The 71,942-nt window shown below is 36.7% G+C and overlaps 4 protein-coding genes and 1 long non-coding RNA gene across 12 annotated transcripts in view; 4 read left to right on the forward strand and 1 right to left on the reverse strand.

The window, feature by feature from the left end:
• LOC145047814 (uncharacterized) overlaps positions 1 to 1,151 on the reverse strand; it is a 1,190-nt gene extending 39 nt beyond the window's left edge. The window contains exons 1-2 of the long non-coding RNA XR_013682458.1: positions 1,015 to 1,151; positions 1 to 917 (exon numbers count right to left, since the gene is read on the reverse strand). The exon at positions 1 to 917 is cut by the window's left edge and continues 39 nt beyond it. This is a non-coding gene — a long non-coding RNA (uncharacterized LOC145047814). The remainder of the gene's footprint in view (positions 918 to 1,014) is intronic.
• On the forward strand, positions 166 to 1,269 carry LOC145047813 (dehydrodolichyl diphosphate synthase 2-like). The gene is made up of 3 exons (XM_078996177.1): positions 166 to 528; positions 611 to 678; positions 750 to 1,269. Exons 1-3 carry the CDS (start codon positions 166 to 168, stop codon positions 1,186 to 1,188), a joined length of 870 nt encoding a protein of 289 aa, XP_078852303.1. The 3' UTR covers positions 1,189 to 1,269.
• Positions 1,270 to 2,830: 1,561 nt separating this feature from the next.
• LOC145047815 (chlorophyll a-b binding protein CP29.1, chloroplastic-like) lies at positions 2,831 to 3,985 on the forward strand. The gene is made up of 2 exons (XM_078996178.1): positions 2,831 to 3,404; positions 3,501 to 3,985. The coding sequence occupies exons 1-2, from the start codon at positions 2,901 to 2,903 to the stop codon at positions 3,861 to 3,863; spliced, it is 867 nt and encodes a 288-aa protein (XP_078852304.1). The 5' UTR covers positions 2,831 to 2,900; the 3' UTR covers positions 3,864 to 3,985.
• Positions 3,986 to 6,550: 2,565 nt separating this feature from the next.
• On the forward strand, positions 6,551 to 12,261 carry LOC145047816 (protein ROOT HAIR DEFECTIVE 3-like). Of its 6 annotated transcripts, XM_078996180.1 has the most exons (14): positions 6,551 to 7,943; positions 8,023 to 8,153; positions 8,299 to 8,698; positions 8,782 to 8,876; positions 8,964 to 9,088; positions 9,500 to 9,653; positions 9,853 to 9,924; positions 10,687 to 10,731; positions 10,805 to 10,879; positions 11,046 to 11,151; positions 11,311 to 11,554; positions 11,669 to 11,781; positions 11,857 to 11,891; positions 12,028 to 12,261. In XM_078996180.1, exons 3-5 carry the CDS (start codon positions 8,594 to 8,596, stop codon positions 9,019 to 9,021), a joined length of 258 nt encoding a protein of 85 aa, XP_078852306.1. In that variant the 5' UTR covers positions 6,551 to 7,943; positions 8,023 to 8,153; positions 8,299 to 8,593; the 3' UTR covers positions 9,022 to 9,088; positions 9,500 to 9,653; positions 9,853 to 9,924; positions 10,687 to 10,731; positions 10,805 to 10,879; positions 11,046 to 11,151; positions 11,311 to 11,554; positions 11,669 to 11,781; positions 11,857 to 11,891; positions 12,028 to 12,261. The 6 variants fall into 6 exon arrangements, with proteins under 6 accessions (XP_078852306.1, XP_078852305.1, XP_078852309.1 ...); XM_078996179.1 differs by lacking the exon at positions 9,853 to 9,924; XM_078996183.1 differs by lacking the exon at positions 9,853 to 9,924 and having other exon boundaries at positions 11,445 to 11,554.
• A 42,167-nt stretch (positions 12,262 to 54,428) lies between these two features.
• Positions 54,429 to 59,433, forward strand: LOC144997810 (uncharacterized). Of its 3 annotated transcripts, none has more exons than XM_078957676.1 (5): positions 54,429 to 54,748; positions 55,049 to 55,230; positions 55,320 to 55,392; positions 55,465 to 55,624; positions 59,326 to 59,433. In XM_078957676.1, the coding sequence occupies exons 2-5, from the start codon at positions 55,077 to 55,079 to the stop codon at positions 59,413 to 59,415; spliced, it is 477 nt and encodes a 158-aa protein (XP_078813802.1). In that variant the 5' UTR covers positions 54,429 to 54,748; positions 55,049 to 55,076; the 3' UTR covers positions 59,416 to 59,433. The 3 variants fall into 3 exon arrangements, with proteins under 3 accessions (XP_078813802.1, XP_078813803.1, XP_078813801.1); XM_078957677.1 differs by lacking the exon at positions 59,326 to 59,433 and adding an exon at positions 55,723 to 55,925 and having other exon boundaries at positions 55,465 to 55,580; XM_078957675.1 differs by lacking the exon at positions 59,326 to 59,433 and adding an exon at positions 55,723 to 55,961 and having other exon boundaries at positions 54,434 to 54,748.
• Positions 59,434 to 71,942: the final 12,509 nt, after the last annotated feature.

The raw sequence follows: 71,942 nt of genomic DNA on the forward strand, positions 1-71,942 counted from the left end.
TAAAAAATAAATAAAATAAAATAAAATAAGGAGTGTTATAAAATCATATATGACAATTAACCATGGGCGAAGGGCTGGACGACGTCGTGTCGGGTTATTCCTTCAACTCCCTCCAATCTGCATCCCTGAAAACTGAAAAGTGAAAACCCTCTTTCATAAATCATAATGCTATCTCTTTCCCTTTCCTCGCCCAATCCTCGCTATTGCCTTTCAAACCCCTTCTCTCTATCAACCAACAACCCCCGTCTTCATGTATTCACCAACGACCAATATGACGGAGTTGGAATCACTTCGCCGGAGGAACCGATTGTTACTCCGGTGGGACTCCATCGCGAGTTAATGCCGAAGCACGTTGCAGTCATCATGGACGGAAACAGGAGATGGGCTCGGTCGCGAGGATTGATGCCCCAGGCGGGCTACTTGGCCGGTGTCGGAGCATTGAAGGTCGTGGTGGATCTTTGTCGTAAGTGGGGAATCCAAGTTCTTACAGTCTTCGCCTTCTCATCTGACAACTGGTTAAGACCCAAAGTATGTGTAATATTGAAATTGAATTCCAATTTCATCAGAATTTTTGTGGGTTCAGTCGATTGATTGGTTGTGTTTATGGTAGGTTGAAGTCGATTTCTTAATGAGACTGCTTGAAAGCACATTAAAAAATGAAGTTGCTTCTATGTCGAGGTAATTCCCACCGCTTAGAATAAGTATTCAATCAATTTCAATCCACTTTCAAAATGTAATTCTGATGACAGGGACGAAATCCGAGTTTCTGTCATTGGAGACGTATATAAGCTTCCAAAATCATTACGAGATTTCATTACACATTGTGAGAACACCACGAAGAACAATTCACGATTCAATCTTGTTATAGCGATTAATTACAGTGGGAAGTATGATATCGTCCAAGCTTGTCAAAGCATCTGCCAAAAAGTCAAAGATGGTGAGGTTGAACCTGAAGAAATCAATGAGTTAATGATCGATAATGAACTTTGTATGAACTCGATGCGGTTTTCAGACCTTGATCTTCTTATTCGGACAAGTGGAGAGATTAGAGTGAGCAACTTCTTTTTGTGGCAATTGGCATATACTGAACTATACTTCACTGAAACCCTTTGGCCGGATTTTGGAGAAGATGAACTTCTACGTGCTTTTCATAATTTTCAACAGAGACGGAGACGATATGGGGGATGAGATATTCGTGGGCTAATTTAAGTATGTAACACTCAAAACGAAGATAATAAATATCGAGATAATAAAAGTATTCTATTGCAATGGATTATATATATTCAATTTCTTTTTTTTTTTCTTGTAAAAAATATCATATAAAAATAAAATATAACTTCCTCATCAAACGGTTTGCTTCAAGATATTTAAGGAAATCACCAAGATAAGCTTCATATCAAGGATACGAATGCTAATACAAAGCAAATTGAGTCTAGACTACCAACAGCTAAATTAGCAAAATTGAGGTAAAATAGTGCATACCAAAAACTTTTAATGTTGAACGATTAAAAGGTTGCCTCTTATAATGGTTTTTTGGTAATGACGGGTGATTTTGGATTTGTTCTTCACTCGAAATCTTATAATTTATCTTTCTTCTTCCTTTAAGCCAAACCATACATAGGACATTATGCAAAATCACCACCAAACTAATTCAAGAGCACATCACATTAACAAATAATTGATGTTGATTTTCATGTTGTGTTGAATGATAAAAGCTAAATGTATTATTAATGTTGATTTTCATGTTGTGTTGAATGATAAAAGCTAAATGTATTATTAGGCTAGATGTTGTGTTGAATGATAAAAGCTAAATGTATTATTAGGTTAGAAGGAGTGATGTTATTTTTATCATATTTTTTAGCTGTCAAGTGAGTGTTACGTCATATTTACTAATCTCTTAAAGATCTTGTCATTTAAAAAGAGTGGTTTGCCACAATATATTTTTTCTTTTATTTAAAACTAACATTAATTTATATAAAACTAATTTTTCATTAAAATTAAAAAGAGAAATATACTTGAAATTAATTAAAAGACAACGAGCTTGAAATTAAATAAAAACACAAGACATTTAAATTTAAAAATAAGAAACATCAAAACATCAAAATAACACAACTTTATTTGACATGGATTTCATTTTTCGCACCCATTCATAACTTGTCAAAACTCTATAAATCAGAAAGGTTGGTTACTTTCTCCACGGAAACTTTGAAGAACATTGACTAACAAAACTTCATCATTTTCGCTCTAAGAAAGACAATATGAAACACAATATAAAACTGTACGTTGCATCTGTTTTTTTTTATTTGGCGAAAATTTGATCTTTAGTTCGGTAGTGACTTTGACCTATTTCCTTGTTGATCATCCATACACAAGCCAAAACGATATCTTCTATCATGATCCAAAAACGAGTCATTTCTGAAAATGATGAAACATGAAAAACTTTGTTGGTATTTATTTTAGTTGAAAAGGAGTTTGACATATGAAATTTTGTCAAAAAAAAATGATTATAATTTAAAAAATAAGGTATTTTTTGAAAAGGGTAAAAAAAAACTACATAGTACAATACACAATACACAAGCAATAAACCACATGATAACAGGATATTCATACAAACGTTAACTATTGGTCATTTGGTCACAGTAGCCACATATATTTTTTCCAATTCATGTGAACCACATACCACCATCCTCCAATCCCACCACTAGATAAGGGTTATAGATAAGGCGTAACCATTCTCATCCGTCAGATGGGTTCACGTACTTCATCCAACGGTTACCAAACCCTCACTTAGATAACCCCTGAACAACCATCCAACTCTATACATCAACAACCAAATCCATACCTGAACCCACACTTACCTACGACAAACCGGAGCTCAGTAGCCTCCATCACCGACAGTCATGGCATCCACCGCAGCTGCGGCCGCCGCCACGTCTTCTTTCATGGGAACCCGTCTCCCGGAACTGCATTCCAGTTCTGGTCGAGTCACCGCCCGGTTTTCCTTCGGAAAGAAGAAAGCAGCACCTAAGAAAGTGTCCAAACCCGTCACATCCGACCGGCCGTTATGGTATCCAGGTGCAAAAGCGCCGGAGTATCTCGATGGAAGCCTGGTTGGAGACTACGGGTTTGATCCATTTGGTCTAGGTAAACCCGCTGAGTATCTTCAGTTTGATTTGGACTCATTGGATCAAAACTTGGCTAAGAACTTGGCTGGGGACGTGATCGGAACCAGGTTCGAGAATGAGGACGTGAAATCGACTCCTTTCCAACCATACACCGAGGTGTTTGGGCTTCAGAGGTTCAGGGAGTGCGAACTTATACACGGGAGATGGGCTATGTTGGCTACCCTTGGTGCGCTTGTTGTTGAATCGGTGACTGGTGTTACATGGCAAGACGCTGGAAAGGTACCATATGTATAACCTAATCTGTATCATTTATCAATCATAGAAACAAAGGAACTTATTAACTAATGTTTTTATTTGATATTTGATTTCTTTTAGGTGGAACTAATCGATGGTTCATCTTATTTTGGACAACCGTTACCATTCTCTATCACTACTTTGATTTGGATCGAGGTTTTGGTTATCGGATACATTGAGTTTCAAAGGAACGCTGAACTCGAACCTGAGAAAAGACTCTACCCAGGTGGTCCATTCGATCCATTGAACTTGGCAGCTGACCCTGAAAAGAAAGCTGTTCTCCAACTGGCGGAGATCAAGCATGCTCGTCTTGCTATGGTGGCGTTTCTTGGGTTTGCTGTCCAAGCTGCGGCTACCGGAAAGGGCCCGCTCAACAACTGGGTAACCCATTTGAGTGACCCGCTTCACACTACCATTCTTGATACCTTTGGGTTCTTTTCCTAGATCTATTTTGTTTTAATTACTATCGCTACATATCATATACTTATGCATCCTCGTCTTTACTATGACCTTGTAAAGTTTGTAACATTTGGCTGTTTGAGTATTATCACCTATTCTTGTGCAAATGCAGTTAATTTACGTAATGTGGTCTGGCCACGATTGTGAATGATTCAAGCAACTACAGCTCGCTTTCTCTTGAAAAAGTACTTCAAAGGTTTATTTATTTATTTTGGGTGGGGGATAATAGGTTTGAGCTGAAAATTCGTGATCAATTGATCAATTGAAAACTATACACAACTGTGAATGAGAGGCACCAAAAGGTTGGCGGTGTGTTGCATTGACCTTGTAGTTTCTATAATATCAAGTTTAGGCCTAATATTTTTCGGTCTTGTGGTTGGTCTGGACCTATATATATTGACTTTTATACCCCTTTTACTATATTTTATATTTTCTTTTAACCAACTTAATATTAAAAAAAAACAAAGTAAAAACACCCCCACACCTCCCCCTCACCCAACAAATCCTACCATCGGCTCCAAGCCTCCCACCAGTAAGACCCTTTGTCGCTAACTCGACCCCCTCTTTTCTTCACGTCAACAACTCATCCCTCTTCCTTCATTGATTCCTCCTCCTTCTCCTCCTCCTCCCTTATTTCTATTGCCTTAGGGGTATTTGGCTTAGCTTTTTAGAGGTCAAAAGATCTTTTTGAAAAAGTTACAAAAAGTTAGGTTTTCCTAATTTTTCCAAAAAATTGATTTTCCTTCTTTGCAAAATCCAAAAGTAGTTTTTAGAAGTCTTTTATCAAACATCTTTTGCCTATGATCTTTTTCTAAAAGAATTTTTGGTCATTCAAAAGTTAAGCCAAACACCCCATTAATATCTAAAATTGCACCACTACACATCATCCTTTTTCCATTGTTCTCTCACAGTTATGGCCTTCATATGAAACATCATGTCAATAAAAGGTTCATGTTTCATAAACTTTTGACGAGAAGTTAAAGCTCCCATAGAAGTCGCAACCTCTCCTTCTCTTTAGATCGATGGTACGTACAAGCCATACGTAACGGGCATACTTACATTGGTCGAGAACAACCGCCACTCCCTTTGATTTTGGGTTATAGGTCTAAGTGATAAGGTAAGTTGAATGATAAACAAGAGAGTGCCCTTTTGGTTGCATTTGTGTTTTGATCGAAAATCAAATGGTGATGGTGGTGTTGGTGGGTAATAGGAGATGTGGTGGTGCTGGAGTGGAGGTATAAGGTGGTTTTATGGTGGTTGGGATGGTGTTGTGAGGTAGGCACTCAACAAAGATATGGTTTTAGAGAATGGAAATGGCGGTGGTGAAGAGTTAGATGATGGCAATGAACCCATATCAGAAAAATTAAATGATGATGTGAAATCCGTCAATACTCAGGTTAAACCCAAACCTCACCACTTTCATGTGTGAACATAACTTAGTTCAAGATGTTACAAGTTGAATTAGGTCACAAGTTAATAGATCCCTCTGAACATTTAGTTTTAACTTAGCTTACACTGAACCTTCGCATGGATACGTGAATACATAAACTAGGTTATAAAGTGCCAAAGATCAACCTTATAACGTAACACAAAAGCATGTTCGGTAGATCAAAACAAAGTGTAAGTTAAATACCCTAATTCCTCAATTGGAACATTTCAAAATGCTTAACTATTTTAAGTATTTTAGCGAATGAAAACTAATTGAATTATAATACGATTTAAGTACAAATTAGATACAGTATTCATACAATTCATAATTTGAATTATGATGCAAAAATATAATTCAAGGATCATCTAATCCTACATTCTTATATTATGAATCCTTACTTCAATTATATGAAATATAAAATTGATTTTTGTAAAATTCAAATCATAAACTAACTAATTTATAAAAATAATAAGTTAACTACAAGATGTATGACATTTTTCTTGAGGCCAAAACACTTAAATAAAAACCATGAAATAAATTGGAAGTTTACAAAATGTGTCTTGAATTTTTATAAAAACAAAAATCAAGTATTATAAAATTTGAATGTAAGGCTTTTATGAGGGTTCCCTTTACCAATGAGATCCTCTCTTCTCTTAAAAATTTGGCTCTAGGCATCTCTCTCTCTCTCTCTCTCTCTATATATATATATATATATATATATATACACACACACACACACACATACATCTCTCTCTCCCCCCTCTCTCTCTCTAGATCTCTTGCCTTAAATTATTTCCATACTACTCATTTGAATATATCCTACACTCAAACTTTTCCCTTATTCTCCATGAAACCTATTTCTCTCTCCAAAACTCTCTCAAGTGCATCCGAAAACCAACCATTGTAGCCCCTTAATCATGAAATTCTTGAGCTTTGAGTGTTATTTCTTCTCTAAAAATCAGAACCAAGGAATGAAACTCTCATATAGTTTTGCTAGTTTCACTACAAGAAAAAGACCTTTTTATGATGCGCAAACCACAACACTCATTGATTTATGTTACGCAAATGAGAGAGACATTAAAAAATTGTCATCTCTTCAAAAAATTTAAGAATTTATGTCATGCATTATTGAGTGCCCTTAAATTAGTGTCTCTTGAAAAGAAATTAAAAACACAAAGGGCGCTTTATTTTAAATGAGCGTCCTCTATACATGTCTCTTTATAATTTTAATGAAACACGCGTTTAGTAGAGGGGGAAACGCAATCCCCAAAATTTTGAAAACCCCTCTTCTACCTTCTTTCTATCTTTCATCTTCGCAGTATACTCTCCCCTCTCCCTCTTTCTCTCTTCTCTCCGATCTGCTTCTCCGCCACTCCTTAATACCTTGTAGGAATCTAAAAACTAGAAAAACTCATCCTCACAAAGTCTAGGAAACTACGGTTTTTTTAACCCTCAAAGAATGACCCACATCCTCCATAGATCGATCTCTATCGCTTCATTTCTCACAAGCTATTGAACACTTTACATTTATTAGGCCACAAAATCGACTATTGCTTGAACTAGGGTTTCGATTTTGTATCACATAACCCTCCCTCAATCTGTTCTCCCTGCTCAATTGATTCGCTGGTTTTGCTCGACTCCCACTCACGCCAACCATCGATGTTCAATCGTCGACTATCGCCGCAACTATAAGTCTTTATCGAAGGTTTAATTGAAGGTTCATCTGTTATGTAAGTCTTTATCGATGTTCAATCGTCGCTCACGCCGACCATCGATGTTCAATCGATTTATGTGTACTTAGAATTCAGGAAAACTGTAGAAGAGAGAGAGAGAGAGAGAGAGAGAGAGAGAGAGAGAGAGAGAGAGAGAGAGACTTTGCACTTCTCCATCGATGACATCCGATTGTGTTAAGCTTCCTCCTTAGGATGAAAACCCTGTTGATTTTGTGCATAAGCATAACATGGATCTTGAGAGTGAGCATGTCTCTGTACATTTATATGAATGGATAGATCTCATATTCGGGTGAGCCCTAATTCATTCATATTCTAATATCGGTGGGTTTTATTTTGTTTTGATGCTTTTGACTTTGTAAAAGGTTGAAATAAATCAATTTTGATATAGATAAACTGATCCAGTAAGTCTTCCTGTTAGTCAATTATTTAAATTCTTTTTTTTTTATGTTTCTTTTCTTGATTCTTTGCATACACGCATAGCAGGCACCATCGGTTTTGGTCCTTCCGTTTGGTGTAAAACAGGTTGCTTGTAGACATTCTCAAAAACTTATTTGCACACAAGATGGTAAAATCCATGGTTAGGGTTATAACAGTTATGGCCAAGCAGCTAACCAGAAATGCACTTATGCTTGGTACCCATCTCTATTTGATTGGTATCTCTCTCTCTCTCTCTCATTTGACTTGAAGGTTTGACTGATGAATAATCGAAAAAGGTGTTTGGGGGAAGTGAGGAAGCTGGCAGCTGGTGGGGGCCACTATGCTGTATTAATAGATGCGTGTTCATTAAAAGAGTTATGTGAGTTTCAAATTGCAGACTGTGTGACACCATGGAATGCTTCTATGATAAGATGTTGCATATTGAACTGGGTCAGATGCTTTGATTCGTCTTTGTGAGAGGTTAAGGTATTTATATATTAATGTTGTAACATGTTTGACCATAAAAGTCAACTGTCTTCTAAACCAATTTGTTTTGTCATTGTAGGGAAGGTCATTCTGATGGTGGGACTTGCAACTATTAAAATTTCTCCTATAATCTGACATTCACATGTTGGTTACTTTGAACAAACCCCTCACATAAAAAAGATGCCACCTCCAGATGTTCTTCAAATGCAGGTAAAGTTATTAATGTTGTCACTAATATAATTTCCATAGCCTTTGTATATTCATAAGGACAAGCATTTGTTTATTACACTTCTACTTTTTCCTATTATAGTATTGTAGAAAAATCTACAAAATTAACATATTTTGTTTTTTGCAGGATAAAGCAACTTCTGGAAAATAGGGACTTGGTATTAGCAAGGGTTCGTTTTCAAGGGACAAAAACGTCTTTTAGTGTTAGTGAGAGGGAGAAAAATAGCAGGGGTTACGTTTGCCAGTGATTTGATTAATCAGATGAATGAGATTGAGCAACAGATAATATTTTCTTATTATAATAATGTTCTACTTATATAAAACTACCCACAAGAAATTTTTTTTACTGTTTTCTTTTGAGCATTTTATTTATTCACTTGCATTCAGGTTCCAGCTACAAAAACACTCATAACTCCTGTTCAATGCAAATCATTGTGGAGCCAATTTCAAAAAGAAACTGCAAATCATTGTCGAGCCAATTTCAAAAAGAAACCGAATATACAATCACTCAAGCTATTGCTTCCCAGGTATTTCTTTTGAAATCTTTGATATTTATTTAGATTGAATTGTGAGGGTAGATTGGTAATTTTTTCTGCCATGGTTTTTTCAGGAAGATAATAAACGCAAGAACAACTGGTTACCACCTCCATGGGCTATCGCTGCGATGGTGGTACTTGGATTCAATGAGTTCATGACTCTTTTGAGGTTATTTTTGTCTTTTTACATTAAATAAAACAAGTCTTCTATTCTCACTTCCACTGATGTTAAATTCTTTTTTTTTTTTTTGGTTAGGAATCCTTTATGGCTGCTTGTTATATTCGTAAGCTACCTTCTTGCAAAAGCTTTATGAAATGACGCTGTGAGTTTCCGGAGCTGAGGGTAGATTGGTAATTTTGTCTGCCATGCTTGTTATATTCGTAAGCTATCTTCTCAACCATTTCAAACGCCAAGTGTACAACGTTTTTATGGTTATCATAACTTGTTGCTATGAAGATTCTGATTATGTTTTTTAATCCGGACTTGACATTTTTGACATGAGACTGAACCATTTTAAAGACACCTCTACTGTTCAATTCTCTAATTATAACAGTAGCAACATCACAAACAGACCAAGGAAAGTGAGAATTAGACATGGATTTTTTTATCTTTTGCTCCAAGGGCATTTAATAGCACCTTTTCCTTATAATCCCATTGCATTGCTCTGCCTTCCCTCACAAAGGATGATTGGATTTTAACTCTTAAGTAGTCACTGTTTTGAGAGAAGTAAAAATCTGGTGCAATTGGTTCTATTAAGAACGGCTTACAGAATGCAACCCACTTCCTTGCAGACTTGGTAATTTTATCAAGAGATTCCAATACAACACTAAGTGGATTAAATGTCGAGTCTTGTGGTGAAATTGCAAATCGTACCAAGAGATCTGTGCCAAAATACCCAGCCTCAAACCAAGAGATCTTGTGTGGTTGCTCCAGCGAAGACTGGAGGTAAGGATTGACTGGCTGTGGGAGCAGTGTTTTGAAAACCGGACCGGACCAGCCGGTTCAACCGGTCAGGTTACCGGTTTTTTAACACACAAAAACTGCTTGAAACCACTGGTTTTGTTAAAAACCAGATGAAACCGGACTGGTTGAACCGGAAGTAAAACCAGTTTATTGATCAAAATTTTGGTTTTTTAATATACAGCCCAAGGCAGCAGGCCGGCTTATGAGAGCCAACCCATTATAATGAGATTTTTTATTATTCTTCCAAACGCTCGTAAGGCTCCTTTTATAAACTTCATATTCCTTTTAACCTTTTCTCCCCTGTCGATGTGGGATGCCTCAAAATGCTTCCATATTCCTCAAATATACTTCCAATTCCTTTACACTTTTACACAACATGCCTCTTAATATATTACATATATATTTAAATCACACACACATTATATATTACATACATATTTAAATCACAAACACATTACATATATTTAATATACATATATAAATCACTCACACATTTTATATATGAACCACATATATTTATATCACACATACATTCCGTATATATTTAATATCCATATATAAAACACCCACCCACATGTATATATATATATATATATATATATATATATATATATATATATATATATATATATATATATATATATATATATATATATATCCGGTTTTTAGGACCGGTCCAACTGGTCGGACCAGCTGAACCATCGACCATCGACCCAGTAAGACGACCGGTTCGACGTCCGATCCGGTTTTCAAAACATTGTGTGGGAGAGGTGCGTACACTAGCAAGGCTGGAATTAATTTGGTTGTGGTTGATTTAATCTCTTGTGGGCCTAAGTTCTCTTCACTATTAGATGATTTAATAACGATTGGATTAGGTTTTGAATTGTTACCTTTGTTTGACATTGAGCCCATTATCTGATCTGATTTATGTGAGCCCACAACACTAATTTGGGCCGACGTATTTGTTTTAAATGCATGACCGAGATTGTGTTTGTGTTCTAATGAAATCGGGCAGGCTGAATCTCAACGGGCAGATTTGTTTGAGTATTAAAACTTTTCTGTAAGTGATTAATTAATCTTTCCTTTTTTTATTTAATAAAAAACGGGTTGTGATGATGAACATGAACATATAGGTGATGAAGAAGAAGCAGACATCAGTCCGGTCTTTGAAGAAGCTCATCAATTTATTGAAGTTGTTGAACAAAAATGTGAGCTCTATTTTGTTTTATTTTTTATTGTTTTTATTTAATATGTTAAGAAGGTCATTTATGTTTCCATTTGTATTCCTTTCTTCTTACTCTTCCCTCGCAAGCATGTCTTAGTCGTTGGTTACCCATTTAGACATTATATATGACAATGCTTATTATTGGTTAGGTGTCTGAGCTGGAATCTCAAATCAAGGTTGGATAATGATGAATTGAGCCCTGAACAAGTCAATGATGTTAAGGACTTCATTGATGACTATGTGGAACGAAATCAGGTCATCATATACTTTTTTCCTTTACACATTTTCTCAATAGTTTCTTTGAGGTTCTCTCCACTATACCACCTTGTCAAATTCAGGATAAAAGAATCTTGTGATTTTCACTTTTCACAAAGCATCTAAAAGTAAAACCACCGCAAACCATTTCATCTGCAGGAGGATGTTGATGAGTTTTAAGATGTTGATATGTTATACAACACCTTATCACTAGACAAAGTAGAAGCTCTAGAAGATCTTGTTATCATGAAGCCCTTGGTCATGTGTTTGTATATTACTGGTCATGTGTTTAGGTGAAGGTCTGGATGGTGGTCTGAATGGTGCATGCACCAAAGCCCGCAAATGGATCTTGGATCATGGCAGTGTCACCACCATCCCATCATAGGGCAAAACATGGCTTTCTGTAATACATAAACTTTTTTCTTTTTTTCTTTTTCCTTTGTGTGACTGTTTTATATAGAATATATGCTTTAGTTTATATTTGAAAAAAAACTTAGAAAAATTTATTTGTTTTTAGATACTTGGTATGTGCGAGTAGGAAGGAACCAACCCAATGACCCCGAAGTTCTGGCACCTTCCATCTTTACTTCCTATGTATCCAGGCTAATCTACTCGTATTCGTGTCTCAAAGTGAGTATTCCAACATCACGTATTATGATTTGTGTATTTACAAATTTTGAAATATGGTCTTGTTCAATGCTTTAGCTGTGTTTGCTCTAAGGGAGATCAACTTATCAAAAGTAAGTTATTTTTTTCACCCTTTTATTTAATATTTTTGTGATTGAATGAAAGTCTTAATGAAATTAATTGACAACCCTTTTTCTGTAAATGATGTTGTGATTGTGGGAGAGGTGTTATGTTTTTCTCTGTTGCTAGGTAACCTTTTCAACAACAACATTCTACTTAAGCAGGTGAGTAATCAAGATTAAGGGAGACTTGTAATCATGTTTGGCATTCCTTTCCAGTAAGAAAAAGAGTTGTATGATTATTTGTTAGTTTTATAGGAACGTATAACCCATGTTAGTAATGTATTATTTTTGTTTAACATTTGAATGATTCTTTGTATGACATTATAATTTGTGCAATTTATTTTATTTTTTGAGTATGAAATTTTATTTTATATTATGCAATGGATTGTATTTTTTGTATATGGTATTTTATTTTTATTATGAGAAATTAAATGCAAATTTAATTTAAGAATTAATAAATATATAAATTTATTTTTTTTAAACATTTAAATTTACGATACGCAAAAAATGTGAGTCATCTTCATTTATGACATGGCCTTTCTTGACAGAGGCTTTCTTGATACGCATTGCGTATCATTAACACGCGCGTCGTAAGTTTACGACACGCGAATGCATGTCGTCTTCCTTTATGACAGGGTCTTCCTTGATACGCATTGCGTGTCGTAAACGCGCGTCGTAAATGAGTGTCGTAAATGTGCATCGTCTCTCTTTATGACAGGGCCTTCCTTGACGCGTATTTGCGCATTGTCTGAGCCTTTTACGACGCGCAATGAGCGTCGTAAAAGGCTGTTTTTCTAGTAGTGTTTACTTCAAATCTTTCATTCTTTCTCTTTAATTTCAGATTCTCTACCCTTTTGTGGTACAAACTGTAACACCCATAAAAAAAATCATGTCAAATTTAAACTTTTTCAAAACACTTAAACCATTTAACATTACATAGTCTGTTTTCAAAATAATAAATATCAGAGTATCCCACTATCAAATCATGAAATCATAACAACAGGAGGAGCGGTACGATCATGCCTTCGCCTTCTCACGATCACTAGAAGTACCTAAAACAACAAACTGAAATTGTAAGCCCGAAAGCTTAGTGAGCTACCCCTAAAATACCAACCTCAAAGAACCAAAATTATATCATAACAACAAATACATAACATCATGTATCATGAGCCTTCAGCTTGACTGGACCGCCTCACAAGCCTACAGCCTATCCGGACCACTCACTGGGTATGTTGGCCTACATCACAAAGCAGGACGACCTCAACCCAACCCCCAATCAAACAAACATGTGCACATAAATATCATACGCTAGCCCATATCATATAATAGTCAAACCGATCTAACAAATCACTAATCATAGCAACATCCAAATAACCGGGATACAGACCTAACCGGTCACTAACATAGCATCATCCTATAACCAGAACATTGACCTAACCAGGTCACTACACATAAGCATATCACCATCCTAACTAGCAGGATGTAATCAATAAACATATCATGTCATAACCGGGTACAATCCACAAAGGGTCGGCCTTGGTGCCTTAGAACCTGTTGATAGAGTGAGGATAACTCACCTCGCAAGTAGCGCCGAAATGCTGCAAATCTCTAACTGTTGTCTCACCGAGAATCCCAAGCTATTACACACTAAACACCAAATTAATACCCAAACTAACCTTCTTGACTAAATGTTCACACTATTTATTAATTCCACTCTCATTATTGGGCCAAGGCCCAAATACCCAGTCCTTGACTTGAAAGTCCATATAAAAGCCCATTATCAGCCCAATTTACCAAATTGGGCCCAACTTCCTAGTTGGGCCTCACCCCATGATCCACTATCAGTACCGGGCCCAAAATATCTTATTGACAAAGTCCAACAAAGCCCAATTCCCATTTAGCCCATAACATCCCCAAAAGTCCAAAGTGCATTGTCAAAAGCCCAACTGTGACATCCCCATTTTCACGGCCAGAAAAGACCGATTTTGTTTATGCTTTATAAAAATCAGAGTACTTCATTTAATAAAAAGGTTGCGGAATTTGTTCCCAGAAAAACACGATAAATACGTTATTAAAACATTTTCGAAGAAACGTATTTTTATTCATTTAAAACGTTTGGGATGTCATCGTTAATACAGAAACATAAGCATAAACAGAACTTACATGTATTTACACTAGTGATCTACATCTCTTTAAATCTCTCAGTGTAAAGTGACTTCGTATCAACACCTGTGATATAAATAAACTGAGTGGGTCAGGTTGGGAAACCTGGTGAGTACATAGGGTTTTCAACCCACAATAATATAATTATTATGTTCAATCAAAGAATCAACCCAATTACCCATCCCCGTTATTTTTTTTTTTACTCTTTAAGGATTTATCCTAAGAGTCATCTATTCTTCATTCGTTTATTCCGAAGTCCCTTACTTCCAGGGTTCTAGGACTGGCACTAAATCCATAGCTGCCAATGTTCGTTCATAAAGCACTAATTCCATAGCTGCTATAGTCTATTCATCGGGTACTAAATCCATAGCTACCAGTCTTTATCTAATAGGTACTAAGTCCATAGCTACCAATGTTCAACAGGTACTAAATCCATAGCTACCAACGTCTAACAGGTACTAAGTCCATAGCTACCGGTGTTTGTCCCATAGGCACTAAGTCTATAGCTGCGAATGTATACTCACATCATCTTCTATCTATCATCATTTATCTACCCATCATCATACCCAACATATTCGTATATATAAAATACGTATACAGTTTAAATCCTTTAAAACATGTATAAAACGTTCATCCAGCATAGACAGCAAGTATTCAGATAATATGCACACATAGCACGTAGTTTATATAAAATACTTCATATCTATGTGTAAGATGAAAGAGACTATGCACTCACAACACGTAAATTATATAATAAATACTTCATATCTATGTGTAAGATGAAAGGGACCATGCACTCACCTGAGAAGGTGGTGATTCCGAACTCAGACAGCGCTTCGCTTCTTAAATAGAATTTTCTTCGACGAAACCTAGTATTATTACCACTAGAGTTTAGTTTATTATTCGCCGAGACTAATTAATAGTCTAGCTATTATTATTATTATATAAGCGTAAAAAAAAATACTTATATAACCCATAATAATAGCCCAAGTATTTATTATAAGTTCATAATAACAATACTAATTTTAAATATAAGCTATATTAAAATAAGGTAAGCATAACTTACTTACAAGGGGGTTTTAGCTAGGAGTCGGGCTCTGCAGGGGCAGAACTTCGTCGCTGAATCTTTCTAAGAAAGATTCGTGCAGCGCTTCAGCGCTCACCTTACTATACTAAACTACAGAAAGAGAAGTCGAATCACGAGGGACCGAAATGCTCGGGGGATAAGGAGAGAAAGACTCTTGAATCAAGAGAATGGTGCAAGAAATATGAGAGCCCAAGCCTCTTATTTATAGTAATTGAATTTACAAAAACTACCCTCCATAATTACTTAATAACCTTATAGTTATATAAACAACTAAACACCCCTCTATAATACTATTTTAAATGGATTTAATGATATTTGTACTAAACTAATGTCGAAAGAACTCAACATTAGTCTTATAATGACCGCATTGTCGATACCTTTCTAATGATATATACATATGTATATATATGTGTACGTATACATGTTTTATACTTTATTTTAATACGTAAATATGCTATTATAATTTGTAACTCGTTCATACGAACTCCGTTTTTGACGTTCTTTATATCCGCGCGTAGGTGGAGACGTACTCTACAACTTTCGTTTAGACTCCGTCGGCTAATTTTGACTTTATTTTTAAAGTTATATTTTTAACAGGCCGGGACAGGATTGGTCCGTTAAAATCTCATAACTTCTTTATCCGATGTCCATTTTCATCTGTCTTTTTATCGTTACGCTACTAATAACGAGATCTTCGATTCTTGTTTAGGTTGTGTCGGCTAAAAATCAATCGATCTAAAATTCGAATTTCGGGCTGTACACCGCTAATCCGAAACTTCGAAAAATCATAACTTCTTCATACGAAGTCAGATTTGGGCGTTCTTTTTATCGATGTTCTTAGTTTAACATATTCTACGACTTTCGTTTAGAGCGCTAAGGCTAAATCTCTCTCTATCATAAATTTACTATTCACGCTTCCCGATGCCGTGCCGGTTCCGACGCGAAACTTCGACGGGTCATAACTTCTTCGTTATAACTCGGATTTCGGCGTTCGTTATATGTACGGAAACCTTGTGACATATTCTAAAACTTGGTTAAGATTATTTATTCTAAATAATCTTTTTGTCGAAAAGTTGTTTTTGACCCCTATTGCCTTTAAATTGACTAGCCCGGATCTGCGGGCGTTACACCAACAAAGGACGTACGCGAGGCGTACTGCTCTGGTCCGTGGGGCGTACTTGACCAAATGGTAACCACCATGGGGTGGTTGACCCAGTATGCTGGGCGTATTGGATTTACGCTTGGCGTATTCAATAGTTTGCCAAAACCTTGTTAAGTGCTTAATGGCTTAAGCACTTAATCTAAACTTCGGATCCAGAGACCTAACATACCTAGGATCCATAAAGTCGTGAACTTTATCACTTTGGACGTCTATAAAATTCTTAATGTTTTGCCATAATCCATTAAGACCTTATTTCTTCATGCAAGGGACTCATACAACTAATGGGACCTCGCTTTTATCATTCAAGGTCCATCAAGGAGTCTAGAAGGACAATCCTTTTCGTCCAAAACATAACATGCACAACCTTATAGCTTTTGGGACAAGGAATACTTCTAATAAAGTAAAATTATGAGATCTAAGCATATATGCATAAAGTTTGAAACTTTATACCTTCTGGAGCTTCTTGAGCACAAGTTAACTTTAGATCTACAAGTTTGGTCTTCTTCTCCAACACGTTGGTGCACCACCTTCCTCTTAAAACACTCAAGAACACACCAAATAAGCTTAAACACACAAAGGAGAGGCTAGGGTTTGGGGAGGACGAATGTAATATGTGGAGGCTGAGGTAAGAGAGGTTTTGGTGCTCATAATGTTGCTTATGTAGGCCCCAAAACCTAAATATTGGGGTTTCCCCCTAGATATTAGTACACCAAACGTACAAAAGTATACGCCCAACGTACTACGGTGGACTTAGTACGCTTAGCGTACACTTATGTACGCGTAGCGTACTCCCTCCTGGCCCAGTGTTTGCAAACTTTGGTTCTTAAACTTTTCTTGGCTCTTCACATCCAACCCCAAGGACTACAAATGGCAAGGAAAAGATAAAAGAGGGTTCGGGAATACCTGCCAAATCTCGGGATGTTACACAAACTCTTCCTTTATCTTGGTGTTTGTATATTTTCACTAAAAACACATTGCATGTGTTAACAATGGTGAAAATCCAGGATAAAACCCATGCTAAGATCAAAAGGAAGCTTGTATGTTCTTATAACTTCAAAATTTGGATTTTACACCTTCATCATCTTCCTTCATGTTTTCATATGTCAAAATACACTTCTAAGGCATCAAGGATGCATGTTAACCCCATACATGTGTTAGAAATCAGATTTCAAGTGCAAAATATAGTGTTTGATTAGGTTTTAAGAATTTCTTCACTAATGAGAACACAACACCCATATTTGGGGTCTTGGAAACTAAAAATCATGACTTGGCTTAATACGCAATAAAAGATATTTGTTCCTCTATAAATGTTAATGTCTTGCATGTCATTTCTGACCAAAAATAATAACTATGATACATTTGCGAAAATTAGACTCAAAAGGGCACTTTAACACAACCAAATACAACATGCATTCTATCATATTTGTTTACTCGACTTTGAAAGGTCATAACTCACTAATTTTTTTTTATTGAAAATACCTGTTCTTTCTTCTAGCATGTAATATTTTGAGTTGGATTTCAAACCCAATTTAAAACACTAAAAATATGGGGTTTTCGACCCCTAAATAGTGTATACAAAACTGACACTCCAACAACACTTTTTTTTGTGAGTGCTAATTTTTCAGTGCATGTTCAAGAGATTTATTCATCCCTAAAAATACGGGGAAAATTACTTTAAACACTTAATATGTCAAAATGGGAGGACCACAAATTTAATGGTTTAAGAAATTGTAAAAGTATATACAAAAATTTCTAAACTTTCAAATCCATTTTGAAGTCATGCACTAACTAATACTACTTTTCACGACATATTTGTTGTAACGTCCTGTTTGAGGACGTTTCTTATAATGTGATCATGTAAAGGCCTTGGACTTCATTGGAATGGAGTTTAGACTTTATTGGAGGTGTATGATGATGATAAGTTATTTAAACATTGGATTGTTCAATGAAAGTCGAGGGGTAAAATGGGAAAAGTTGTGTTTCGGGCTTCTTGCATAAATTAAGGATTTAGTTCGAGATGTTTTTAGTCCTAAGTATCAAGATAGAATCGTAGAGCTCATCTGTGACAATCCAAAATTTCCATTCAGTAAAACCATCCACTACAATTGAAGTCAAATTTGTATCTTCTAACTTTCAAACTTTTGGGATAAGCTTGAGTGTTTTTAGGTTAGTGCTCAAGAGGATATCAGGAGAGAGGATGCACTAGGGTTTAATATGTTGCAATAAGTGCCCAAACCTTCAAGAGTTTAGAATATTACAGTCCAAAAATCGTATTCGGACCAAAAACCCTCAAGGCTATATAAAGAAAACTTAGCCATTTTGGATTCATTTGTTACATTTCTAGCTAGAGAAAAATCGATTTTCTCTCTCAAGGATCTTCACCCGATCACCCCAACTGTAAGTACTTCAACCTAGAGTGTAGTTAAGTGTGTTATATGCCTTAATAACATGAAAATCAAGCCAAAACACCAAGGAAATGGTGTTCACGGCCCAAGATCTTCTTCGATTGTGAACACTAATTTTGAGGGCCAAAGTGTGCCTAATGTCCCTCCAAGCCTTGGAACTAAACCTAGAAACTACCATGACTTGTTTAGACCACAAAATCATTTAGAAACAAAGGCTAGAAGTGAGTTCACGGCCAAGGAAGTTCTTGGGCCGTGAACTCCATTTTTGAGTGCCAAAATGCCCTAAATGCCTTCCTAAAGCCAATAGACTAGCATAGCACTTTACCTTGATGTGTCTAGGACCCAAAACAATCAAAATACCAACACCCATAGGTTTTTACGGCTGCAAGCACATGACCAAATGGTCTATGGGCCGTAAACTCAAGATAAGAGTGTTTTGATGCCACAAACACTTCCTAAGGCTTAGGCTTGAATTTAGGATGCTTCCTTATGACCTTTAGGACCCTCATAAACATAAATGGCCATGATTTTATGGCAGTAAACTCATTAGGTCCGTGAACTCCTCAAAAACTCCAAAGATGGTGGTCTTTCTCATTTTAGGTTAAAGCTAATATCCCTAAATCATTCCCTAGCCTTCAAACTTGCATTCACACATGAGTAGCCATGAGTTTATGGTTGTAAACTCCCTTGGGCAGTGAACTCATGGTAGTAAACTCATGTGTGTGCCTTATATGTCAATTAGGACTTATTGTGTCTCCGGACTTCATTCTTGGAACTTCTCATCCCTACGCGCATACCCGTTTGAATCACCCACATCAGGTGAGTTCATACCTCGTAATGAATCTTTTAAACTATTTTAACTGTTTTAAGGGGGCGGGGGGAATACAAGTTGAACACAATGATAAATGTGTAAATGTTTGTTATAAACATCTTTCAAAATGTTACTTATGTCATTTATAAGTTGTCATACATTGCAGAACTCTTTTAAAGGTTGTGTTACTTTATAGTTGTACAAAACTCCTTTTTTAAAGTATAAGCAGAACTTGGAAGATAAATGAGTCTTTTCAGTAACAGTACAGTAAGAACTTTAGTAAACTATTATAGGTATAATTTAAGGGTATGCTATTCATTACTTCTAGTACAATGAAGCACACAAAGAGTCAGTTCAGTTCACAAGCCTATACAAATACAATACGCTTACATGGAATACATTTACATAAATACGATATCAATACACGATAACAGAACAGAACATAATAAGGTGCTATAGCATGGAACGTTTTCAGGATCTAACTACACCAATGAATCACTTCTATATTAGTGATAGTTATATTTGGTATACATGATCATAGTAATGTGGATGTTCGTGGCTTGCACTCATGCAGGGGTCACGTGAAGTTCCTAGAATCTCTTGACAAGGGAACATCTAGCATAGGATCTAGCCATCACATTATGCCTTAACCGTCATATAAGGCACAATAGTACTTAAAGTAGTCACTTATTACAAATACTACAGTACTTACAATGTCAATACGACAATTACAGAAGGATATAAAATTCCAGTTTCAATATTATTAATACCTTTCCCATGTGTCATTTTCACATAATCGATGGGGTAGATTAGATTTAATTAATAATAGTTGTACAGTTGAGTCTTGGTAGAAGGCTACTTTCAAAACAGTCGAGTCTTGGTAGAAGGCTACTTTTAAAAGTTTAGGACCATAATGCTAACGTTATGATTCCTTAATGTATACACTATAGGATACATATATGCTAAGTAGATCCCGACAGCTAATAGGATGTGTACTCTTCGTTGTATGTCCTGTTCCCGTTGGATGTGGGCTTACACCGAGGTCTCCCAATCAATTATCTAGCTGAATCTATATATATATATATATATATATATATATATATATATATATATATATATATATGCTTAGTATACATTAAGTCATCATAAGGGTACCAGGTATGGATCAGGTCATAGGACACAGATTCAACGCACAGTTATTCTGGTACAAAACTTACTTTTCAAAGTCAGTACTTTTTGTATACAAAACTAGCGATTTCCCAGTTAAGGGCTTAATCCATTTTATTAAGCCAGTACAGTTTTAAAGACTTTAAGTGAATTAACTCTATAACACCGTAGTTTATACACCATGTTTATATATAAGACTAATATCCAATAGATAGTTAAATGTGTGTCTCCCCCCGACGTCCTGTTCCCGTTGGATGTCGGCTTAGGGCAGATTCCCCCAATTAACTATCTACCCGATATCAAATTATATATAGCAGTATAAACAAAGCTATTATAAAAGTAATCACCGTAGTCAATGTTTTACTATAAGAAATATAGGTTTTCTTAAAAGAACTCTCCATTAGATATAAAGGAATCATTACAAATAACTCCATGAGTAACAAGTGAATACACCAAGGTTATATATGACAACGATCTAACAACCAATGAAATGTGTGCGATCCGCCTTACTTACTGTACCCCGTTGGGTTGTGAGTTGAGGGTGGATGCGCACAATTATATGTTTATTTACTCCAAGTATATATAACTTGTACCCACTTAGTACGCATAGAAAGGCTTGTAGTGTCATTTTACTTAACCTCTATTAAAGTATGAAATATAGGATTTTCTGGAGGAACAGACAAACTTTTCACAACAGAACTTACAACTTACATCACTTTTATATATACATTTTTCCACATTTTACAGCTTACTCATATCACTAAAATCTTATGAACTCACCAGCTTAATTGCTGATCATCTCTTTCAAATAACTAGTATTCTTAGGAGTCTATTAGATAGGTGCTCGTGTTGGGAATTTAGAAGATGGAGCATAACAGCTTCAAGTATTGTTTTGTTATTTGTTTATGACTTCTATGTTTTGTGAACACACACATTGTAAACACTTTCTTTCTAAATGAAATGGTTGTTCATTACTTTCTTACCATATACATATCTCATGATACTTGACATGACGTCCTCCACCTCTGAATGTTTCCGTCGTTCCGGTTTTGGGGGTGTGACATCATCGATACATTTCCATGGATTTAAAGATCATCGAAAATGGAGTTGGAATGAAGAAGTTATGGTTGTTTGAAGTTAAGCTGGAAGAAGAGAGTCTGGCAATACGTTTGGCTTACACCAGAAGTACGTTGGGCGTACTAGGCTAAGGAGGTCACATTTTTAGGCTGTTATGCTCGGCATACATCCGTAGAGTAAAAACACTATTTTCATGGTTTTGATCCCTATTTAAGGACTCTAACCCCTTGGGGTTCTTCCTAACATCATCCTCCATCCTCTTGAGTCTCCAACTTGAAACCCTAGCCCCTAGAGCAAATATTGTGCCTTTTTCTGTGTTTTGGGTGATTTTGGAAGAAAGAGAAGTCTAATCTTATTGATTGTTGAAGCTCTAGCTTGTAGATCCATAGCCTACATTACGTTTCTCCATTCCATAAGGTATAAAGTTTGAAACTTGATGATTATTTTGTTAGATCTAGCTAGTGTTGGGTTTTATGAGCTTTTTGTCCCAAAACCTTGGTCTTTGTGAGTACGGATTACTCCAAACCATTTGAGATGTCTTTTCATACGTTTTAGAGTGCATGATGTCATAAAATGCAAGCTTGATCCTCTCCTTTCATCTATGCATGAGTTATGGAGTTTTTAGTAATGCTAGAAGTTAGATTTTTAGGATTAAGCTCTCTTTGGCCATGCAAATGCATAAAGCTGGAGACTTTATGGATTAGAATGTCTTTTAGGGTCATATCTGAGGATTAGGTAAAGTTTCTTAATGATTAAGACCTTAAAAGTTGAGCTTGTATTTAGATCGAGTACGCCAAGCATAGCCAACTACGAACCCGCTTTTGCCTTTGTGCTCTACGTTTGGCATAGAGCTTGAGTACGCCATGCGTATGGTCAAAAATGTTGACTGTTGATTTTCGTTGACTTTTGACCAAGTGTGCCTTTTAGCAAATTTGTGAGGATTTTGGGTCTTGAAAGGAGCAAAATGGTCTTTTTCCCAAATTATGGATTAGACATGGCTTTGGACTAGTTGAGTATAGAAAATTATCTTAATTGTTAATTAGGGTTATTTGGTGCGATAAATAGGCGGAGTCTAGTTTCGGCAATTCGAGTGTGAGTTCTATCAGTCATCTATGCAAGGTGAGTTTCCTCCTTATACTTGTGGGTCGAAGGAACCAATGCAAGTCCACTGGATTATGCTGTAGGATAGTAGTGAGTCTTCTCATTATACTTGCCTATGTGGTAGTGTGTGTGTGTGTGTGTCTATATATATATATATATGTGTGTGTGTGTGTGTGTGTATGTGTGTGTGTGTTTGTGTGTGTGCTGACAAGTTAGGTCTATTTTTTGTTACTGTGATGTGTGTTGTTCTGTGTGTTGAGACTTCGGGTAGTCTCAAAGGTTACTGATAACCCACAGGGCGTGTTGTTTGCCCATTGAGACTTCAGGTAGTCTCCAACCAACAGGGCATGCTCTTTGCCCACTAAGACTCTGGGTAGTTTCCAGGGTTGCTAATAACTCATAACTGTTTATTCGTGTAGTGTTGTATGCAATACTTTGGGGAGTTTCTTAAGTTTTGTATTTATAGTTGTGGATTAAATATTTTGCAGGTACTTATCGGGTGGCGAAGGTGTGATTGTACACACATCAGCAATTTTATGATTCGAGATCCCGCATTGTCTTCTTATTAACTCTGATTTCGGAATAATGCTTTGTGAACAAATGGTTGTAACTTTACTAAAAACGGATGTTATATTAATTTAAAAGTGAAAAATTTAGTCCTGATTTTTTGGACGTTACATTTGTTTTATGAAACTTTATGATATGGGAAGACATTTTGTAAATTCCCAAGTAATAGAACAAACTCTTTATTTTTCTACAAAACTAAGAAGTTTAAAATTTTAAAAAGAAAATAAATGTTTACAGAATGAATAAAAATATGCAAAATTGTGGCAGATTTTATTCCTTATTCTCATATATTTTTTTTAAAACTTATAAATATTATTTTCATCCCATCAACTAAAATTCTAACATGTCACGTCACAGCTTCCCATAAGTTAATGTGTATTTTGTATCTGATCAAGGATTTGCATAACATAATCACGATGCATCAGATTGGTTTGTCTATTCTTCATTATTATTATTTCATTCACACTCTTCTTCTTTTTCATTGTTCTTCTTTCAATCGAACTATTTTCTTTTATTTGATTTCTTTTATCACATGCATGAATAAAAGTAAAACAACTACTTTATATGTCATAGTGTTTACCTAACGTAAAAAAATTAATTTTTTTTACTTCTTTTTTATATGCATATGTTAATGTGTGTGTCCATTTGGGTAAATAATAATTGATTTTATTTGTATTGGATTTGTTATTTTGTAGTTTGTGTTAATGTGTTTTGTACCTATGTGTTAATATGTGCATTCCGTTATAAGATTCTACTTTATAGAAAAACTATTTTTTAATTAAATTACAGTTTTAACCCTCAAATAACCCGAAAAATGGAAACATTTTCTTTGTAACATCATCAGTGGCCGATGATTTATACTAAATAGCATCGTACTTTGTTGTTTGACCGAAAATAGCAACACAATTAATGTAAGTTGGAAATAGCAATACACTTTCGTTTTTTTTTTTTTTGAATTTTAAAATTTGAAAGCAATGAAATTATGTTTCTAAAAACCGTTAAAAGATAAGTCATAGTATTTCCAAAAGAGTTGTTTATGGGCCAGTTCCTTTAAATGGCAACGTAGTTTCTATTATTTAGATATTATGTCATCTTACTTTCATAAAATTGAATTACAACCATCTCCTTTTACTCTATTAAGTCGAATGATTACTTTACTTTTTTTTTTTTATTAAATATATCATCCTACTTTGATAGTAAAATGTTGTTACAATAAGAAATGAAACAAGGATACTATAATAAACCAATTAAAGAAAATATGTTATTATTTCTTGCATGTAGTCTATAAATGGTGAGACAAATGTTTCCCCTGTTATAATATGGTTATAACTTATAACAGGGGTTGACCTTGATTGTGCTGTTACTAATATATATATTTTTTTAGTTTTATATGTCCTCAAAAAAGTACACAAGATGATACATTCTGATGTATGCATGCCAATAATATAGTGTTGATTCATGAGTCTATCAAAGATTTTGAAAACAGTTAGGGATTTGAAAGAAAATTTTTTATACATTCATTTGAAAATTATATAGGAAAATAGACAACCTTCCATCAACGTGACTGTAGCCACCTCCTTGCACATAATGAGATTTTCCTTTTGTTACACACATGAATGAAAAACAACAATTAAAATGATATAGACAAATTTAGCAACATGTGCATGCAATTACCAATGATTTAGCATAAATTTAAACAATTCAAATTAGTTATATAAATTTCACCATATAAAATTAATGCAAATAATTGGTCAAACAAAAAGAAAGAGCGGGAAAGAGAGTACCCCAAGAAATCGAAGAAATATAAGTATATGAGTAAGCCATTATCAGTTCCATTGTATATAGCAAGATCTTATATTGTAAACAATATATGTACAAAAAAAAAAATCAATACCATGGTAAGTGAATGCCAACATGTTATAAAAGTACATAAAATCTGTCCCTAAACTCTGGTTTACCCAAATAGCACCTTGAACTAACTTTATAGCAAACAAAAAATATACAAAATCATATACTACATGCCTGTGAAAAAGGAGATACATTCAAACTTTTGAAATTGTTGGAAATTTAGTAAAACTATTTATAATTTTTTAATAACTTTGGACATATATAAATATATACATATGTTGTATATATAACAAACTCTAAGTGGGTTTGTGTTCTCCTCCATGAGGGTTTCGAAACGATATATTATATGTCCAAAATAGAGTATAAGTGAATGAGATATCGATACTCAAAGATGGGTATTTGAGAATAAGTTTAGCAAAAGAGAGGAATGTGGGAATGAGTCCCACATTGTTAGAGAGACCAAACTCAACAAGGTTTATAAGCTTCATTGCATGGAAGGCTTACAAGCTTGTGTCTATGGTTATGCTACAATTCCTACCTGCGTGCATGGGGGGTGCAAATCTTGGTTCTGTAGACCAAAAACACTGAACTTGTGCATGGGCGACAGTTTTGGTCTCTATTTTTGAATTTTGTAACGGATGCATTAATTGCGTAATTAATGACATTTATTGCCATTAAACGCTCAATCAATTAGTGATTTCTTTCAGTTTTGGTCCCTATTTTTGAATTTTGTAACGGATGCATTAATTGCGTAATTAATGACATTTATTGGCATTAAACACTCAATCAATTAGTGATTTCTTTCAGTTTTGGTCCCTATTTTTGAATTTTGTAACGGATGCATTAATTGCGTAATTAATGACATTTATTGCCATTAAACGCTCAATCAATTAGTGATTTCTTTCCGTTTCATAATTCGACTATAAAAGAAGACCATTGTCTTCTCATTCAGACACACGAATGAATTTACTACTCTTCTTCTTCCTTCTCTGCCTTTCTGCTTCCGATCATCTTTTCAGGCAAGTGGTTATCTCTGCCTTTCGACTATAAAAGAAGACCATTGCCTTCTCAATCAATTAGTGACAATTTTGGTCCCTATTTTTGAATTTTGTAACGGATGCATTAATTGCGTAATTAATGACATTTATTGCCATTAAACGCTCAATCAATTAGTGATTTCTTTCCGTTTCATAATTCGACTATAAAAGAAGACCATTGCCTTGTCATTCAGACACATGAATGAATTTACTACTCTTCTTCTTCCTTCTCTGCCTTTCTGCTTCCGGTCATCTTTTCAGGCAAGTGGTTATCTCCGGCAGTACACAATACTGTTTACGTTTTTGTACCCTGGGAACAGACGGCGAATCTGTTTAAGGGAATCAAGTCCAACTCGAGCCTCAACTACATCGTTTGCATCTAATCTTACTTTACATGAACCTCTCAAGGACGAAAATCGAAGACCTTATACTAACAGAAATCAACCCCTAAATGAGTAGCTGCTAAAGATTATGCAACTACTTCTTCACCAAAAAATATACAAAATTACATTTACTAGTTGAAAAAACTTAGGTTAAAGTTAGTAGTAATACTATTTTTTAGTGTCACTTTATTTGTGTTTGGCTTGTCTTTTTAAGAGACAAAAAGTCTTTTTTGAAAAGGATAAAAGGTAAAAGATATATGGTAGAAACATTTTAAAAGTTACTTTTGGATTTTAGATAGAAGTAAAATTGATTTTTTGGAAAAGTTAGGAAATCCTGACTTTTTTAACTTTTCCAAAAAAAACTTTTGTCTCTAAAAAAACAAGCCAAACACCCCTTAACACCTAATCTTAGGATTTGACAGGGAGTGATAACAGTCCTAACATTTTTTTTTGTAATTTAACTAAATTACTTTATTTTAATATACAAACATTTTTTGTGCATAAATATTAAACAAAATTTATTTTCTGATTCACAAACAATTAATTTAATATAAATTATATTTATAGGGATTGGATTTAATATTTTGATTTTTTATTAAAAAAAAGTTTTTTTTTTTAAAATAAAAGTTGGTATAACAAGAGGAAACAAAAATATCTTTTATAAAAATTTAGTATAAAGAATATGTTAGTTCATGTTTTACTCCAACCCATTTAATTATTAAAAAATATTACCTCATGTATTAGCCCATCTTGAAGCCCAATCCACTCTCCATATAAATACTAAAAAACCTTAATGGATTCATGAGCCTCCACTCCACTCCAAAAATCATTCATCTCTCTACATCCACCAAGCCCTAAATCTCAACTCTAATGCCCCCCAAATTAATCTCATTTTCTCAATGTTTAAGTTGCAGGTTTGCAAGCGTTGTTGATATGTTTTTAATATATTTTTTTTCATCTGCGGATCTTGATCTGAGGTTTGTACCACCGTGATTTCTTATTCATAGAACACTTAAATTGGTAAAACAATCTACACTCCAGTCCAACAAGATGCGACCAATCACAATGCTTCTTTGTTTCTCTCTCTTCTCGCCAAAGACCCGACGAGTCCCGGTTAGCGACCCCCTAGCGCGTTGTAGGGGGCGGTGTTTCAAGATCACTAGCGAACCTAGTGAGATCGGTGGCGAACTCCACTCCACTTTTGTGTTCTTAAAAAAGAATAGTACAACACATGTGGGGACCAAATTTCTTAATTTTAAATGAATAGTGTTTTTCTTTCTTACATAAGAATATAATATCAGAAAATAACATAAATTTTGGTTACTTGCGTTTTTTAAACAATTACTTAATTAATTTGGAAGGTAAATAAGTAAAGATAAATAGATTAATTTACTTATATTAATAATAATATTTTTTTTTCACAATTTGAATCGTTCTATATTCCAAACAAATACATTAGAAATTATCTAACATCAACATAAATTTTATATCTTAAAATTGATATTTCATATTTATTTAACCCTGATTAAAATGTCATTTTATGTATTTTCCTCTTACATTCATTATTTACGAACTTGTAAATTTTTTATTATAAAGTTATATATGAATTATTTTTTCGTGTACACATTCATTCATTATTACTCGGTTACCATTAATATTATTACAAAGAAGGCCAACTAATATAACTTTGATTAAAATGCCATTTTATGTATTTTCCTCTACCACTTAAAAGTTAGTTTTGAAAATTGGGAAATATTGATAAAAAAAAATAGCTTATATAATAGTACTAGACTATAAGTGATATCTTTGGACAAACGTGTTATTGATATATTTACTATATCTAGAAGTAATATTGAAAAGCAAACATTTATTCAAAGAATACCCTTAACAATATCTAAAATAAAAAATCTCCTTCAAATTTCAGAAAAGACGGTTTCTATTATCTGAATGTTTTGCAATAATAATTAACAAGAGCTAATGACGGTCTTTATAGAAGTTGCACTATTTCTCAAAGAACCAGTTTTTCCAAATAAAACTTCTAATGTCGTGTATATTTTTTTCTAGAAATTTATAAACATTTTGTAGACTTTTATTTCTTATAACATCTTTTATTTATTCGTAGTAAAACATATTTTTTTTCTTAATTTTTCATGTATAATTTGTTATATGTTTATTACAATAACTTAACTTTTAATTTGTCATTACTTGATGTTGGTTTTTTTTTATTTGATTGTATTATATTATCATTTTTTCATTTATTTACACATAAAAATTGTCCCATGTATCTAAAAAATTGTTTCACATATTTATTTTATTCAACGGGTATACGTTACATGAAAATCATATAACTCTGTAAATTAATAATTTTTTAAAAACAATTCGTTAATTATTATGATTTTTAACTATCAATTTTCGATTAATCTTATAATTATGGTTCCATGGGTTATAACGTGTATAGTCTCTCTCTCTCTCTCTCTCTCTCTCTATATATATATATATATATATATATATATATATATATATATATATATATATATATATATATATATATATATATATATATATATATATATATATATATATATATATATATATATATATATATATATATATATATATAGCAGTGAGTTAGTATATGCTTGAGATTGAAGTCATGATCTCCTTTTTAGACACCTTGTTAACCAGTATTTTTTTATTTTATATCTAATTATAATGGTAAATTAAATTACTAGATAATGCAAAAATATCACCAAAAAATGCAAACAACTATGTACTTTAGAACTGCGGTTCTTTGCGGTTTTGGAACCAAAAAGCTGAATCCGCAACCGAATCGTTATTTTTCGATTCTTATATTTCCCTTTTTTGTTTTGTTTTGTTTTATTTATTTATTTTTGGTTTGGTTCCAATTCCCAGACTAATTTCATATGTGATAGGTACGTCCATTCATAAAAAAAGGGTTAATGTCATTTTAACCCTACGAACATTTCGTGTTTGTTTTAAAACGTCATTTTTTTGTAGTTTACAGGCTTAAACGCCATTTTTATGGGTAAAAAACACCATTATAAAACGATAAAAACGCTTGCGTCCTCCGGCGATCTCGGAGGCCTTCGTCATCGTTTCCGACAGGATCAAACGCCGTCGACTCCTTTTGATTATCTTACTGTTCTCGATGGTTGGTAATAAAAAGGTTAATTGTTTGCACTCTACTTCAATGAATCAGAGAATGGTCTATAGTGTTTCTACGCCATTCTATGTGATTAATTTTCCTCGAGACGCAGATGTCAAGTCGTTATGGGAGGTCTGTGATAAGGTTGGGAAGGTGGCTGATGTTTATGTGGCCCATAAATTAATTGGTAAGAGATGCGCCTTTATCCTTTTTCTTAAATTTAAAGATGAACTTGTGTTGGAACGAAAACTTAGGGAGATTTGGATGGAGTCATATCTTTTGTTTGCTTTTGTGGCTCAGTTTAGTTGGGATGTTAGTAACAAGGGAGCTTCGGATAAAAAGGGGCAGGTTATTACTGCTAATCCTGTTGAGCAGGTGCATCGGTCGAATGTGCATGCTGATGCACGAAGTAGTTCTTATGCAAATGTAGTAAAGGGTGATGGGTGTGTGAAAAACAAGAAAGGCTCGGTTCCTGTGTATATTTTACAGGGAAAGGAGATTGATAATCCGTTGTCCATGAAAGCATACGTTTTTGATAAGCTACGTTACATTAGATTGATCCCAAAGTTGTGTATTCTCTTGAAAGAAGAAGGTTTTCCGGAAATTATATTTAAATATGTTGGTAGTGGATGGGTCTACATTTCTTTTGTATAAGAGGTTTCTTGTATACAGTTTAAGAAATCTAAGGCAGTTAAGGCTTATTTCTCAGTCTTCAGACCGGTTGTTAATGTTTTTTTTTTGTTAAAGAGCATGCTATTTGGTTAGAGTTGGTGGGTTTACCATGTTGTGCTTGGAATGATGTTGCGGTTAAAAAGCTAGCTACTATGTGGGGGTGAGGTTTGTTTTATTGAAGAGGATGGGGATGCCCCTTTGGCAGTAAACGTATGTGTATTAATATTGGGAAACCTTCTTTGATTCATGATATGAATAAAGTGGTTGCTCAAGGCGTTAAATATGGGGTGGTGGTTTTCAAATTGGGAACCAAATATTATGGAGGAGGAAGAAATATGTTCGGAATATGGATATTCCTGATCTGTCGGGGGGGGGGGGGGGGGGGGGGGGGGGGGGGAGGAAGAAGATGCTTGTTTTGATGATGATGTGAATGATATTATTGATTTAGAGAATGGTGATAAGGTTGATGAGGGGAAAGAGGAGTCATTTAGCATGTATAATACACCTATTAATAGTGTTAGAGGAGTTGGGTTTGTTGATAGAAAGGTAAGATTTTTTTAAACTACTAATAAAAGAAAAGGTAATTGAGTTGTGGAAGGGGGTCTTTCTTCGCCAAACGTTGCTGTCACGAGAGGTGTCGCCAAAAATTAATGCAATCTGATTGTGCCTTCTCTAGTTAGGTTGGCTAACTGTGAGCTACAGGGTGATCCGCCCCATTTGGTGGCTGATGTGGAGGGGGCGGGGGGCATCCGAATCTCCTTCACAACCTCCCGATTTTAGACGAGATCAATCTTGTACTTCTCATGGATCTTCTAAGATACTTAAAAAGAAAGTCTCGGTGGTTGTTGAAGCACTATTTTGAAATGGGTGGTCTTCTTGGGTATGATATGGAGTCTAATAAGGAACGGGTTAAAAAGATTTTTTTTCTAGTATTGGTGTGGTACAGGTGAATCAATGAAGTGTCTTTCTTTGATTATATGTGGTACTCGTTCTTTTTTAAAAAGAAGTTAGGTTAAGGCGCTTTGTTTGCAGTTTGGAGTTTCTTTTTTGGGTTTGCAAGAAATGAGAATGACGCAAGTTGATTTATTTAAGATCCGAAGTATGTGGGGGTAACTATAGCTTCGATTTTCCTAGTAGTAGTGCTAGGGATCGATCGGGTGGTATTCTTTTTGTGTGAGACCCGAATGTGTTTATTAAAAGTAGTGTTACTTGTACTAATAATGTGGTTATTGTGGGAGGCTTGTGGATTCCATTTAATATTAATTGTTTTATGGTTAATATTTATTCTCCTCAAGATTTAGTGGGAAAACAACATCTTCAGGGGTATCTATCGACTTTCATGAGAAGGAATGGGGGGTAATTATGTCTTTTTGGTGATTTCAATGTTGTCAGGTAGGCGGGTGAAAGGTTCGGTTCTATTTTATGTTCTATTTCCGCCCAGCCTTTTAATGACTTCATTGATGATGGTGGTCTTATTGATATGCCTATGGTTGGAAAGCGGTTTATTAGAGTTGATGTCATAGTTGCTAAACTTAGCAAGCTTGACCAATTCTTGCTCTTGGATGCGGTTTCTGATCGTTTTGATCATCTTTAGGTCTCGGTGTTGGATAGAAATGGTCAGATCATTGCCCTATTTTGCTTCATTCGAATACGGTTGACTTTGGGCCTTCTCCTTTTAAATTCTTCAATTATTGGCTTTCTTTGGAGGGTTTTGAAGATGTGTTTAAAGGAGTTATGGCTAATTTTGTTAGTGATACGGCTTGGAGTAAGTTTGTCGTTTTCAAAAACAAGCTCAAGTTTATTACAACCATGATTTGGTCTTGGAATGCGGAGGCTAAGTCGGCTGCGCAACTCTCTTCTTCTCAGTTGTTGGTCCGGTTGGTACAGATTGACAACTTTAATTTATTGATGATGGTCAATCTAAGGATGACATTATTCGAAAAAGAAAAGGAATTCTTGGAGATTTGGCAAATTTAGAAAAAGTTATATCCCTGGATGTAGCTCAAAAGGTTAGATCTACTCAAGCTATGGAGGGGGATGAGAACTCTGCGTGTTTTCATGCTTTATTGAAAAAACATAGAAGGCAGGTGATTATTAAAGGGGTTACTATTGATGGGGAGTGGATCTTGGATTTTGCAAGTATTAAAAAGGCTTTTTTTATGCAACTAAGTTTCAACCTTTTCTTGGTGTTAGTTTGGATCGTCGAAGACCTAGATTCAACTCTTTGGATCCGTGGGTTGCTTCTTCTATTGAGGCGGGGTTCACGACTGAAGAGATTAAAAATACTGTTTGGGATTGTAGTGTGCATTGTTCCCCTATTCCGGATGGTTTTACCTTCCGTTTCTTAGACATTTTTGGGAGATTCTTGCGGACGATGTTATTGCTTTTGTGCAAGAGTTTTTGCCAAACATGTTTTCCCGATGGGGTGTAACTCGTCGTTTATTACTTTGATTCCTAAATCTGATAATCCGCTTTGTATAAAGGATTATCACCCTATTAGTCTTATTGGATTTCAATTTAAGATTATTGCAAAATTGTTGACTAATAGGTTGACACCTGTTCTTCATGACGTTATTGGGTTAGAGCAGTCGGCTTTTCTTAAGTCCCACCAAATTCTTGATGGTCCGTTGATGGTTAATGAGTTGGTGTGTAGCACCTGGTTCCTGGTACGTAAAATTTATCTAAGTATTTGTCGTTTTTAGCCTTGGACTCGGCGAGTTGTAGGTCTGACTCGCCGAGTAGGGACGGGGTCCGGGGGTATGTTTAAGTTGGCGACTCGGCGAGTCCATATTCTGGACTCGGCGAGTCCCCGCTGTTTGATGAAACCCTAAATTTCAAGGGTTTGCACCCTATCTAAACCCTCATTTCCGCCCCAAGCTCGCCCCCATTCACCCTCAGAGCTCCCAACATCGTTTATACCCATATTCCTTGTGAGATTGAAGCGTTTTGGTGTGTTCTTGAAGATTTTGAGGAGAAGGAAGAGCAGATCAAGAAGAGGAGAAGGAGGCCAGACATCTTTATGTCATCTCAACATTTTCCTTGAGGTATAGCTCGTTTCCCCTCTGTTTTCAAGATTGTAGTCTCTATTAGCTTCATGAAAGTCCTTCTTGAGCCATTCCCCAAGCTTGTTTGTGCATTGTGGGTTGTAATAAGTTGTTAGCCTCTAGATCTAGGCATGATTTAGTCCCTGGAGCTTGGATCTACTGCCTTTATGGAGTCATATTGCATGAAAGCCCTAGATCTACCCCTTTTGGTGCACTTTGAGCCCTAAAACCTTCATTGGTGATTATCTACACGTAAAGTTGGAAACTTTACGTGTAATCCATGCCCTAGAAACCTAGATCTGTGAATGGCATGAGCTGGATTCAAGAAAAATCGAGTCTATAGTAATTACATGTGGCTGACTCGACGATTCGTCCCTCGGACTCGGCGAGTCGAGTCGCGATTCCCCGAGTTTCCCTTTTTTTGCATTGGCAGGTTGGGAGTAATGAGTCATTGGGTGTGACTCAGTGGATCGGTGTCACACCCCCAAACCAGAATGGCGGAAACATTCGGGGGTGGATGACTTCACGTAGTATCACAACGATTGAATATTGTAAAGAAAGTAACACAACCATCATATATATAACAATGAAAACGTGTATTGTTGCGTTATACATGTTATCAAAAGAATATTACAATATGATGATTAAATGCTTAATGATAAAATCATCCTTTATGTTCCTTCTTCCAAAAGCTGGTAGTTTACCTGTATCACTGATTCCCTGAGAAATACAAGTGGTTTTGAAAAGTGTCAACATTTAAGTTGGTGAGTTCATGAGTGTTCCGAGTTGAAAAGTATATTCCTTTTTGGTGGTAATTTGGTAAACGAAATCTTTAGAAAATCCAATATTTTCTTGTAACATGTAAAAGGTTCCAAAGTTGGAATGTGTTAGTAACTTTTATAAACAATTGATAACAATAATTTAGTATGAAAATATAATGTAGAAATACTGCGATGCACATATGAACCTTGTAAATCAATCTTGTTTTATACTTTTTATGTGAGTTTTATAACCATACTATCGACACTGACGGCCTGTAACAACATTCTTCAAGTGTTGCAGTGTTATGACATTTGTCACCCCAGACCTGCCGGTCTAACTATAGCTAGTAGTTTAGGTGCGGGATTGTCAATCCCGTATAGATCTATACACAAGTATCACGCTCTCCCTCCAAGAGATTATGGTATATAATACAGGACTTGAAATGCGTACAAAAATGTACGTTGAAGTTTAAATGTCTCACATTTACCTAGTATAAATAGATTTACAATGAAATGATTTTACTCCTTTTTGAAAGTGTTTCGTTTTTCAAATTGTATAAAAATGTAGGATTGACTTGCTAACTATATCCATTATAGTTCTTCAGATAGTATGTTCCATTTCGTAGACATAACTTAGTGATATAATCGCCCTTGTATACATAAGATGTTTGTATCGATATTCGAAGTTTAGAAATTGCATTTATGTTTAGAAAACGATACTTTTAACGTGTAATGTACTTGTATTTCCCCCCCTAAAACATGTAAAAGGATTTAAAAGTAGCTCACTCGTTAAGTTTGAAGAGAGGGGCTAGAGTTGAGCAGAGTTTCGATCTCGGATAGTTGCGTCGTCGGGCTCTTCGGGAACTTCTGCAACGTAAATCTTCCGTCGGGGCTCGAGTGCGGAAACCGAGGTGAGAAAAAGGGTCTCTGGAGCTGGGAGAATGTCTGAGAATTGGTGAAGGTGTGCCAAAACCCGAGCCTTATGCCCTCTATTTATAGGGCTGAAAACCCCCGTACGCGGCGCGTACTGCCGGAGTATGCGGGGCGTAGTCAGTACGCGGGGCGTACTTCGGTTACGCGGGGCGTAATAAGGCGTCATGGCTTACGACTCCTGGCTAGCTAGGCGTAGCTTGGGCGGGCCGATGGGACTCGACCCTGGGTCTAGTACGCGGGGCGTACTCCCAGATTACGCGGGGCGTAATCCCTGCTTCCAACTTCTAAATTCCGTAACTTTTGCGTACGAGCTCCGTTTTTCGCGTTCTTTATATCCACGCGTAGGTGAGATTATGCTCTACAACTTTCATTTAGACTCCGTCGGCTAGTTTTGACTTTATTTTTAATGATATAATTTTAATAGGCCGGGCCTCCTAAAGTTCGTTAAAATTTCATAGGTTCTTTATTCGACGTCGGCTTTCGTTTGTCTTTTTATTGTTTTATTACCACCAAGGAGATCTTCAACTTCCGTTTAGGTGGCGATAGCTAAATAATACTCGATCTTCAATCCGAGTTTTTAGCCCTTTACTACTGTTACGAAACTTTGAAAATTCGTAACTTCTTCATACGAGGTCCAAATTGGGCGATCTTTTTATGCACGCTCATCTTTCAACGAGATCTACGACTTTTGTTTAGATACTTTAAGGCTAAAATGTATTTTATCGAGATTTCACTTTTTACGTCAAATTATGTTTTAACGTCGAGTCGTAATTATGCGAGTGGTTATAATTTCTTCAATATAACTCGGTTTTGAGTGTTCTTTATGTCTTTGGAAACCTGGGCATGATATCTAATGTTCGATGCATCCCAACTTAGATACCTAAACACTTTATTTTCGAGGTTAATTTCGTTGTTTTTAGCTTTCGAGTGTTTACAATGCTTTTGGGAAAAATAGGGTTGTCACATCATCCCCCTGTTAAGGGAATTTCGTCCCGAAATTTAATCTAAGATCAATATTACAAATTAGGAAAAAGATGCGGGTACTTTTGTTTCATTTGATCCTCTCGTTCCCAGGTGTATTCAGGTCCTCGCTTGGTGTTCCAGCGGACCTTTACGATAGGTATGCGGCTTTGTTTAGTCCTTTTGACTTCCCGATCCATGATCTCTACCGGTTCCTCTACAAATTGGAGGTTTTCGTTTATTGCGATTTCGTCTAGAGGGACGACAAGGGTCTCGTCGGATAAGCATTTGTTTAGGTTTGATACATGAAAGGTAGGGTGTACGTTGTGGAGTTCCTGAGGTAGTCTAAGTTTGTAAGCCACTGGACCGATCCTCGCAAGGATCTCGAATGGTCCGATGTATCTGGGGTTCAGTTTCCCACGTTTTCCGAAGCGTATCAATCCTTTCCAAGGCGAGACTTTTAGTAGGACACGGTCTCCAACTTGGAATTCCAAGGGTTTTTGTCTCTTATCTGCATAACTCTTTTGTCTATCCCTTGATGCCTTTAGACGTTCTCGGATTTGAACAATCTTCTCCGTAGTTTCCCGTATGATTTCTGGCCCAGTAAGCGTGTTGTCAGTTGCTTGTCCTTTTGCTAGTTGGGTGTCTCCCACTTCGGCCCAGCATAAAGGTGACCTGCACTTGCGGCCATAGAGGGCTTCGAACGGGGCAGCTTTGATACTGGTGTGGTAGCTATTGTTGTACGAGAACTCGACCAAGGGTAGATGTGTGTCCCATGCTTTGCCGAAATCGATTACGCAGGCTCTCAGCATGTCTTCTAGGGTTTGTATGGTTCTCTCGCTCTGGCCGTCGGTTTGAGGGTGATAGGCGGTACTCATATCTAGTCTTGTCCCCAAAGCTCTTTGTAGCGACTGCCAGAATCTTGAGGTGAATCTACTATCTCGGTCCGAGATAATGGATACGGGCACACCGTGCAATCGTACTATTTCCCTAAGGTACGTCCTTGTTAACTTCTCCAATTTATCCGTCTCTTTGATCGGTAGGAAATGCGCTGATTTAGTTAACCTGTCGACAATTACCCAAATGGTGTCGAGTCCGTTTGTCGTTTTGGGTAACTTGGTTATGAAATCCATAGTTATCCGCTCCCACTTCCATTCGGGTATTTCTGGTTGTTGTAATAAACCTGAAGGCTTTTGGTATTCTATTTTGACTTTAGCGCACGTCAGACATTTACTCACGTAGGTAGCAATTTCGGCTTTCATGTTCGGCCACCAGTACAACTTCTTGAGGTCGAGATACATCTTGTCGGAGCCGGGGTGTATGGAGTATCGTATTTTATGGGCTTCGTCCATGACGATTTCTCTGAATCCACCAAACTTTGGTGTCCATATTCGATCCATGAAGTAACGAACTCCGTCGTTCTTGGTTTCAAGATTCTTATCCATTCCCCTTAGGGTTTCTCCTGCCACATTTTCAGCTTTCAAGGCTTCTATTTGGGCTTCCTTGATTTGCGTGGACAGGTGGGAATGGATCGTTATAGTTAGGGACTTCACTCGGCGACCTGAGTATTCCTTCCTACTGAGTGCATCCGCCACTACATTAGCCTTTCCGGGGTGATATCGAATTTCGCATTCGTAATCACTTAGTAGCTCTACCCACCGTCTTTGTCTCATGTTGAGTTCTTTCTGGTTGAGAATATGTTGAAGGCTTTTATGGTCAGTGAAGATCGTGCATTTTGTGCCGTAGAGGTAGTGTCTCCATATCTTTAGAGCGAAAACGACTGCTCCTAGCTCAAGATCGTGCGTTGTGTAGTTCACTTCATGCGTCTTTAGTTGTCTTGAGGCATAGGCGATGACCTTCCCTCGTTGCATCAGGACACAACCGAGTCCTTGGTTTGATGCATCACAATAGACCACGAAGTCCTCCGTCCCTTCTGGCAGGGTTAGGATGGGCGCACTGCATAATGCTCGTTTTAGCGTTTGAAATGCGGCATCTTGTTTTTCTCCCCAGTCGAAGGTCACATTTTTCTGAGTTAGTGTGGTGAGTGGCTTGGCAATCTTGGAAAAATTCTGTATGAACCTTCGGTAATACCCGGCGAGTCCTAAAAATTGTCGGATCTCTGTAGGGGTTCTTGGGATCGTCCAATTCTCTATTGCTTTGATCTTCGAGGGATCCACGTGTATTCCTTCCTTGCTTACTACGTGTCCTAGAAAATCCACCTCTCGAATCCAAAATTCGCACTTGGAAAATTTTGCATAAAGTTTCTCTGCCCTTAATGTTTCCAGAACTTGGCGGAGATGTTGGCTGTGTTCTTCCTGGTTTCTAGAATAGATGAGTATATCATCTATGAACACGATCACGAATTTGTCCAGGAAGGGGCGACATACTCGGTTCATCAAGTCCATGAACACTGCTGGGGCGTTTGTCAATCCGAAGGGCATCACTACAAACTCGTAGTGACCATATCGTGTTCGGAAAGCCGTTTTGGGGATGTCTCCTTCTAGTACACGTAGCTGGTGATAACCGGATCTTAGGTCGATTTTCGAGAAGTAACTCGCTCCTTGTAGTTGGTCAAAAAGATCGTCTATACGTGGAAGGGGATATCGGTTCTTGATTGTCAGTTTGTTCAGTTCTCGATAGTCGATGCACATGCGAAAAGATCCGTCCTTCTTTTTCACGAACAGGACTGGTGCTCCCCATGGTGAGAAACTTGGCCTAATGAATCCCTTGCTCAACAGCTCGTTCAATTGACTGGACAGTTCCTGCATCTCGGCTGGAGCTAAACGGTACGGTGACTTTGCTACTGGGGTGGCTCCGGGAATCAAGTCGATTCTGAATTCGACTTGACGTTCTGGTGGGATTCCTGGGAGATCTTCTGGGAAAATGTCTGGGAAGTTGCAGACTTCTGGAATATCTTTAATGTTCTTTGGTTCTTTCTTCTGGTCTACTACGTGGGCTAGAAAGGCATAGTATTTCTTGCGAAGATATTTTCGGGCTGTAATACAGGAGATGATTTGTAATTTTGCACTAGGTTTGTCTCCATATATGATGAGATTTTCACCGTTGGGAAGATTGAGACGAACGGCCTTTTCATGGCAAAGAATGTCGGCATGGTGAAGACTCAGCCAGTCCATACCGATGATTATATCAAAACTTCTTATCGAAATGGGCATAAGGTCGATTGGAAATAAATGTTCGTTTAAATTTAATGTGCACTCGACGTACATATCACTTGTGCTTTCTGTTTTTCCATTAGCCATTTCTACCGTGAATGTTTTATTAAGTGGTTGGGGTCTCTGGTTAAGTAGATGTTTGAATTTATGGCTCACAAAACTTCTCTCCGCACCGCAATCAAATAGTATGCATGCATAAATGTTGTTGAGGAGAAACGTACCCGTAACTACTGTTGGATCAGTTATTGCTTCATTTTGACCTATCGCCAGCACTCTCCCAATACCACCAACATTCCTCGTCTTGGGGCAGTCCCTCTTGAAATGCCCGGTTTCTCCACATCCATAACAGGCTTGACTTACCCCAGTACTAGGAACTTGAGTGAATGGCCGCGCTGGTGCCTTACAGAAACGGGCTGTGTGCCCTTTCCTGTCACAGTTCTTACAGTACATTTCGCGGCAATTTCCGTGGTGATGGTAGTTGCATTTGCTGCACTTTGGCAAGTTCCCTGCATATTGTTTTGTTGGCGTCGAAGTTGTAGGAGTTGTGCTGGGAGTAGTAGCAGCATGAACCGCCACCATTTGTCTCTTTGAAGGTTCTTGAGAGGTTAGTCCCTTCCTCTTGTTCCAGTATTTCTTCTTGCTGTTGTTATTGTTGTCATTGTTCCCTTTGGTTGGTTCAGTTGCGATAGTCGTGACTCCTTGGCAGACGCCATGATCCACCAGAGATTGCGCCAGTTCTTTGGCACTGTCGAAGGTCATGGGCTTTGAAGCTAGCACACTTCCTCGCAGTTGGGGTGAGGAAGTGTGGAGTTGTCTCCTATCGGTTGGCTCCTCCCGAGATGCAGGAGTTGTCTACGCACCTGCAAGAGCTGCTAGACAAGGGATTTATTCGTCCGAGCAGTTCACCCTGGGGAGCCCCGATCCTGTTTGTGAAGAAGAAGCACGGGTCACATCGGATATGCATAGATTACCGGGAGCTGAATAAGGTAACGGTAAAGAACCGTTACCCACTCCCGAGGATTGATGGCCTCTTTGATCAATTGTAGGGAGCATCTTGGTTCTACAAGATCGATTTGCGTTCAGGCTATCATCAGATGAGGGTTAGAGAGGATGATATACAGAAGACCGCGTTTCGGACGCGTTATGGCTATTATGAGTTCGTGGTGATGTCGTTTGGGCTCACCAATGCTCCTGCCATGTTCATGGACCTCATGAACCACGTGTGTAGACCGATGTTGGATCGGTCTGTGATAGTTTTCATTGATGACATCTTGGTTTATTCCAAGATAGAGGGGGAGCATGAGGAGCATCTGAGAGAGGTGCAGTTCCTTGGGCACCTCGTCAACCAGAACGGGATTTCAGTAGACTCGGCCAAGGTGGAGTCCGTGATGAGGTGGGAGGTTCTAAAGTCTCCGTCTGAGATTCGGAGTTTCCTAGGATTAGCAGGCTACTATCGGAGGTTCATTTAGGATTTCTCCAAGATAGCCGTACCCCTGACATAGTTGACTAGGAAAGTCGTGGTCTTTCGATGGGGGGCTGAGCATGTGACATCCCCATTTTCACGGCCAGAAAAGACCGATTTTTTGTTTATGCTTTATAAAAATCAAAGTACTTCTTTTAATAAAAATGTTGCGGAATTTGTTCCCAGAAAAACATGATAAATACGTTATTAAAACATTTTCGAAGAAACGTATTTTATTCATTTTAAAACGTTTGGGATGTCATCGTCAATACAGGAACATAAGCATAAACAGAACTTACATTTATTTACACTAGTGATCTACATCTCTTTAATCTCTCAGTGTAATGTGACTTCATATCAACACCTGTGATATAAATAAACTAAGTGAGTCAGTTTGGGAAACCTGGTGAGTACATAGGGTTTTCAACCCACAATAATATAATTATTATGTTTAAATAATCAAACAATCAACCCAATTACCCATCCCCATCATCTTCTTTACTCTTAAGGATTTATCCTAAGAGTCATCTATTCTGCATTCGTTTATTCCGAAGTCCCTTACTTCCAGGGTTATAGGACTGACACTAAATCCATAGCTGCCGATGTTCGTTCGTAAAGCACTAATTCCATAGCTGCTATATCCTACTCATCGGGTACTAAATCCATGGCTACCAGTGTTCAATAGGTACTAAGTCCATAGCTACCAATTCCTAACAGTTACTAAATCCATAGCTACCAACGTCTAACAGGTACTAAGTCCATAGCTACCGGTGTTCGTCTCATAGGCACTAAGTCTATAGCTGCCAATGTATACTCACATCATCTTATATCTCTCATCATTCATCTACCCATCTCATACCCAACATATTCGTATATATAAAATACGTATACAGTTTAAATCCTTTAAAATATGTATAAAACGTTCATCCAGCATAGACGACAAGTATTCAGATAATATGCACACATAGCACGTAGTTTATATAAAATACTTCATATCTGTGTGTAAAATGAAAGGAACTATGCACTCACCTGAAAGGTGATGACTTAGCACTCAGATAGCGCTTCGATACTCTCAAAACAATTTCCTTCGATAAAACCTAGTACCAATACAACTAGGGTTTAGTCTAACGATAATCGCGACTAATTAATAGTCTAGCTATTATTATTATTATTATTATATAAGCGTTAAATAACACTCAATATAACTCATAATAATAGCCCAAACAATAATTTTAAGGTCCTAATAATGTTACTATAATTAATTAGAAGCTATATTAAAACTAGCGTAGGCGTAGCTCACTTACAGCGGGTTTTTCGCAAAACCGGGCTTCGCTGGAGCAGCGTTTCCGAGCCGAAAGGCTCTTTTCTTGGAGCCGTCGGGCGCTCCGGGGCTTCCACCTCGTTCTAGGGAGTTACCCTAGGCTTTGGGGGGTTAGGGAGGCTTAGAGCGAGAGTTTAGAGAGAGAAAGAAGGCTTTGAAGGTGTGAGGAAGAGGCTAGACCCGACACCTCTATTTATAGTGGAAAAATCTGATGGACTCACCGAGTCTGAGTCATGACTCGCCGAGTTGGTGTTGGATTAATGTCTAAGTCCATAACTATATTTGGTATGTACTTGACCCGACCCAGCATGGTCCATTTGGGCTGCACTTCATCGACACAATTTTATATGGATAATCTTTTGAGAATAGTATGTTTATGATTACATATTAATATATTATAAGTTCTAATATATTATTATGGAATTAATTAGTATTGATCAAGAATTAATTTATAATTAATTAAGTGATCAAAATGAACTAATTAAATATGGACTCTTATATATATAGAATGGGCCAAGTTCATTTAGGTTGGGCTAAGCTTTCATGGATAGTCCATGGAGTGTTTAACCCATGGATCCTAGGAAATGAAAGGTCATGGGTATTAGGGTTTAACCCTAATCCTCCACACTATATAAAGATGTCCTTGGTTGGTGAAATTGGCACTAGTGTGGTACACTAAAAAGGGCTAGCCGATTTCACTAGAGAGAACCAAGTATCCATATTCTCTAAAGTCTTCCAAGGTGTTTTGGTGATTTGTGATTCCACTTGAGGCTTCCACACTATTGGGGCTAAGCTCTTAAAGCTTGAAGACATCAAGCTACATCAAAAGGTATGTCATCTAACTAGTACTTTGTAGTATGAGATCTTCATAACATGCTAGTTAGGATTAAAGCCTTGGAAAGTTCTTATTTGCATGTATAATAGAGAAAACATAGATCCAAGGTTTATAGGGTTGCATGTACACCATAGGAGTGTTAGAATGCACAAAACCCAACAGTTGGTGCATGTGGCAACCTTCTGGTGGTGCCACGTGTCCAATTCTGGTGGTGCCACGTCACCCCCTATCGCGTATCAATCTTCAAACTTAGAAAAATCATAACTTTCTCATACTAGCTCCGTTTTCGATGTTCTTTATATCCACGCGTAGGTAAAATCAAGGTCTACAACTTTCGTTTAGACTCCATCGGCTAATTATCGACCGATCTCAAATTTAATAGTAGGAGGCGTTTAGACTGTTAAATGACCGCGAAGAATTCATAACTCCTTCATACGGACTCCATTTTCGTCTGTATTTTTACCGTTGAGTTCCTATTAATGAGATCTTCAAATCTCATTTAAGTCGCGTAAGCCAAAAACCGCTCGAACTAAAATTCGAGTTTCGGGCTGTACACTGCTAAGCCGAATCTTAGAAAAATCATAACTTCCTCATACGAAGTCAGATTTGGGCGTTCTTTTTATCGACGATCTTTGTCACACCCCAAAACCGGAACGGCGGAAACATTCTGGGGTGGATGACGTCATGTCAAGTATTACAACACATGCATTATAGTAATCAAAGTAAAACAAGACATTGTATTAATAGTAATAGTTTTACAAGGTTTCATTACAACAGTTTAAAGTAATACAAGTAATAGAAAAAATACAGCATGGTACTAAGCTATCTTCATCAACAGCTCCGGGGATGTACCTGTCTAATGCTAAACTGAGAATACAAGTTATCTGAAAAGCGAGTATCAACATTTTTACAAATGCTGGTGAGTTCATAAGTATTTAGTGTCATTTAATCAAATAACTTTATAAAGTAATAGTTTAAGAGATTTCAGTGTATTAGAGTCCTTTCTAGAAAATCCTATATTTTCTTTAATAAAAGAAGCCTTCTACCAAGACTGGTCAGTGATGTGGGGTAAAAATTAGTTTTCCCTAAATTGCTATCATTAACAAAATACTGAAATTGATTATTAAGGAAAGCAAGAGACATCAGGGAATAACATATGCCTCAGCAGTGAGGACTGCTGGCTAAGGCAAATGAATCATAGACTCCAGGAGAGTATCGAACTAACGTCACGCCTGGTTCAGTCTAACAAATGGAGACACAGACCCCAGAAGGTACCAAATGAAAGGTACAACTGGTAAGGTCTAAAAACAGTGAACACAGACCGAAAACGATACCAAATGAAAGGTACATCTTGCAAGGTCAAAACAAAGAAGATAGACCGCAGACGATACCAAATGAAAGGTACATCTCGCAAGGTCAAGACAGTGAAGACAGACCGCAGACGATACCAAATGAAAGGTACATCTCGCAAGGTCAAAACAGAGACTACAGACCGTAGACAGTATCACATGAAAGACATATCTAGCACGGTCAAACAGTGTGACTCTGAAAAAGGTGACATCAGCATACAGTGTAAATCGCTGACTAAATACCGTTACCTTAAAGCCATGAATTATAAGGCAACCCAGGATACTCATAACCATACTGACTAGAGTTCTAGCCGCCCTACAAGCATCTATATAATGTGACATTTGTCACCCCTTGGCTTGATAGGTCGTGGACTGTAGCTAGCAGTCAGGGTGCGGGGTTGTCAATCCCGTATAGGCCTATACACACAATGTCCGCTCTCCCTACAGGAGACTCTAGTTACCAACTAGACGACGGAGAAGGCCGCGTCCCGAAGATGCATCCCAAATAGAGGATATTGTGTTACTAGGAGGGAGTGGGTTTCTAATGTAAGTGTAGACTAGAGGTAGAGACTCTTACAGAACTGACTGGAGTATTTCCTGTATGTCCATACTCATATACATAGTATATAACTAATGAACCAAGCGACTTTCGGACGGCCACTCGATCCCACCAGATCACATCTCAACGAAGAAAAGGAAATAGGGCGGATGGGCCTTCCTAAGTCTTTCAATCGTTACTTATATGTATCTATATAAGCACAGACGTACATCTAACTACGACTGAGTGTGTAATAATTGAAGACATATCATCGTGGTGTGAATTCATACAGTGTGGAATAACATAATCGTAAAGTATAAGTGTATCAAGTATAAGTGATTCTTGTGAAGTAGGAGTGTCTAACGAGTGAAGTAGGAGCGGTCGCAAGTGAAGTAGAAGTGTCGAACAAGTATAAGCGTATCACGAAGTAGAGGCGACAATAAGTGAAGCAAAAGCGTATCAAGTATAAGTGAAGTAGAGTCGTTATCAAGTATAAGTGAAGAATAATCATATCACTAAGTAAGAGCGTGAATAAGTATAAGCGTCATCAGGTATACGCGACTATAAGTATAAGTGAAAGCATTACCGAGTCGGAGTATAAAATAAATATAAGCGAAGCAGTAGTATTTAACAAGTAAAAATATACGTCTAACAGGGAAATCTTTAATGAAAAGCCTTTATGTACAGAGAAATTCACAAATTGTATTCTTTTGTAAAATATGTTTAAAAACCTTAGAGGATCTTTCATAAACCAATTTAGAATGAATTTGGATAAATCTGTATAAGTAAAAGTTATGAAACAAGTAAAAGTCATTATAGTGTCCCACTCGGTAAAACAGTGTAAAGTGGTAAAATCTTGTGCATGCGGGTTATCAATCACATGCGATTGACATGATAACTGGCATGTTTAACTTGTATTCCCCCCCTATAAAACATTTAAAAACATTAAAAGGTTCATTCAGGGGTATGAACTCACCTGGTGTAAGTAGGTCAGACGAGAGTGCTGTTTGGGCGTTCGGTGCCACGTAAGGACTCGAACACACTCAATGACCTATTTAACATATGATTTCATATGTTCACATAAAATTAGTATATTTAATACTAATTAAACAAATATACACGCTCAAAGGAGCGGAAAACACTTTGGCTAAGTGTTTGGGTAACCCGGGTAGCGTTTAAGGGTGCTAAGGTCTCCTATCAGTTGTGGAACTTTGTTAAACTCAAATATCAAGTGTGTGAATGGGTTTAAAGCATTAACATGGACCAATTTGGAGTTTACGACCTAACACAAGGGAGTTTATGGCCGTAAACTCCCAAGGTCATATTCTTGGGTGTTTTATGCTTCTAGCTTGCTCATTGATTTATTCTAAGCACTTTTCCCAAAAGGCATGAGTGGGTTTGAGGCCTCTAAGGGCATGATCTATGAGTTTATGGCCAAGGGACCACTCCTAAAGGAGTTTACGGCCGTAAACTCTAATCCTTAGAGTTTTGGGAAGTTTAAAGCCCCTAATGCCTTTTTAGTGATTTCTAATGAAGTATGATGCTATTTTGGAGGATTAAAACCATCATTTGAGTGGGTTTTGGGGAGTTTACGGCCTAGATAAATTCTTGGGCCGTAAACTCCAAGTCATGCCTCATTTCCTTGTGTTTAAGCCTTTAAATCCTTCCTAGTATTTTATGGTAAATGTCTAAGGTCATTTGGGGGACAAAACCCAACATTTTGGCTTAGTTTGGGGAGTTTACGGCCTAAGCATGTGCTTGGGTCGTAAACTCATTTTTATCCTTCATTTTGATGTGTTTAAGTGATCTAAACCCAAAATACCAAGTCCCTAAATTATGTATGAAGCCTAAGGGTGGTTTGGGAGTGTTTTTGGGGCCTTTTTACAAGATTTTTGAGGTGTTTACGGCCTAAGCTTGTGCTTGGGCCGTAAACTCTCTTTTGTCCCCTAAATCATTGTGTTTTGATGTTTAAACACTCCTAGGCAATCCCCTTAATTTATTTACAAGCCTATAGGGACAAGTTTGGGTCATTTTGGCCTCATTTTGGGTGTTTACGGCCTAAGGAGGAGCTTAGGCCGTAAACTCCTTTTTCATTGCTTCTAAGTCCGATTTTTGGGCTATAAACATGAATCAATATGTTTAGAATAAGCTAGGGTAAGCGGACTTACAATTTGGAAGCGTTTGGTTGCGGATTCGGGGCTAAAACGAGTCTAGAGATAGAGTATAGAGAGAGAGTGTGTAAAAAGACTCCAATGGACTCCACTCACCCTTACATAGGGTTTTGAGTTGGGACTCAGTGGAATTCTACCCAATACTGCCGTTAAACGGGGCTTTTGGTCGCACCCGATTTAGTGGTCGTAATAATAAAACTTAACATTTCCAATTAAATGGAAATATGTGTTATGTATTTTTATTTCCTTTTATCACGACTTAACGGAATATAAACATACACAATTGAAATGTTTATTAAACTTGACGACTTCTCATTAACGGAACTTTTGAACAGTGGAATATTCCGTTAACGATAACGGAGAAATGTAACGGGGCAACTTGGGTTGTCACAATCTTAGTTTAACATATTCTACGAATTTCATTTAGATCACTAAGGCTAAAAAGTCCTCCATCGTAAATTCACTATTTATGCTTCCCGGTGCCGTGCCGGTTCCGTCGCGAAACTTCGATGGGTCATAACTTCTTCGTTATAACTCGGATTTCGGCGTTCTTTATATGTATGGAAACCTTGTGACATATACTAAAACTTGGTTCAAATTATTTATTCTAAATAATCTTTTATCGAAAAGTCGTTTTCGACCCCTATTATCTCTAAATTGACTAGCTCGGATCTACAGGCATTACAGAGCAGCAGGCATCGTTCGAGACTCTGAGGCAGAGATTGTGCGAGGCGCCGATCTTAGCCCTGCCTGAGGGAGTGGAGGATTTTGTGGTATATTGCGATGCGTCGATCTCAGGCTTAGGCGCAGTGTTGATACAGAGGGGGCATGTCATTGTTTATGCCTCGAGGCAGCTGAAGCCTCACGAGGCGAACTACCCGACGCATGATTTAGAGTTGGGGCGGTGGTCTTCGCCCTCAAGATATGGCGGCATGACCTCTACAGGGTTCGATGTATCATTTACACGGACCACAAAAGTTTGAGGTACCTCATGGATCAGCCGAATCTGAACATGAGGCAGCGTCGGTGGTTGGACGTGGTGAAGGATTATGATTGCGAGATCCTTTACCACCCGACGAAGGCCAATGTGGTGGCCGATGTGCTTAGCCTCAAGGCGGCGCCGATCAAGGATGTTTGCATGAGGATGGCTGTGGTGACTCCCCTGTTGGAGCAGATTCGGGAGGCTCAACAGGAGGCTATGAAGGAGGAGCATCGGAAGAGTGAGCGAATAGTGGGTCAAGTCACCTCCTTCGATTATGATAGTCGGGGGTTATTGACACTACACCGTAGGGTGTGGGTGTTGTATCATGGAGGCGTGCGCCAGATCTTGATGGAGGAGGCGCACAAATCCCGATTCTCTATTCATCCAGGGGCGACGAAGATGTATCGGGATCTTCGCCTAGACTATTGGTCGCCCTGCATGAAGTGGGATGTGGCGTGGTACGTCGAGCGGTGTTTGACCTGCAGGAAGGTCAAGGACGAGCATCAGAGACCGCACGGCAAGATGCAGTCGTTGGATATCTCGTTGTGGAAATGGGAGGATATTACGATGGATTTTATCACTAAGCTTCCACGAACGGCACGAGGAGTAGATTCGATTTGGGTCATCGTGGATCGGTTGACCAAGAGCGCCCATTTTATTCCGATTCAGGAGAGTATCTCGGCCGAAAAGTTGGCCGATATCTATATCAGGGAGATAGTGCGTGGCACGGGGTGCCGGTGTCAGTGATATCAGATCGAGATGTGCGGTTCACTTCCAGGTTTTGGAAGAGGTTTCATGATGAGTTGGGCACTCTTCTGCATTTTAGCATCGCCTTTCACCCGCAGACGGATAGTCAGAGTGAGCAGACCATCCATACTTTGGAGGATATGTTGCGGGCATGCGTGTTAGATTTCGGTGGTAGCTGGGATACCTATCTTCCCTTGGCTGAGTTCTCGTACAACAACAGCTACCACGCGAGTATTGACCGTCCCCCATTCGAGATGTTGTACGGTTGGAGGTGCAGGACCCCGATATGCTGGGGTGAAGTTGGCCAGAGGGTCATGGGGAGCACCGAGGTGGTGCTCAAGACGACCGAGAGAATCCAGCAGGTTCAGAGCAGGCTTCAGACTGCACATAGTCGGTAGAAAAGTTATGCCGACAACCGTCGATCCAACCTGGAGTTCTAAGTCGGGGATATGGTTCTACTAAAGGTGTCGCCTTGGAAAGGCATCATTCGATTCAGGAAGTGGGGCAAGTTGGGCCCGAGATTCATCGGACCGTTCAAGGTTGTAGCCCGGGTGGGCAAGGTGGCATATAGGCTGGATCTGCCAGCTGAGCTCAGCCAGATCCACAACACCTTCCATGTCTCCCAGCTACGGAAGTGTCTCGTGGATGATTCAACGTTGGTGCCATTAGAGGATATACATGTTGATGACAGCCTGAATTACATTGAGCGCCCAGTCGCGATCCTTGACCGGAAGTCGAAGGATCTAAGGAACAAGAGGGTAGAGCTAGTGAAAGTACAATGGCAACACCGCAAGGGTTCGGAATGGACTTGGGAGCCGGTGGAAGAAATGATAGTGCATTACCCAGAGCTGTTTTAGGATCGAGTAGCAGACTTCAAGGACGAAGTCTAAAATAAGTGGGGGAGATTTTTAGCACCTGGTTCCTGGTACGTAAAATTTATCTAAGTATTTGTCATTTTTAGCCTTGGACTCTGCGGGTTGTAGGTCCGAATCGCCGAGTAGGGACGGGGTCCGGGGGTACGTTTAAGTTGGCGACTCGACGAGTCCATATTCTGGACTCAGCGAGTCCCCGCTGTTTGATGAAACCCTAAATTTCAAGGGTTTGCACCCTATTTAAACCATCATTTCCGCCCCAAGCTCGCCCCCATTCACCCTTATAGCTCCATATTCCTTGTGAGATTGAAGTGTTTTGGTGTGTTCTTGAAGATTTTGAGGAGAAAGAAGAGTAGATCAAGAAGAGAAGAAGGAGGTCAAGCATCTTTGTGTCATCTCAACGTTTTCCTTGAGGTATAGCTCGTTTCCCCTCTATTTTCAAGCTTGTAGTCTCTATTAGCTTCATGAAAGTCCTTCTTGAGCCATTCCCCAAGCTTGTTTGTGCATTGTGGGTTGTAATAAGTTGTTAGCCTCTAGATCTAGGCATGATTTAGTCCCTGAAGCTTGGATCTACTGTCTTTATGGAGTCATATTGCATGAAAGCCCTAGATCTACCCTTTTTGGTGCACTTTGAGCCCTAAAACCTTCATTGGTGATTATCTACACGTAAAGTTGGAAACTTTACGTGTAATCCATGCCCTAGAAACCCAGATCTGTGAATGGCATGAGATGGATTCAAGAAAAATCGAGTGTATAGTAATTGCATGTGGCTGACTCGGCGAGTCATCCCTCGGACTCGGCGAGTCGAGTCGCGAGTCCCCGAGTTTCCCCTTTTTCGCATTGGCGGGTTGGGAGTAATGAGACATTAGTTGTGACTCAGTGGATCGGAATCTAGACTCACTCATGAAGTCACTCGGCGAGTCAATGCCATGACTCGGCGAGTTCATGGCAATCTTCTTGTCTCAAGAACAACTCGGCGAGTCACAACTTAGAGTGTTCTTCGGATGAAGGTGAACTCGGCGAGTTGTTCATACAACTCGGCGAGTAGGATGAAGGACTATTGGACTTGGGTATAGAGAAAGGGACTCGGCGAGTTGGCAAGCCAACTTGGCGAGTCTGGACTCATGACTTGTTAGGGGTAAATGGACAATTTACCCTGAAGGCGGTTAGCAGTATTTGAGTAAGTGTTTGGTGGGAATTGCAGCCGGAGGATTTTCGGAGCAGCAGTAGCAGACAGGCCATTCCCACACAGATCAGCAACTACTACGAGGCGAGTTACCTTCCAGTAGCGGTGGGTCTAAGGCCACAATACCGACCCACCAGTAGGAGATGTATGATAGATGATTGTTTTTGTGATATCATCTAGGTTTGCTACTACCTGATATGTTATATGTTAGCATGATATGTTGTATGTGATAGTAGTAGAGTTCGGTTGTTAGGACCGAAGGGTAGTCAGACACCCCAGATACGTCTGACAGTATATGATGATATGTTTGCATGCTGGATTGTTACGTTATATGCGATAGAGGTAGTAGGAGGGGACTAGTCCCCGAGTTCGGTTGCTAGGACCAAAAGGTAGTTCAGGCACCCCAGATATGTCTGATAATATGTTATGCTATGATATATGTGATAGTAGCAGTAGGGGGTGAAATAGTCCCCGAGGTTCGGTCGTCAGGACCGAAGGGTAGTCAGCACCCCAGAATGGCTTGACATGGGTAGTCAGCACCCGAGAATGGCTTTACACGGGTAGGTCGGCACCCCAGAATGGCCGTACCGGGTAGGTCGGGCACCCCAGAAATGCCTGGCAATATGTATGATATGCGATTGTATGGTATGCGGTATGATGGGGGAACTCACTAAGCTTCGTGCTCACAGTTTTCAGTTTTGATTTCAGATACCTCTTCTTCGAAGGGGAAGGAGCTGGCGCGGTAGCGGTACATCACACACATGCTCCGTATTCCGCATCATGAGATCTTCCTGGGGATTTGTACTCTGACATTATTATGTTTTATGAAATGTTTTTCCAGACATGCGGTATCTTTATAAAATGTTATGATCAGTAAACGTTTTAATTCGAATGTTTTGCTAAATATATGTTTTCAAAAATGAAATTTTTGGCTCGTATTTTTGGGGTGTTACATGGTGAGGTGGTTTAAAAAGAAGAAGAAAAAGCCTATGATGTTTAAAGTCGATTTTGAAAAAGCTTATGATTCTTTGAGTTGGAAGTATTTGGATAAGGTCATGGGGTTTCTCGGTTTTGGTGAGAAATGTAGAGCTTGGATTCATGACATCTGCTCTAATGCTAGATCTTCGGTGTTGATTAATGGGACCCCTACTGATGAGTTTAAACATTTGTTTCCTTATCGCATTATGCATACCAACCCCATCTTTTCACCACTGTTCGTTCCTCCAGTTCCATTCCAAATCTGAATAAAGTGATCCAAGAAAACCAAAATGTAGTAAAATATGGAAGAACGCTAAATTTAGTTATGTAAATCGTCTATTGAAAAGGAAATTGTGCAAAAGTCTAATTTTATCCTAAGGTAAGTCAAGCTTACATGAAATAGATTATTTGCACTAGATTAAAAGTATATAATTTAATTTTCAATGTTTAAAATTCTATCAACTTTCTCAACATTGTAGTAGAGTTAATGTTTTATTTGACGATGAACTTATCAAAAACTAAAAGAAGATTGAAAAAGAAATATTATCACAACGATTTGATGCTAAACTGGACAATGAAATGTAGAACCTGATATGAAAAAGTTGAGCCTGACTAACCTTTAAGTCTGAAGAACTCATGTTGCTGCAGGAAAAAGATGGAAGTAATAAGGGCATACGTCATTACATCTATGGTTCAGAATACCAGGAAAAATTGTTTTTTTTTCTTTCTAAATTCCATTCTTTCATTGATAATGTTGATAAAAAAGGCTAGTGATTTACTAAAAAAGATGCTAAAAATAGCACAAGACACACCAACTAAACCTAAACCCAAAACATTTGACCTATACAATGGGATTAAAAAAATTTAGTTTTTATGCAACAAAAAATAAAATAAAATAAAAATCCAAATTTGGTTTTTCTTTAAAAGAGTTAAAAGGAATCTTACACCTTATGATCCTCAAGGCAAAGAAGATCCATCCTCCATATTAACACCAAGATTCCATGCTCTACATTAAAAAAAAGCATGAATACAATTTGAATTAACAAAGGAATTTTTAATTTTATAGAAAAGTAAGAAATTTGATTCTGATTTTAATTCTTCAAGGTTGGTTTCAATATTGACACATGCAGCTTCAATTGCTATGTTTTTTGACAAAAGCTTTGGAGGGACAGATGTAGACCACTAAAAGAAGCAGTTGAAGCAAACTTGTTGCAAAAACGGAGGTACTGTAACAACAGTTGAAGTTGACATGTCTTCTTAAGACATGAAAAATACTTACCAATAGAATGTTTATTTAGGCATTTCATCGAATACTTCATATGCATGTAAAATAGTAACATCAACATCAATTTTTTGAGAAATCTTAAGCCAATTATTCAACAGCTATTCTTCGACTCCGAATGTATTAAATCATAAAGAAAAAGAAGAAAGAACCAATGCCAAACAAATATAAAATTCACCCAAAAATGAGACAGGGCCAAAGTAATTTATCCAACGGAAGTAAGAAAATGATATGGATTTCGTCGATAGAAGAGAGGAACTGGGCAAAGGCGGTGGTGACGGTGAATCCAATCAATTCTCTTCTTCGGTTGTGCAACTTCAATATCACCATCGAATCGAATAAGGGGATGGATTCCCTGTGCGATTAATTTATGGACTTTGTGACCCTAATCCGATTGTGTTTTGTAATAACGTTGAGACCAAAATGAAATGCAGAGAAGAAGAGAAATCAAAAGCCAACAACTCATCCCACAGCGTCGACTGTATTTGAGAAGTGAGATACGAAGCAGATTAAAGAGAAACCAGAAGAAAACGGAAGAAGAAGACATTGCAAAGGGACCCAAGAAATTGGAAGAACAGAGAAAAAAGTTTTTGGATCGAAGCGAAGCAATGACGGTGAAGATGAGGTTATGGACGACTTGAGGCGGTGATGGAGTATCTGTTGTCCGTACCTGATTGGTAGCAGCGGGAGTTGGAAGCAGGAAACAATACAAGAAATAATATGTAGCAAATATGAGACAGCTGTAAAACATGTATTAAATACTAGTTGTGAGACCCGTATATTATACGGGTTGATTAAAACAAAATGTTAAGTACGAACGATTAAATAGAAATTTTATTTGAATTTGAAATTGAAATAAGTGAAAATTATGTGAAAAAAATATGCAAAAAATAAATTAATTAAAATTATGTGTTTAGTGTACTAAACGAGTTAATTATAGCAAAATGTTAAACATAAAGGTTTAAACTGTAAATTTATTTGAAATTGAATTTAAAATTTAAAATTAATAGTCATTATGGTAGGTTTAATTTATGGAAACTAAATTAATGATAGATTGAAAATGAAAATTGAAGCAATGACAAGTGAAAAATAAATATATATCTCAAAATTATACTAAAATTACATGTGGCAAAGTCATTTTCATTTATTAGGGTAGATGAGAGAGTTTAAAAAAAATTAATGGTTTACCAATAGGAACCATTTTCCGTGCAAAAGAATTAATAGGATTATAAATAATGATACTTTAGTAAAAAACTATACTATGGTAAGTAGTTTTATAAATAACTCGATTTTCGTCGATAACTCAACCAATATTACCCGATCCGTCACCCTAAACCCCAACCCCCAATTTCACACACGCACATTTTTCTGAATCCTAATCAATCCCTGATTTCGATTTGCGCTTCTGACAGTCGATTTCTCCTTCTCCGATTTCAATCGCCGGCGCTGCATCTCACGAAGTCCAAGGGTTCGCGACCTTGCTCTCGTTCACTCGTCCTCAGTCCTCACTAGGGTTCTCCATCCCCTGGTTCCTAGTTCCTCCGTCCTGCCGCCGTTCCATCTGTTCGACTCAATAAACTGTCCTCTCAGCCCAAACCAGTGAACAAGGTGATTACACATTTACATTTTACAGTTTACACTCATTTTAATGCTTCTGAAAGTTTGTGTATGTATATTTCCTAATGTTTCTGAAAGTTTGTCTTTATGAAAAGCTAAACGTTTCTGTCTGGTTATGATAATTCGATGTATCTTTGTTTCTGAAAATTTCAGAGATTCTCATGTTTCTGCTCTTCTATGAAATTTTAGTTGCTTTGTAATTTATTTCGTTATATATCGTGCACTATCACATCACACAGAAAGCTTAGCAAATTTGTGATTTATGTTTGAAACTATTTGTTCCATTTGCAGATTTCATTCAAAGTTTCTGAAATCTTAAATGGGAACTCAGAATATGATTTTGAACGTGTTCAAGAAGTATTTAGCAATCGGGCTTGTGGGTATCACTGTAACAGACCGTTATGGTGGAGTATGCCCTATTCGAGGTTCATCCATGTCTCCAACATTTAATCCTTCTGTTGGATCATTTACAGGTACCTTTCACAATTCATAATTCATACACCAAAATTCATTAGTGTTAGCATTTTACATATGCCACATTAATGATTAATTTCATCTGCAGATGATTATGTTTTCTTGGAGAAATTTTGCCTTGACAAATACAAGTTCTCACACGGCGATGTAGTAATTTTCAGGTATTAGGAGGGCATTCACATCTTTTCCACATTAATGATTAATTGTGATATATAGTTTGGATTATTTTGTAGTGATCCAACTAATTACAAGGAGAGATGTGTGAAAAGAATAGTAGCAATGGAAGGTGATTATATCAGTAATGTGGGTGGTGTTGTGAAGGTTCCAGAAGGACATTGTTGGGTGGAAGGTGACAACTCAGCTTCTAGCTTTGATTCAAGATCATTTGGCCCTGTATGTTACCTTTATACCTAATTAAAAGAATAAGATAAAAAGGAAACCATATAATGATATGAACATAATATGGTTTATTATTATTATTATTTTTTCAGATTCCATTGGGTTTGATTCATGGAAGGGTTACTCACATTGTTTGGCCACCACAAAGAATCAGAAAAATTGATAGAAGAATCCCACAAGAGGGACTTGCATAGAAAAATTCATTCAATGCATTGTTTGTTATTTATGTACTCATCAAATGCATAGAAAAATCAGTCTTGAAAGAAATCAAATTCTTCTAGTTTTAATTCGGATATCTGAATTTGGTGGATCTCAAATGTTTTTTTTTTAATCCCAGACCTGACATGACATAACACATGACATAACAGATACAGATTCCATAACAACAGTTCATTGTTATGGACAGTACGATTGAAATTGATGTTAATAGGACAAAAGTTACAAATGAAACTAATGAACTATATCAAGACATGCTAAATTTGGTTTTGTTTTAGGTTTGTTGATTTTCCAAAGTTTGATCATATGCTCTCTGCTTTTTGAAAGTTGGTTTTGGTTTGTATCAACTTTGTAAACTTGAATTCTTGAAAAGGGACGGCATAGTCTTATGTTTGTCAAATAATAAAAACTTGGATTTGTGTTGAGTTATGGTGTGGATTTTATACACCCACATTGTTCTTTAGTAATTACAAAATATGGACGATTAAAAATATATAGGGAACTATTCACACCTCATAATTTTGGGTTTTTGTTCAAATACGATTTTAACATAGCACAATAGCACGCTAATTGTTAAAGCTTTTGTGGCAACAAATGTGCCACATTCATCTTTACTTGTCAATAACCTTTTTCATCTCCCTTAAGACATCTTTTCAATCAATTATTCTCAACTAAATACGACCTCTTCAAGTCTGAAAGTAATTAATCACCACTTGGGAGGCTCGAATTAAAAAATTCTCCACATAATTAATGACCACTTGGGACCCTCCAAATAAGGGAATATAATAAAGAGAAATTAGCTCAAATAACCACTATAAATAATTATATCCATAAAAAATACCATTTTTTTAAGTATGCAAAATGATCATTAACTCTGGAGTACAATATTCCAAAGTAGTAAAGTGGTGGTTGATAGGATATGACATCCGCAATCTAACCTCCATGTATTTCTGACTAAATAATTCATTCCAAATTATATTTCAAAATGTACAACTATTTCTGGAGTAATGTTATCGAGTCAAATGAATATGATATTGGATTTCTATTGCATATCTACATCACATAGACCTTCGTTGTTCCCATTTGAGAAACGTTGCAGATATAAACCATATATAATTTTATGTTACTGAGAAAATGAGTTCGTATAATCAGTATTTTAGAGTATTTTTGTATTGGAGAGAAATAGGAGCTAACTGATTGATCGATGTAGACTACACATGCTTTGGTGTAGATTTAATCATTGATACCAACTTTTCTAGGTTTATTAGTTTGGTTGCTTGGAAGCCTAGGTTGCATACTAATCAAATTCATATGCATTTTCTTAGTCCTGGATCAAACATAGTTATGTAGATGATTTACGATAGTGGTGTCAGATATTTTCTTAGTTTTGTTAGTAGCATGTTTCCTAACAAAATACAATTGCTTGTTGTTAAAAATATTTTGGAAAGTGGAGTTAATCAATTTCCAAGAGAAAATTGTTGTGGCGACAATGGATCTTTTGGTGATGGAAAAAACAAAATTTGTAATTTATTACCTACGACACTGGATCATGTTTCTTCTTACAATGAGCACCGTCGAAGGGGGTGATGTTAGGTATAAATGTAAGGTTCTTGTTGATGTTGATATTGATATTGTTCAAACATTTAATGATTGATGAATCAACAATTGATCAAGCAAAATTGATCATGTTAGTGAGGATGGTAATATACTTCCACATGGAAACCTGGTGGAAAAATTCCATTGCTTCTCCGAATTTGATAGAAATGAGACTCAATCTGATAAAGAGGAAACTAAGCCCAGACAACCTCGACATGAAAAGTACCCTTATTATTTTTTTAGATTCTAAAGAACAAAAACCACTCATTGGGGGATGCATGATCCCTTACCATTGCCCGAACTCTCAGATCTAAAACATAAAGGGTCTGTAGCCCACAATCCATATTCGTATGTGAAGGTGTTATTGTTAAAATTAAAATTATGGGTTTAATGACACTTGGAAATCTGAGAATCGTGATAATAACTTTCTAATCGAAGTATTTGGGTGGTACTCCCAAATCCTTAATTGGATAAGACTCAGATTAAATCAGAGAGAAAGAAAGAAAATGAGAGAATATGATTTCGTGAGTACCAGAAAAGAGACTAAAAACTGAATTTAGATATTTGTTTTAAAACTGTCATATGATTGTTTAAAACTGTTACAAAACCACCAAAACGGTCATAAAACGGGTATTCTGAATAAAAGTCAAAATGGTCAATTATCTAAAAAATCGGATTTCTAATGCAATTATCTAAAAAACCAGCCAGGGGCGCTGCCCCAGACCCCCGTTCGTTCAGGGGCTTCGTCCCTAAATGACAGTGCACTTTGATACTTGATCAAACTTAAACAAGTGAGAGATTAAAAAGCAAAAAAGAGCTTAAGCTTCATTTGAGATTCAAATGTGTTAATGAGAGATTTCAAATTAGAGTGAGGAAAATATACAAAATATAGGTTTAAATAGTTTGTTTTGTTAAAAAAATGTAAATGGCCTTTAATGACAACCAAAAAAAATATCGTCACCAACCCGTTAGGAAATTTGTGAGGAAAAATAAATGTAGTAGGCTTGTTATGTAATGTTTGATTTTTATCAATAAAGATAATAAAATAAGTTAATACATTCATGGCTAATTCAACCGTTAGATTAAAAAATAAGTGACCAAAAAGTCGTGTCAACTTTTGAAACAATAATGTAAACTTCGTAAAAATCTAATTCCGAATAGAGGAGTTATAGGATTAGTAAAAACTAAAAATCAACCACTTAATTAAAGTTAATTACGTCATAACAATACTAAGAAAGTGGCTGAGTTTTAGCTAGTGCTGCCAAAAAGAGAATTATAGTACTCGTCGGGATAATACTTGTGAGAAAAAGAATGCCGAAAATGGGATCCGTATGAGAGAGATATAATTTTTGTAAAATAATTTATTTGACATAAAAATAAAAATCAAAACTAGCTAAATGATATAAAGAGGGTTTAGGTCAAAGCTCACACAAAAAAGAGATGATTTTACAAAAATCATTTTGTGCGCGTGTCATGCACACCTATGTCCGTTGTGTAACTGACACCCAATTCGAATAGATTGAGAATGACATGGCCAAGTGGGGGTGTGAACATCCAGTTTATTTATTTATTTTTTCCACATTAATGATTATTTGTGATATAGTTTGGATTATCTTGTAGTGATCCAACTAATTACAAGGAAAGATGTGTGAAAAGAATAGTAGCAACAGAAGGTGATTATATCAGTAATGTGGGTGGTGTTGTGAAGGTTCCACAAGGGCATTGTTGGGTGGAAGGTGACAATTCAACTTCTAGCTTTGATTCAAGATCATTTGGCCATGTATGTTACCTTTATACCTAATTAAAAGAATAAGATAAAAAGGAAACCATATGATGATATGAACATAGTATGGTTTATTTATTTATTTATTTATTTTTTTCAGATTCCATTGGGTTTGATTCATGGAAGGGTTACTCACATTGTCTGGCCACCACAAAGAATCAAAAAAATTGATAGAAGAATCTCACAATAGGGACTTGCATAAACATTCATTCAATGCATTGTTTGTTATTTATGTACTCATCAAATGCATAGAAAAACCAGTCTTGAAAGTAATCAAATTCTTCTAGTTTTGATTCGAATATCTGAATTTGGTGGATCTCAAATGTTTTTTTTTATCCCAAACCTGATATGACATAATTAATACATGACATAACTGACAGTCTGATACAGAGTTCATAACAACAGTTCATTGTTATGGACACTGACTACGATTAAGATTGATATTAATAGGACAAAAGTTACAATATCATGTTTTGCTTAAATATAGCTCTAGAAAGCTTGTTCAATATATACTCTTGGAATATAACATAATTGAAACACTATTTAAATACGTTCAATTAGAAAAGTACATGTAAGTAAAATATTGACTTTGGTCAACCAGCTACCCCTATATCTAATTGAATTACTTTTATAACTTCAATGATTTAGTCCTTACGAAATAAATTTGATTACGTAAATGGGACAAATGAAAAACTAAGTTACTTTTCTATAATCTTATTCCTTAGAAGTTTTTAAAAGAACGTTTGAAATAAGATATGAGGTCAAATATGTATTAAACAATTAGACCAGGTTAAACACATGGTTTTGTGCAAGTTGTTTACACTTTTCATCCGTTAATCATGGGAAAGGCATTGAATTAGAAGGGGAAATTTAGGTCAGAACAATGAAACTAATAAACTATATCAAGAAATGCTAAATTTGGTTTTGTTTTAAGTTTTAGATTTTCCAAAGTTTGATCATATGCTCTCTGCTTTTTAAAAGTTGGTTTTGGTTTGTATCAACTTTGTAAACTTGAAAAGGGACGTCATAGTCTTATGTTTGTAAAATAATAAAAACTTGGATTTGTGTTGAGTTATGGTGTGGATTTTATACACCCACATTGTTCTTTAGTAATTACAAAATATGGACGATTAAAAATATATAGGGAACTATTCACACCTCATTATTTTGGATTTTTGTTCAGATACGATTTTAACACAGCACAATAGCACGCTAATTGTTAAAGCTTTTGTAGCAACAAATGTGCCACATTCATCTTTACTTATCAATAACCTTTTTCATCTCCCTTAAGACATCTTTTCAATCAATTATTCTCAACTAAATACGACCTCTTAAAGTCTGAAAGCAATTAAACACCACTTGGGAGGCTCGAATTAAAAAAATCTCCACATAATTAATGACCACTTGGGACCCTCCAAATAAGGGAATATAATAAAGAGAAATTAGCTCAAATAACCACTATAAATAATTATATCCATAAAAAGACCATTTTTTTAAGTATGCAAATGATCATTGGAGTAAAATATTCCAAAGTAGTAAAGTGATGGTTGATAGGATATGACATCCGTAATCTAACGTCAATATATTTCTGACTAAATAATTCATTCCACATTATAGTTCAAAATGTACGACTATTTCTGGAGTAATGTTATGGAGTCAAATAAATAAGATATTGGATTTCTATTGGATATCTACATCACATACACCTTCGTTGTTCCCATTTGAGAAACGTTGCAGATATAAACCATACATAACTTTGTGTTACTGAGAAAACGAGTTCGTATAATTAGTATTTTAGAGTATTTTTGTATTGGACAGAAATAGGAGCTAAGTGATTGGTCGATGTAGCTAACTGATTGGTCGATGTAGACTACGCATGCTTTGGTGTAGATTTAATCATTGATACCAACTTTTCTAGGTTTATTAGTTTGGTTGCTTGGAAGCCTAGGTTGCATACTAATCAAATTTATATGCTTTTTCTATGTTCTGGATCAAACATAGTTATGTAGATGATTTATGATAGTAGTGTCAGATATTTTCTTAGTTTTGTTAGTAGTATGTCTCCTAACACAATACAATTGTTTGTTGTTAAAAATATTTTGGAAAGTGGAGTTAATCAATTTCCAAGAGAAAATTGTTGTGGCGACAATGGATCTTTTGGGGATGGAAAAAACAAAATTTGTAATTTATTACGTACGATACTGGATCATGTTCATTCTTACAATGAGCACCGTCGAAGGGGATGATGTTAGGTATAAATGTAAGGTTGTTGTTGATGTTGATATTGATATTGTTCAAGCATTTAATGATTGATGAATCAACAATTGATCAAGCAAAATTGATCATGTTAGTGAGGATGGTAATATACTTCCACATGGGAACCTTGGAAAAATTCCATTGCTTCTCCGAATTTGATAGGAATGAGACTCAATCTGATAAAGAGGAAACTAAGCCCCGACAACCCCGACATGAAAAGTACCCTTATTATTTTTTTGGATTCTAAAGAGCAAAAACCACTCATTGGGGGATGTTTGATCCCTTACCATTGCCCGAACTCTCAAATCTAAAACATAAAGGGTCTGAAGCCCACAATCCATATTCGTATGTAAAGTTGTTACAAATGTTCAAAAGCAAAAGAGTGCTTAGGCTTCATTTGAGATTCAAATGCGATAACGAGAGATTTCAAATTAGAGTGAGAAAATATACAAGATATAGGTTTAAATAGTTTGTTTTTTAAAAAAAATGTAAATGGCATTTAATGACGACCAAAAAAAAGTATCATCACCCACCCGTTAGGAAATTTGTAAGGAAAAATAAATGTAGTAGACTAGTTATGTAATGTTTGATTTTTATCAATAAAGATAATAAAATAAGTTATTACATTCATGGCTAATTCGACCGTTAGATTCAAAAATAAGGGACCAAAAAGTCGTGTCAACTTTTGAAACAATAATGTATTTGGAAAGTACATATCGACCAGTTCTCAAGAGCATAAACTTTGTAAAAATCTGACTCCGGATAGAGGAGTTATAGGATTAATAAAAAGTAAAAATCAACCACGTAATTAAAGTTAACTACGTCATAAAAATACTAAGAAAGTGGCTGAGTTTTAGCTAGTACCGCCAAAAAGAGAATTATAGTACTCATCGAGATAATAATTTTGAAAAAAAGAATGCCGAAAACGGGATTTGTATGAGAGAGATATGATTTTTGTAAAATAATTTATTTGACATAAAAATAAAATTCAAAACTAGCTAAAAGATATAAAGAGGGTTTAGGTCAAAGCTTGCACGAAAAGATATGATTTTTACAAAAAATCATTTTGTGCACGTGTGGTACACGCCTATGTCCGTCGCTCACTTGACACCAGATTCGAATAGATTGAGAGTGACATGGCCAAGTGGGGGTGTGACATGTGCCATCTTCTGAATGATCCATGATGATCATGTGCGACACGCACGAATATTTGTGCCGCGCGCACCCCAGTACCTTTACTATAAATAGCAGGGGTTGCAGCCTCATTCTGCATCCCTCACACTCTCAACTCTCTCTCTCACTCTCTCTCTCTCTCTCTCTCTCTCTCTCTCTCTCTCTCTCAGTTGCTCCTATCCCAACACGGTCCCCGGAGTCTCGAGCCCGAATCAACCCTTTATCAACGGATTCACGCACTAAGGGTAAGTTCACGACCCCATTTTACTATATTAATGGTTTTAAGGTGGAATGCATGCTTATCAAACAACTTTATCAAAATATATGTTAATATATTAGTATTTTATACAAAGCATGACACTATAGGACACTATACCCATAGATACTCTATCAAGTTATAAGCTATGATATTATACCTAATGATTATGACTGATATTATACCTAATGATTATGACGCCCGATATACTAGGAAATTTTTTTACCTAGATGTTATGCTGGCTAAGTTCCTAGGATAACTTAATACCTAGAAGTAATGCTGGTCAAATACCTGGATATACACTATGCCTAGTTGTTACTCTGCCCGAATATACTGTTTTCAAAACAGATAATTACGCGCGCGCGCCTACACACACACACATATACATATATATATATATATATATATATATATATATATATATATATATATATATATATATATAGTGATACTTATGGAAAAAGGATTGGACTAACTAAAAGAGTTAAGGAAAGATAAAATATTTAAGGTTAATAGTAAACTTGATTATTCATCCTTAGCCTGATTAAATTTGTCTACCCCGAACCTATAATCGTTAATCTTGTGATAGTTAGATAGATATCTATAGATCTATACGGGGCTGACACCCCCACCTGCGATTGCTAGGTACAATCATGACAGGATAACTTTCTTTATACAAATCATTCTTTGACATCCGATGAAGCATCGCGCGGGGAAAATATTAGTCCACAACATCAATTATAGGGGCGGGTAATACTGATCCAAAAGCCTTAATGAGTCAACTACCAAGAGGGATGCCTTCAAGTAGTGAATATTGTAATAAATTAGGATTGATAAAATATCCTAAATATATATTATAATAAATTAGGATTGGTAAAATATCCTAAAAATGTATTATAATAAATTAGGATTGGTAAAATATCCTAAAAATATATTACAATAAGTTAGGATTGATAAAATATTCTAAAAAGGAAAGAACGACTTTCTAAAAGAAATAATTTGAATTTTAACGCCTTGTTTTTCAACCTAAAATTTTCATTTTTATTTATTCAAAATATTCATTTACATCAGAGTATTTGTTACATGATGCGGAAACATGATTGTGAATGCGCCTATGTACAGTCGAACCTTGCCCACCAATGAAGCTCTTGAAAAACATTTATAAACAACTGTGTAAGCGCTAGGCTTAGTAAGTTCCCTTAATATACCATATACCACAATACTTATACATGCATACAAATAATGGCTATGGTACTTTGATCATTCCTCCATAAAATCTACGTAGGTCTATAGGCTCCCGTACTTATTTTGTTACGCCATCAACACTAACTACACAGACGCGGGTCTATAGGCTCCCATACTTTATTGGTTCCACCATCAACCCTCACTATCTTTTAAGCATACCAAAAATTATGCACATAGATACTACACATTCGGCTTTATAGGCACTTATAAACTACACCATGGGTTCTACTCAACTGGTTCCTATATCCTCACATATATGGATTTAGATACTGGAATACATAATATAGTGAGATGAACTCATTTGGACAGTTACTTCGAAGATTAACAGCTATAAAGACGATCCTACTGACGAGCAACAAGCCTAAAGAGTATTAACATAAAATACTATAAGCTATTAGATCCTAAAGGAATCCGATCATGTAGAATATAACTATCACTAATCCTAATGAATACCGATCGTTCTATCTAGTAAGGATCAGCCAGGAAAGACAGTTAGGAGGCAAGATCATTTCGACATATAACTTTTCTAAAATCCAACAACAAAGATAACATGACCATTCTAGAAACCTCTCCCATAAGTAGATCAATCAGTATTAGAACTTGGAATTACTGATAGTTCTTATTATAAGTTCATAACAACAACATATGACTATAAACATAAGTTACACCGAAAAAAATACTAGCATGTAGCTTAACTTACATAGATTCTTGATGAAAACCAGAATCTAAATGGTAGAATACTAACTTGAGATCTCCTACTCGGAGGATAATACTCAGATGAATATTCAGGGGTGTTGTAGGGATTTTCTGCGGACTAAAAACAAAAGAAAAGGGGTTTACAGGAGGGAGAATCAAGATAGAAGAGCTCTAGGGGCTAGATGTGATAACTGTATACAGAATGAGCTTTATTTATGGGAGTTGGGAAATGCACGCCAGGCAAGGCATGATGCGCACCAGGGACGTCAACCTTCTTGGATCCTTTGGTTGTTTGACATGTGTCGCGATACTAGTGATCCACCTCAACACCTTTTAGAACGTGACACATGCCACAAAATTATGGTGCACATGTCTGATTTTTATGGTGCCATGTCACCTTGACTGTTGGAGGAGAGGAATGGCCGACTTGCACGTATCGCTCTCCGGTGCTACTATGTCATTAGTGCGCAGTGGGCTCTTTGGGCGCCCGATATTCTAGATTTTCAAAATGGCATAACTTCTTCATATGAACTCCGTTTTCGACGATCTTTATATTTCCAGAAAGCTCTCGACAAGATATACAACGTTCCTTTAGACCCCAACAACTAATTACCACTCTACAAAAAATGTAACATCCCAATATCAGGTATTTTTATTATTGATTTTATCTCTATTAAAAGTTGCACAATTGGTCCCTTGAGGTAAAAAGGCTTTCATTTTGGTCATACGCAGGGCATACTTGAGGGTACATGCAACGTACTCATGCAACATGGAATTACGGATGATCTGCTAGTACGCTAGGCGTACGGGTAGTACGATGGGCGTACTAATCCAAACTCCAAACCCTAATCTTAAGGGTTGCTCCAAATTTAAACAATATTATATCCCCTGTTGATCATCCTTATTAGCCACCATTCCCTACTTAAACCCTCAAATATAAGTTGCTTGTGTGAGTTTGGGAGCTTATTGAGTGTTTTTGGTGCATTTTGTTGAATAAGGAGTCTAGAGAAGAAGAAGTTGTTGCTTGCAAGCTTGTAGATCCATAAACCTTTCCTTTTTGAGCATCTTTTTTAGGTATAAATTTTATACATTGATGAGTTTTCTATTTGATCTTCATGGTTGAAGTTTTATGAGTTTTTGTCCCCAAGATTGGACCTTTATGAATTTGGAGCACTCCAGGGAACTTTAGCTTTCCTTTCATGCATTTTAGGACTCATAGATTCATAAAAGTGATTGCTTGATTATCCTTTATGGCTCATGCATGAGCAAAGTGGCTTAGAGTATGTTGGAAGTTAAAGTTTTCTGCATTGGGATCTTCTTAGCCATGAAAAGGATTAAATCCAATGACTTTATGGATTAGGATATCTCAGAATGGTCAAATCTAAGGTTGGGTTAGTTGTCTTAAAGGATTAAGACACACGTTTGGTGAAAATGGAAGCAGACGGAGTACGCTGGGCGTACTCCGGTATAGCTGGTTCCACCCCCTATGGGTCACTGATCATGTTTCACGCCTCGCATGAGGAAGTGTACGTCCAACGTACGCGTTGGGCAGTTAAATTTCATGGACTTTTGACTTTTGCTCAAGATTTAGGGTTTTGGACCATGAGAAGGGAAAATTGGTCTTAGATGACTTAGTTGTGGGATTTTGTTGGGTTATTTATTGTGTTGTGTCAAATTAATTATGCATGTATTTAGTCTTTTTTGTTGTCGGTTTGGGCCTGTCCATCTGTTATTATGGTTATAGGGTTAGACTATAAATATAGCATGCATGTATCATTTTAGGGGAATGTTTTTTTGGTAGCCCTACATATCTTTACATAGAAGTTCTTATTGAAATCTTCTAAGATATTGATAATAAAGTATTCGATACCCATTCAATTAAATTCAATATCTTTACAAAGTCAGAAGAGTCACTCCATAATTATCAATACTAAAATTATCAAGCCACTTGAACTCTTACACATTGATCTTTGTGGCCTATCTGCCATTGAGAGTGTTGGTGGTAACAAGTATATTTTGGTTACTATAGATGATTTTTCTCAATTTACCTAGGTTTACTTTCTTAAACAGAATTTAAATGCAACCTCGAGGCTAAAGGATTTTATCAAGCTAATCGAACTTCAATTGCGAAATCTAGTTCAGAACGTTTGTAGTGATAATGGTTCTGAATTCAAAAACCAGGTGTTTAAAGAATTATTGACTGAAAAAGGAGTTGAATCTGATTTCTATTTCAAAAAGTAAACCCAGGTAAATCGAGAAAAATCATCCACAATAACCAAAATATACTAGTTACCACTAACACTCTCAATCAGAATCTCATTATGGATGTCAAATATTCAAGATACTTTGATGACCTTAAGCCAATGATTGAGTGTCTGAAATATTCTCCTATCGCTCAAGCTCTGACAATGGCAGAAATTGTTCTGATGGTTCATCTTTCTCAAGCATATTCTTCTGCTTTCTACAATCAGAATGAAGGGGTGACTAATTTTGAAATCGATTCCCATACAACCTCTATCTCGAAAACCTGATTCTGCAGGTTGTTAAGATTTTCTTCCACATCGGGTCTTATTGATCCTGAATCAATCCCCTCCTCTGCCATCATCGACATATTTTTTCAAATGGGTTATGTTGGTGAGATCACGTTGTTGTAATAGTTCAAGAAACCTGATCTTCCACCGATGTGGAATGGACTCTTCACCTTACTATTCAAGAGTTTTTCAGAGCACATAACTTCGCCAAACAGTGCAAGCAAACTCTTCTGCACTCTCATTTATGGCTTTTAAAAAGGTATTAATCTAGATTTCAGTTCCGTTCTTTGGGCTCATCTTATTCAGAGCACACTCTCTTCTTCAAGACACTCAGAGATTTCTTGTGCCATGTTTTGGTTTGTTATAGGTAAGAGATCTATCACACGCCTTCAACTTCAAGTGCTAGAAGACTCAGTGTTGGATGTGATTCCAAAACTCCATACCAACAACTTTATCATCTCTGATCCTTCCAAGTTTGATTTTGTGGGCTCACTTCCAGAAGCCATGCGCCTTCATGTTCCAACAGATAATTTGGTTATTAGTGAATATCGAAAGAAACCTATTTTGGGTCCTCGTCAAATATCCGAAGCGATACGAAAAGCCCTTGAGGAAGGAAATAAACCTAAAAAGGGAGGAAAGTGACAAGAAAAAACTGGACCTTCGGAGCCTGTTGAAATTCCGAAGAAGAAAATTAAGAGGGCTGCTCGCAAGCCAAGATCACCTTTACCAGTCACTCCGGAGGAATCAGAGTCCCGAACCATTTCAGAAGACATTCAGCCTCGGAACGAATAAGATGATACATGAGCCTCTTCACAACCCATGAAGGTATCATCTCCTATTTCTACTTCCATTCCATTAACCGATGATTTCCTTTGTGTTCCTTCTCCTACATCTTCTCCGATCACTACTTCTACACCCATCATAATTTCTCCATGTCCAAATATCTTTATTGGATTTTCACAACAACAAATATCTATTTCCCAATCTACTCTTCTCTACACTGAATCTACAATACAACTACAACAAGTTCACCTTAGGAAACTATCAACGTATCTAATACGGGGGCATGTGCTTTTGGTGCTACTTTTGTTTTCGGTTTCTCACCGGTCTCATCTTTGAGGAATGATGATCCTGATACCGTCTTCTATGATACTCAAGATGAATATCTAGCTTTCAACTTCAATCCCTTCACTGTTCAACCAAAAACTGACGATGAGATTGCACCAATGAATAAAGGGCAGTTTAAGACCCTGAATCTAAAATTTGATACTCTAATTGAGTCTTCCAAATATTCATCTACTCATGAGTATTCCTTTGAGTCTCAGAAATCTCTAATTGAGACTCTCACCAAAGAGGATATCAAAAGTCTTGATGCCTTAGCTAAAGTAGTTGAAAAATCTGAGAAGAGCGTTAAGGAAACGACTGAAAAGGTAAAAAAAAAAAAAAAAAAAACTACTTGCTGACATTACTTAGTTCACGGAGGATTTTTGAATTTCTTTTGATAAGAACAATAAGGCTGTGAACAAAGCCATAGAAGGGCTCGAAACCTCTCTTCAACTGGAATGTGAAGCTTTATCCAAGGATCGAGTTGCACTTAAAGTGGATAATGCAGAGATGACGAGCTCAATTGTTTCCAAAATTGAAAAGCTTCAGGCGAATCTCACCATAGAAAATGTCATTATGGACAAACTCAAATAGAAAACTGAGAAAGTGAAGGTTCTTTCTGTCAAGTTGAGCTCAAAAAATATGTGTCTGGATTCTCTTGAATCTGAAAAGGCTGTCTTCCGAAGCTGCATCTCTTATGTTAATAAATATCTTCAAAGATTGTTGGAGGCTCATGATTCCATTCTTACCATTTCCATCTGACAACATCTTTCTGACAAGCTCAAGCTTGTTTTCAAATTACTTAATCAATTGCAAGGTGTTTCGGGACGCAGTGCTTTTCTAAAACAAGGGGGAGAGCAGACTCAAGAAACGCTTCAGGAGGATCCACCCCAACAAAATCCAAAAGAAAAATCTGACGTGCATCAACATGAAGAAAAACCAACAAGTGACCAGAAGGGTAATGAATCTTCTGAGTCAAAAGGAAAAGGGAAAATCATCGATGAAGAAGAAGAAGAGGATATGTTTGAAGGTGTTCAACTTAAAAGGAAGAAAAGAGATAAGGAGCTTGATGAGATAATGCGAGTCAATCAAGAGGCTGAAGGTCGTGAAGAGCAAGTTAATTTAGCCACCCACACGAATCTCTTTCCTGTCTGGACGATGGAAAGAATTTTAAATGAAGTTGTTGAAAACCCAAGCACATACTGGCTAGAGACAACAATTTCTTTTGAGCTGGAAAATACCTCGAAGTCTCAACTTGATTTACCAGTCACTTTGAGGGCATTCTTGTTAAGGTGTTTTGAAAAATTTAAGAAATCACTAATTACGGATTATGATGTCAATAACATGCTTTTCACCTTTTATATGAAGTACGGTAAGCCTCAGTACGAAACCAAGAGTTCAAAGAAGATTACTACTGTGAAAGTTTTTGGCCCAATCGAAATAGAAAGCTTCATCAATGTTCGGTTCAAGGTGGTTCGAGGGGCAGGAAATTCGGTTTTTGAGTTTTCTCTGGCAGACTTACCTTAATTAAATCTGTATGACTTTATATCCTTGTTCTATCTTCTATCCAAAGATACACAAAAATACGAACCAGTTTTGGCCCATCTAAAGAGGATGCTAGTTTGTTACATCTAGGAGTTTGGAAAGATGGATGTAGAGATAGCAGCAATTTTGAGGAAAAAGCTTGTTCTGAAGTCTGAAACTGAACTGAAAGATCTTGACAAGATGAATTTGCGAAGAATAAGAAAGGATATCTGGAGTGTGGCTTTTCAGCAAAAAGAAGTAGAAAGATTTCGCAAGTGTTCGTTCTTTATGTCAGTCAAACACTTGTATTCTACTAAGTGCCTCAAACACATCTTGGAGATAACTAAAGCATGCAAAGTGAACGAAGCCTTAGATAAGTAATGGTTTTCAAATATGCCAAAGTGGTACATTGATGTTCAGAATACTTTGCTTGGAATGATGCCAAAACTTTTTAAAGTTGAGAAACGCCAACAACAATGAAGAATATTCCTTCCTTATTGACACAAAGGGGGAGATTGTTGGATTATTAGTGTTGTGTCAAATTAATTATGCATGTATTTAGTCTTTATTATTATCGGTTTGGGCCTATCCATCCGTCATTATGGTGCTAGGGTTAGACTATAAATATAGTATGCATGTATCGTTTTAGGGTGAATGTTTTTTTTGTAGCCCTACGTATCTTTAGAGGGAAATTATTATCAAAATCTTCTAAGATATTGAAAATGAAGGATTCGACACTCATTCAATTACATTTAATTTTTTTTCTTTTTGTTTGATTCAACTAGAGTTTGAATCTATCGATATTTATTTTATTGTTTCTACAGATTTGGACTCACGAGTTGAGTCTTAGACCTTAATTATTAATTAGGGTTAATTATTTATCTGACTAGGCAGAGTCTCCTCACTTATTCTTATCTGTATGGTGGAACAGTTGTATTGTGGTGACCAACTGGGTCTAACTATTATTTTTATTATGTTGTCTATATGTGACTGAGACTGTGGATAGTCTCCAGGGCTGCTAATAACCCATAGGGTGTGCTATTGCCCATTGGGACTGCTGATAGTCCCCAGGGTTGTTGATAACCCATAGATGTGTATTTATGTTGTGTTGTATGTAGTATCTTGGCGAGCTCACTAAGCTTCATGCTTACAGTTGTTTAGTTATGTGTTTCAGGTACTTCTGAAGACCGCGGGAAAGTGTATGTCTGATTATACACACTCGCTGGGAGATTTTTTACTCGGACAATTTGAGAGCTTTGATATCTTGTGATAATGGTTGTTTTGGATTATTATGTGTTTAATAACTTCGTTTGTGAAACTTCAATTTTGGTAAATTTAAAATGAAAATTTTGGTCTAAAATTTGAGGTGTTACAAAAAATTTATATTTTTGATAGGCTTAGCCTGTTAGAGATCGCTACATAAAGAATAACTCCTACATACAGAGTCTGTTCTTGATGTTTTGGATAATTATATGTTTAATAACTTCGTTTGTGAAACTTTAATTTTGGTAAATTAAAAATGAAAAATTTGGTCTAAAATTTGAGGTGTTACAAAAAATTTATATTTTTTATAGGCTTAGCCTGTTAGAGATCGCTACATAAAGCATAACTCCTACATACAAAGTCTGTTCTCGATGTTCTTTATATCGACGGACTACTGGAGATGAGATCTTCTAGATTAGTTTTCCTAATAATCTATGGTTCTAAAATTCGATTTATGTATGCACTCTGTTGCGCTGAATCTTAGTAAAAATCATAATATCCTCTAACGAGGTCAGATTTTGTGACATCCCCAAATTTGTGGTCATTTAAAAAAAATATTTGTGCATATTTGTAAATCAGAGTATTCACTTTAAAGAATAATATTACGAAATTTGTTCCCAGAAAACATGATAAATATATATTATCAAATCATTTCTTAAGAAATATATT

Source organism: Lactuca saligna, chromosome 5, assembly GCF_052625555.1.
Source record: "Lactuca saligna cultivar CGN05327 chromosome 5, ASM5262555v1, whole genome shotgun sequence".
In the NCBI taxonomy this organism is placed as follows: domain Eukaryota; kingdom Viridiplantae; phylum Streptophyta; class Magnoliopsida; order Asterales; family Asteraceae; genus Lactuca; species Lactuca saligna.

Excerpts from the sequence above, each read along its gene's own strand:
- LOC145047815 (XM_078996178.1), top strand. The coding sequence starts at position 2,901 with ATGGCATCCACCGCAGCTGCGGCCGCCGCCACGTCTTCTTTCATGGGA. Across the intron at positions 3,405-3,500 it reads CATGGCAAGACGCTGGAAAG|GTGGAACTAATCGATGGTTC; the intron begins GTACCATATGTA and ends GATTTCTTTTAG.
- LOC145047816 (XM_078996180.1), top strand. The coding sequence starts at position 8,594 with ATGCAAATCATTGTGGAGCCAATTTCAAAAAGAAACTGCAAATCATTG. Across the intron at positions 8,699-8,781 it reads CTCAAGCTATTGCTTCCCAG|GAAGATAATAAACGCAAGAA; the intron begins GTATTTCTTTTG and ends TGGTTTTTTCAG. Across the intron at positions 8,877-8,963 it reads GAGTTCATGACTCTTTTGAG|GAATCCTTTATGGCTGCTTG; the intron begins GTTATTTTTGTC and ends TTTTTTGGTTAG.
- LOC145047813 (XM_078996177.1), top strand. The coding sequence starts at position 166 with ATGCTATCTCTTTCCCTTTCCTCGCCCAATCCTCGCTATTGCCTTTCA. Across the intron at positions 529-610 it reads ACAACTGGTTAAGACCCAAA|GTTGAAGTCGATTTCTTAAT; the intron begins GTATGTGTAATA and ends TGTTTATGGTAG. Across the intron at positions 679-749 it reads GAAGTTGCTTCTATGTCGAG|GGACGAAATCCGAGTTTCTG; the intron begins GTAATTCCCACC and ends TTCTGATGACAG.
- LOC144997810 (XM_078957675.1), top strand. The coding sequence starts at position 55,077 with ATGGGAACTCAGAATATGATTTTGAACGTGTTCAAGAAGTATTTAGCA. Across the intron at positions 55,231-55,319 it reads TTCTGTTGGATCATTTACAG|ATGATTATGTTTTCTTGGAG; the intron begins GTACCTTTCACA and ends TTTCATCTGCAG. Across the intron at positions 55,625-55,722 it reads ATTCAAGATCATTTGGCCCT|ATTCCATTGGGTTTGATTCA; the intron begins GTATGTTACCTT and ends TTATTTTTTCAG.